Source organism: Setaria italica, chromosome III, assembly GCF_000263155.2.
Source record: "Setaria italica strain Yugu1 chromosome III, Setaria_italica_v2.0, whole genome shotgun sequence".
In the NCBI taxonomy this organism is placed as follows: Eukaryota; Viridiplantae; Streptophyta; class Magnoliopsida; order Poales; family Poaceae; genus Setaria; species Setaria italica.
In genome coordinates this window covers 4,623,209-4,694,105 of record NC_028452.1, presented here as the reverse complement: position 1 = coordinate 4,694,105, position 70,897 = coordinate 4,623,209, and the positions used below count along the sequence as shown (strand labels likewise).

The window sequence follows — 70,897 nt, the reverse complement described above, 5'->3', positions numbered from 1 at the left end:
CCACGGGCGGGGCTCCCACGACCGGCGGCGCTTCTTCGACGAGTTCGCGGAGCTCAAGTCGGCGCCCGCGGCGGAGTTCCTGGGCGAGGGGAACCCGCGGTGGGGCGCGCTCCGCGAGTTCCTGCGGGACCGGTACCTGTCGGTGGTGCACGAGCGCATGGAGGCGGCGTTCTTCGGCGGCCGCGCCGAGCAGCGCGCCGCCGTGCGCAAGGGCGGCGCGTTCCCGCGCACGGCGTGGTTCGCGGAGTTCGCGGAGATGGCGCGGCGCGTGTGGCTGCTGCACTGCCTGTTCTGGTCCTTCGATGGCGCCGCGTCCGTGTTCCAGGCGCGCCCCGGGGAGCGGTTCTCGGAGGTGTTCATGGAGAGCGCCAGCGACGCGGACGGCGGCGGCGGGACGGTGGCGCCGGCTCCGGGCGGGCAGGGGCAGCTCGCCGTCGGGTTCACTGTGGTGCCGGGGTTCAAGGTCGGGCGGACGGTGATCCAGTGCCGAGTGTACCTTTCCCGCTCTGACCCGCGGCCGTGACTACGACGACGACCCGCGGCGGCAGCGCATTGCACCTGGGCGGCGGCCTCGTCGCAGACGGGGGAAACGGCACGCCGACGGCGGCGAGATCCAGCCTCCGGGCGCCGGGCGGAGCGGCCGTGAGGTTTAAGGGTGGCAGGCAGGGCAGCAGCAGCGTCCGGCATGCAGGTGCCCACTGGCCAGTGGCCACCCACCTGGGCATGGCATGTTCCCACTTACTTTCGTATGTACGTATGGATCGAAACCGAAGCATGTATCTACCTACCGCTACTACCAATGTAGTAAGTATAATAAGTATAATACGGGCAGTCCATTCCCATACAGATCTTTGCAGTTTTGGTGGTGACCAAAAGACACAGATGCCTCGGCCACATTGGTCCTAGAACAGGAGCAGGAGCAGCATGTCCGCATGTTGGTTGCAGCCAGGCAGAGCATCTTGCGAGGATCCGATACCTTTCCGTGCCTGCATGAGGCCGGCCGGCGATCCAGATCGGGAATGTGTGTGTGCACCGTGCGCGCACATTCCCCGTCCATCTCCAACTTGGGTTAGGTGATGGTGATTGGCTCAGCTCGGCCAAAAGTCTGAAAAGAGGGCGCGGCACATTAGCTCCATATAGGCAGGCAGAACGGGGGATCTGTGTGGTGTGCAGCAACACGAGCACATGGGCGGAGACGGCGGTCGGGATTGTTGATTTGCGGGGCGCGACTGTAGCTGGGTGCCCCCATTCTGCTATCGAGCGCGGGCGGTGGGCGTCCGTTTCCTCGTCTGCGGCCGGCGACCGCCCGGTTGAGCGGCCCGGCGCCCACATGCGCTACAGTGAGGTGTAGGAGTGGGGCTGGCCGGCTGGAGTGCGATGCGATGCTCGAGTCGAGTGAGATCCATACAGGTACCATGGGATTATGGGACCAAAGGCGGTCATGCACTGCACAGTAACCACGGCGCGTGCGCATGGAGGAAAGGTTTGGCAGCTACTGCCAACGGCGATCCAGAAAGGACGGTCATCCTTTCCTCTCCAGATCTACTCCGCGGCCCACCACCCCACGCTACGGTGTGATTTAGGTTTTGTTTGCCTATCGCTAAATCACCGAAATTTCAAAAGTAACATCTCCCTCGCATTTCCTGAATCCTGATCGCTGCTCGGAGCTGTGGCCGTCAGCAGTCAGCACACGCTGCTGCGGCACCACCTCCTCACAGCTCTGGCCGCACACATAGCCAGCATCCCGGTTCGCACGTCCCTGATGCAGCCAGCTCTACCCCCATATGTTTCGGTAATCTTCGGCTTAGATGCGACGGAGAGGAAGAGTGGGAGCAGCAACGAGAGAACCCCGCGTCGCTCCCGCGTGAGCGACACGGATGGTCGGAGCCTTAGCGACTGCCGCCTCTTCCTCCCTCTCCCTACCGCCGCCCGCCGCTCGAGCCGGCCGTCGGAAGCCCTCGCAGCTTGCAAGGATGGCGGCGGCAGAGCGACCAGCCTCTCCTCCTTCATCTCCTAGCGGGTGCGACCGCCATGGCTGTCGGAGGAAGCCACCGTGGGGCGGCACATGGCGGCGTAGGCGTGGACGGATCCGAGCCCTTCGCGGTCGGATCCGGTGCCCATGGCGCCAGGTCCGGCAGCGGCGGCTTCCACCCACCCGGGTCGGAGCCCCCCGCCCAGCGTGGTGAGGTGGTTCCCCAGCAACTAGCGTTGTGGGCGAGGGCCGTGTGGACTTGGTGTGCGACAGGGCGTGCGTGCAACACGACCAGGGGAGGTGGCTGTGGCTCGTGCGGTGGCGAGCGGGGGATGGCCGGCGGCACCCGACGCGGACCACAGAGACGCGTAGGTGGCGACGGTGCGGGCCGTGGAGGCGCGCCGGTGAGGGCCGATAGAGGGCGGCGCGGGCTGCAGAGGCGCGCGGGTGGCTGTCGGCGATAGCACATACGGGTTGCTGGGCGCGAGGGTGCGCGGCGGAGGTGCGGCTGGGAGGAGGCCGCGCGAAGGAGCGAGATGGCCACGTGATGGCGCGAGGAGGCACAACGGCGGCGCCGCTCCTGGGAGGGCTTCCGTGGCTGCGGTCCTAAGGTCCTGGGAATGCTGGGCCGTGAGCATGCAGCTACGGATGGGATTCTCCGGGCGAAATCCTTGCCGAAGTTCCTGCTGGTGGTGATGTCGATGGCGCCCTAAGGTGTCATTCTTCCCGTTGGGAGCGTCATCTCGGAGCCCCATTCCTGTTGCATGGGGTTCTCTAGGTAAAAACCCTGTCCAGATTCTGGACGAGCGACAGCAGCGCCATTGGCATCGTCACCTCCTTGGAGGCGTCGTCTCTAGAGACCCATCTCGGCCTGTGGCATTGCTAGTGATGCTGTTGGTCATGGGAGGTTGCAGCCGGTGGTGGCGGTCCCGCCGCAATGTGCTAGCGGCATGGCAAGGTGGCTTGGTGCAGGATGGCAAGCTTGATGGGGTTGCTGAACTCACATGCAGGCGATCATAGTTATGGTGGCGGTCAGGGGTTATCGCATGGGTATCGGTTTGCCTGCTTGCAGCGGACCGTGGCGACTGGTGTTGCTTGGCAGCTGTCAGTGCGACGTGGGACTACGTCGGAGGACGACACTTGCAGCAATGACATCGTGGGACGACTAAGCTTTGCAGCGAATTGCGGCGGGTTGCTCAGCCTTACTAGGCGACTCTGATGTGGTACATCGTCGGAAGACGACGCAAGCGACTTCCTTAGCATGCTGGCATAGTGGCGGAGACTATGTGTGTGGGTGGAGCAACGAGGTGATGTCAACCTACGGCAGTGGTTTGGCTGCTTGATGGTGATCTTTGGAAACGGGGCAACATTGCTCATCATCCTAATAGCGGCATAAGAAATGGATTCGTGACACGGAGTACTGTGACGTTTTCTTCGAGGCGACAAGCGAGGTGGAGTCCAACGACGGGTGTGGTGAGGCCCCCACGCGTTTGTGTTATCGTGGTGGCGATTGCAAGGCAGCCTGCGAGAGGTCCGGATCTGGTGGTTTCACTCTGTCGGGTGGAGTGTGGTGTTGCAGTGGCACTACGGTGATGGGTTCCGCATGACGGTGGCCTTCTCAGTGCGGTGCGATCCGTTTCTCTCGATTAATTTCGATGCAGGGCCGCGCCTTTTCAGCGACTACATGAACGGGAGAAGGTGGTAGGTGCTGTGGCAAGGTTTCGGTCCTACCGGCTTTATCGAGTGGAGTGGTTCGATCACGTTGAGGTCCCAATCCAACCGGTCGAGTTTTTTTCGAGTTGTCGAGTTTGAGTGCTTACCAGCGTTGACGTCCCGATACAATCGGGCATGTCGAGTTGAGTGGTTACTCACGTTGACGTTTCAGTCTAACTGGACGAGTCTTATTTATTTTTCATTTCTTTTCCTGGCTATGACCTCTCGTAATTTTGTATTTTCTGCTATATGAACGTAAACTCACACTATCGCGTGCGCGGTTTGGTTTAAATAATATGTTTCGGTAACCGGAACCGCGACTTCGGCGACGCTCGAGATCACGCACGCACACCTGGTCATGTCAGCGAGCCCAGGCGTTGCTTTCGTCCATTGATTCGAGTTCGCATCAACAGCTGGTCTGGTCGTCGCCGGCGGTTGCAGCTTAGCTCTCAGAGTACGTGGATTCGCACGAGTAATTAAAGGCGTCGCCATGTACATGTACCTAGCTTGATGCATACTTTGGGCTGTTTTCTTTCACCTTGCTAAACTTTAGTTACTAAAAGTTGCTAAACTTTAGTTGCTAAATTTTAGCAAAGCTGTTTGGATACTCTTGCTAAAAGGCATTTAATGAGCTGTAAAAGGACCTATCTACCCTCATTAAAGGTGCGCAGGAGGGGGGAGACAAGCAATAAATGAGGGGTATATGTTGTCCAGCCCACCTTTTAGCAAGTTTTAGCAACTAAAAACTTGCTAAAGTGCTAAACTTTAGCAACTCAACTTTAGCAAGTTTTAGCAAGAGTGTTTTGCAGTTTAGGTGGAAGAAAACAGACCCTTGTATTTCTTGCTAAGGGGCTATTTGGATACAAGGTGTTAAACTTTAACAGTGTCACATCGGATGTTCGGATACTAATTAGGAGGACTAAACATGAGCTAATTATAAAACTAACTGCAGAACCCCTATACTAATTCGCGAGACGAATCTATTAAGCCTAATTAATCCATCATTAGCAAATGGTTACTGTAGCACCACATTGTCAAATCATGGACTAATTAGGCTTAATAGATTCGTCTCGCGAATTATACTCCATCTGTACAATTAGTTTTGTAATTAGCTTATATTTAGTACTCCTAATTAGCATCCAAACATCCGATGTGACAGGTGTTAAAGTTTAATAGGGTGTTTCCAAACACCCCCTAAGTATTTCGTGGGGTGGGGTGGGGGGGGGGGGGGGGGCAAGAATATTTGACGTCACTTGTCTGTCTGCTTTTCAGATGAAACTGGCAAAGGGTGGCACTTGCTAGCAGGAACCGAAAGAAAGATGACGTATTTGAAAAAACGCTCCGTTCCATGATTCCAGCTCCAAGACGACTCTTTATCCCATCTTTTTCTTCGCCTTTTCTTCTTCAGTTCATTCATTCCTTTATCTTTTTCATTCAAGAGGGGGAGGAATAATGATGAATCACAGCTGTTCAACTAGTCCTTTTTGTCGCTTGGAGGAGGCCCACATCAAAACAATAGCCGAGGCCCATATAGTCTGATGTGATAGTGATGCGGCATGCAGGGCAACCTGCCACGCCGCACGTTTGGCGCCCCCGCACTTTGTGGCGTCAAAAACTGGCGCCGCAGGTTTGGCGAGCTGTGGCGAGAAATAACGAAAGGAAAATCACCAGCTCCCGTGTGGCGCGCCGTAGCGCTGACCAGATTTTTTGCGGCGGCGCCTCGCATGTGGCGTGGCGATGCATAGCTGGGAACCAAAGCACGCCCGCAATCCTACAGCGAAAGATAGTCCTAAAGAAGTAAAGAGCCCTATCTTCCTGTACAGCTTGTTTCCTTTTCCGTGTCTCTTTAATTCATGGCATGGTATGCTAGTAAAATATTCCCAATGTGTCACTGTCATATGCTAGCATGCCTTTCTCTGAAGCACTTGCTGATTGGGGCATTGGGGTGGATCTGCAAAGGTTGGCTGGACATTTGTTCATTCCTGGGGGAAAGTTTTCCGGAATGAACAGCGAGCATATCAGTCGGACGCTTGCAGAATTCAAATTTGCAGGCACGGAGTGGTTTGCTCCATTTTGAGTAGGTCGCGAGCAACGGTCGGAAGCCGGGGCCCCTGAATAGCAGCAGCAGCAGCTCTGGCAGCGTTGTGACGCAGACAGACCCGAGACCGTGCGCGGTGCGCCCCGAATCCGTGTGTCTCCCGGCACCCAGAAATCCAATACCCACCCACCGACCCAGCTGCGCGTTGTGTGCGTGCGGGTGGCATGGCAAGCAAGGCAGTTGTTGCTCTCTGAGTTCTGCCATATGTTGCGGGTGCCAGGAAGTGGCGTTTCCTTCCGCGTCCACCGTACCGTAGAGTCAAGTTGGTGCCTAGGCGTAGGCACTTTTTTAAGTTGTTGGCTGAGTGACAAAATCAGTTACTTGGTGCCACGATCCATTCTCGTAGCGGCGAAAAATGAATTTCATGCAAATGTTTGGGCACAATGAAATCCTCCAAACATCGCGTTAGATCCAAAGGTAACACAAGATTGCAGGATACGAAATGTAACATCTGCCGATAATAAATAGGCGGGTTTCTTTGGCCTTTTGACTTGTGGGCCTACGCAGACCCAGTTGGCAAGCTTCCCGCAAACCAGACCCAGTTGGCAAGCTTCCCGCAACCAGACCCAGTTGGGCCTCAATGGTCTATGACGGCCCTAACGTGCCCAACACATGTAGTTCGGGAACTTCCAGAAGCCCGTATCTTATTGGACTTCCAATGTTTGAGATGCGTGCAGCTAACTCTCCACCATTGGATGCTGATATCCTTCGTCAACCCTGACCCGTGCCGCCGCTACTCCTCTGCCCGCCGTAACTGCGCCCGAGCCATCCTTCCACGCCGCACGCGCTCTGCTCCGCCCTACGCGGCCGCCTGAGCCTGCGTCGCACCGCCGCCGCTCCTCCTCGTGCACTCGCGCGCGCCACCACCGCTCGTTCCGCTCGCGTGCGCGCTGCTCGTCTCTCACGCCGCCGCTGCTTCCTCCAGGGCGCGCGCGGCTGCTCCTCCCCCGCGCCGCCGCTGCTTCCTCTGGGCGCGCGCGGCTGCTTCCCCCCGCGCCGCCACCGCTTCCTCCCGCACGCCGCCGATGGCGCTGCTGCCGCCGCCGCCGCCGCCGCCGCCGCCCGCGCCACCGCCGGCAATGAAGAAGCTATTAAAAATAGTGATTTCAAACTGTTGAATTTGATTTAGAAAAATGTTGAATTCATTTTTTTGAGACGTTGAAATAGGTAGTAAAATTTTTGAACATGACTTTTCCCTAAAATGTTGATCTATGTTTTAAAAATGTTGAATACACTATTTTTAGATGTTGACTTAATTCTAAAAAATGTTGAATCTAATCTATTAAAATGTTGAATTAAGTTCCTAATTTGGGTCTTAATGGGCTTCGAAGTTACCACTCCTATCTGGCTTCCACAAGCCACATAGGAGGCTTCCACAAACCAGATGTGCTAGCTGAACGAGAGTGACGAAAGATCGGCGGCCTGCTTCTATCTACGTGTGCTGTCGTCTGTCTGCTGGGCCGTACGCTGTCCAGACACCAACCCCAACGTGCCAAGGCCTAGTAAACCTGAGGCACCAGAGTAGATGGATAGATAGAGATGGGTGGTTTTTTCCGGCCTGAACAGGACGCAGTATCCAAAAGCCCGTCTAATTTAATTTCTTCTATGGGCTCGACTTTTTTTGTTCCCTTTTCCAGATAGATCTTTAGTCATTGACAGTGTAATACAAGAAAAACAATTCTAATCAAATTGTTTTATTTAAACACAATAAATGTGTAAACACTTATATACGCTAATGTACACTCACGTTCTATGGGTATCTTCGATAGATTGGACCAACGTATCTGGAGAGTTGAGACTGATTAGGTGGCTCCTACCTATCGAAAGTCACGCCGTCTATCACTGAAATAATAAATAATTAACATATGTAAATACGAGTATTCGTGTCAAGTCGGAGAGTCAAACTCAGGTAGACATATTCCAAATAAGAACCTAACTAATTGAGCTAAGGAGCATTTCTTTTTTTTTCTGAGATTTGGTGTCAAACCAAAAAGATCCTCATCAACTCATGGAGGAAATGTGAAACACAAGTTTTTTTTTCTCAAACACCGCGGGAGAATTGCGTGTCATTTCATTAAGAAAAAAACACACAAACTTGAGGATGGCAACATCAGTGCAGTGATTTCATGCGGCGTTAATGGAACTCATTAAATTACCCATCATATATCTCTTTCATTATTACCCGCAAAAAAATATATCTCTTTCATTAGTGGAAATAATAACCACTCAACTATGCTTTCTTTGGACAGTGGCCAAATTTGATGCGACACGATTTCGGTGTCACGTGCACCTCAGCACGCTTCCAATCACCAAGCTATGGCCGGCTAGCTGATTAGGACAGTTCAGGACTACATGTGCTCAAAGGTCCAACTTAAAGTAGTGGATGCCTTTTGTACACGACAGCACGATATGTAAAACACAGGGTTAACCCATCAATAATTTATTCATTCCCTCCACTATTACTTCTTTATTATAACCACGTGCTACGGTTGAGTTTCAAGTTTTTAAAAATGGATAGTTAAAAATATGTACGTAATAAAATGACTTACACAGTAATATCCGGATATAAAAATCCCAATAATAAAAACCAAGGGATAATTTCCATAAGCACGTAGAGTACTAAAATACAAATGTTTCGAGCTTTGTGGATTTAGTTTTAATTTGGAGGTAATGTAGAAATAAAAAGTAACATATGAAATGATCAAAGCTCAACCCTTGTATATACGTACCTAATGAATATTAGCAGAACAAGTTCCAGTTCAACCATTAGCTCTCTCCCTCCCTCTCGCACTAGCCTTTGCTAACTTCAGTTTGCTCCTGGCTATTTTTGGCAGTCAGCCATGGCGGCTCTATTATTTGGTTTCTTTAAAGGTGCACTGGTTGTGTCATGACCTATAGCTGATTGTCCACTCATAAAGGGTACTCAAGGACGAACTACAAAATTTGATGACCGAATTTCTAGGCCAGCTTTTGTCAGTATGGTCGGTTAGATATAATGACGGCAATTTATTAGTTTAATTTTTATATCATTTCAATTAGGAGAGACTGAAAGACAATGACAGAATGGTACTTTGGGTCTCTCGAAATGTAATTTATGCTATTATAGTTTTAATATAACTTGTTAACGTCCAAAATGACATCTATATATCTAATGACCATGTGAGCATTTATTCAATTCAAAATGTTCAAATTAAAGTACATGAATCGACAATGCTGCATGTAATACAGACACAAATCTTAGATTTTTTTAAAGACAAAGTTCTCATTATTTCTCCTAGGAAAAAAAAAACAGAGAGGAACAAACAGAAAGTTGTAGAATCTCGACCACCAGTTCTACACTTCTACTTACATATACAAGCATACGTATAGGTGATGACTATTGTGCCATCCATGCTCACCAAAACTCCATTTTCAAACTATTAATTGGATCTTTTTTCTGTTGATCCGATTATTACTATTTGGAAGACAACAGAAAGGTCTCTCGTCCTAAGCCATAACCAACCTCGCAACAAAAAGTAATAGAAGGAGGAAAAAAAAGATCAAGTGCACAATTGCACATCAACGTACTGATAAAATAATAGAAATAAATCTCATTACCTTTTGATCTCCAGCGTTTAGTGGAGTTTGATCAGCTGAAAACAAAAAAGATATTAGCGTAGCTAATTTATGTGGTTCCTGGCAAATGTTGCTCAAAAACTGCACCACACGTGTCAGCCAAGTTCTGGTAGATGGACATGAAACCAAGAAACCTTTTGCACGTACAGTACAAGCGTGGTTGCCGTTGCCGAATTATTCTCCGAGATGACGCCTTTCAATCATCGGCTAGAAAGCACGCCGACTAGTTGAGCACAAAAAGGCCCACCTCCGACGGTTAGCAGCATCCCACAAAATCACTGAAAAAATGAAAAGAAAATAAGATTAAGTGACGCATGCATGCTTAATGCTAAAATTAGTTAAAGTGTTGATGATGATCTAATGTGAAATGTGCGATCAGTATGTGATGTCGGCTAAAAGCCTGGATGGAAGGCACTTGAGGGAATAGTGAGGAATGCGTGCGTGCGTAGGAGTTCGAAACCTGGCAATTGGTTGCCAATTTGGACGGCCTGAGTTTGGTTACTATGATTGCCGGACAGCGATCTCTCAGGTGGCCTGGTGCGTTGGCAAGTGCTTGCACCGAATCAGTTAACTCTTGTAGCACCTTGTGGCCCACTTTTGACCATGCGATGCATAATTTGCCACTTATTTCAGAACAAGAACTTGCCACCGTGGCGTACAATTTGTCCTGTCCTTTGATCGTGACCATTTGGCGATAGACAATTAAATTTGGTGAAGCACTGTTAATTGGTAAAATACGTTTCCATCGAATATATGGAAAATGTTTTCACGCAGTAAATGAGACCATGTTTAACTAACAGATTTTCTTGGCTATGTACCTGCATAGTTATGTGCAGGAATGTCATTTTTCATGTTGATAGATAGTCCAGATATAGGACAACGCGTAATTCGCTATGAGTGTTATGACATATCTTCCTTGTATATAAATTTAATTTACAGCACTTGTAAGAAACTGCAAAGAAAGGCAATGTACAGAGGAATACGTTTCCAGACAAGTTCCCTCTTGTTTTACCATGACATAAAACTTTTCAATTAATTATGTCACTTAAATATATGCTGGATGATCCAATGTCCATTTCATCCAAGTTTTTTTATCCTATAAAAATATCTTTGTTATCACTATAAAACCATAAAATTATTGATAAATTCAAGAGCGTGCTATGCACATCTTTCATTAAGAAGAAGATAGTTTTATTACAACAACAACTAAAACCCATACTCAACACCAAACAACATGGAACAACCAATGCACATCTAACAGCAATGAACGAATAACAAACAAAATTACCCACTCAGACATCATGGTATTAATTATTTTTGAATAGAAAACCAAACCAAACAAATGAAGAGACAAAAAAAAGCATTTTGTATCATAGACTTTTTTCATCTCAGGAAAACCCTACAAACGTAGAGACTATATATGGTACGTACAGGTTGCGGATAGCAAGTCTTTCAGGTCACCTTAACCTACAATATGCTTTTGCATGATTGACCGATTTATTATACGATGCTACTGAAGAAAAAAGACAATTAATTTTAGAATAGCACTCTACATGTGAAAATGATAAGATGGGACCGAGCCATATGCAAATGCACAGTAGTTGTGTAGATTTTTCCTTTCCTTTTACAGGCCATATTTTGGAAAATGTGTTATTTACCAGACGATACCAAAGATTCACGCAACGATATTTGTTGCAGATGAACGCCGTCCAGCATAAATAATCGTACACTTTTAATATGTAGCATGCGTGGAGTTGATCATATTTAACAACCAGTAGCTTTTGATTGTTGTTGTGCTTCCCAAAGTAGCCGGTCATACAAGATTGTTATTTGGTACTCCAAGAAAAAAACGAAGAAAGAAAAGATGCGTGTCTCTTAGTCAGGATCGGAACATAGATATCATCACATTTGGTTACTTAGCGCTAGTTCATGAACTTGATAACGACCAAGTAACTAAGGTCCAAGCACGCAACAAAACGTAATTTGAGAAGGCGAGCAAGGGGATGTAGGTTTCAAATAAGAGCCTGTTTGGGAAGGGGGTGTTAAAGTTTAACACCCCTTTTTAACAGATTTTAACACTTTTGGTTGCCAAACACAAGTGTTAAAGATGAAGTGTTAAAATTTAACACCCCTCTTTTCATAAACACATGGAGGGGGTGTTAAAATGTGCTAAAGGTGTTAAAAGTGGTCCCCCTCCCCACTTATTCCCTGGTTGCCCCCCTCTCTCTCCTCTTCTCTCTCCTCCACTGCCCCCATCTTCCTTCCCCGATCCGCACGTCGCGCACCGCCGCCAGTCCGCCCGTCGCGCCGCCGCTGGTCCGCCCATCGCGCGCCACCGCCGGTCCGCGCCGCTCCTGCGTCGGGATGCCACGCTGGGCAGCACGCGGCGGGCTCGCGCGGGCGGCAGGCGGCGGCCAGCGCGGGCGGCCTCGCGTGGGCGGCGGCTGGCGCGGCCGGCGGGTGCGGGCGCGGGCGAGGCCGATCCGGTGGTGTGGGGACCGGCGGGCGGCGCAGGTGGTGGCGGTGGGGGCTCGGGCGGGCGCGGTGGTGGCGTTGGGGGCTCGGGCGGGCGCGGCCGCTAGCGCCGCGGTAGGGGACGCCGGCGGCGGGGCGGGGCCGGAGGCGGCATGCGCAGGGGAGGGGCCGACGGGGCGGCCGGCAGCGCCGACGCCGACGTTGGCGCCGGGCACGGCGTGGACCGAGCAGGGGTGGGGCCGGAGGCGGCAGGCGCAGGAAAGGAGGAAGAAGGAAGGAGGAGGAAGGAGAAGAAGGAAGAAGGGGTATTTGGCTGCCATTGAGAGGAGTAATGAGGGGTAAAGTTGTCAATTACAACCTAAGGTGTTAAATTTTAACAGATCATCCAAACACCTCAAGATACTAAAGTTTAACACCTTTATTTGAGGGTGTTAAAGTTTAACACCATGTTAAATTTTAACACGCCCTTCCCAAACAGGGCCTAAGTAACCTGCTAAAATCTAGATTAGGGAATGTTTCAATGCAGCAATCCTATCACTCAGGTGGTTACTTCACACTCATTCCCGCAGGGAACCCTCGAGGAAAATGAAATGACGAAATATTCCAACCACTTGGAAATCAAACCCATTTGAAGCTTGTTTGTAAAATCGAGACAATTAGGTCAAAATCAAACCAATTTCCCTACAAACTCAAGTGTATATAGTATATACTCATTTTTATTCTTCTCATATAGTAAGGTACAAATCAAGTAAATACAGCATAGGAAATATTTGCATAGTAGTATACATATACAGCATATGTATATGTATACTACATCATATACATGTGTATAGCTAGCTGGCAAGGCTATCTTGCAGCATGTTGTTTAGTTTATAATGTGTGTGGAGTTTATATATCATACTAGACTGTATGTAATAAATCAATCTCTATATATATGTGTTGAAGAAGTCGAGCGCGCTAATGGTGGTGGCCAACGCCAGGGCTCGGCACCGATCCGTCGGCGGCGACCTCGACGATCTGCCTACGCTTGTCGGCGGCGATCTCCGGCTTGTCGTCGGTCAGTACCAGCGCCGGCGGCGCCGTGAACACATGTAGCAAATCTTGAGACACCGCCGACGACGTTGAAGAAGGGCTATGAACGGCATGCACATGTGGCTGATCCCTTGGCGCCATCCTCGCGTGCACGAGAGACTGCGATGATGCCGACAGGAGCAAGGTGACGATCACAATGGCAGTGCGTGAGGCAGCCATGGGCAAGGTTGCAAGCTAAGGTTGATGGCAGAGTCCACAAGAGAGAGTTTTAGCTGCTTGTGAGAGGTGAGCAGCTGGTGAGAAGCTATGAGCTTGATGCGATGAGAAGAATGTGAGCAACCGAGGCATGTATTTATAGGTGAGGAGAGGAGGGGGCCGGTGGCCACTGGCCAGCAAGTGTGTGTGTTGCGTGGCGGTGACAGGGTTTAGTTTTGTGACTTAGTCAAATTTAGTGGAGCACACATCACCGTTACATTTTCCCTATAAAGTTGTCCCAGCAAAGTGTGTACTATTTTGAGCACTAACCCTGCTTACTAAATTCATCGATCATGCCTTTAGTTTTCGGCCAAAGATTTTTGTGTGAGGAGTGTTGCTGCTGGCTCAGGCTACGGCAACGCGCCGCGTGGAAGCTTCGTGCGCCCTTGCAAACCCTGAGCCAATGCCGCGTGCCCGCGTGTGCATATGCAACTCGTGCTGCCTCTGCTTTTTTGGGCTTATTCATATTCTTTTTTGATACAGGGCTTATTCAAATTTAGCGCGCGTGTTGGGAAATAATAACCGAGAGTATTGATAAACAAGAAAAAAAATGAAAAAGATCACTAGTACTCCCTTGTAGTTCATATTTTTTTTCTTAAGCCAAAGTTCTGTAACTTTGACCAGATTTATAGAAAAAGGCAACAAAATTTATGACATCCAATTAGTTTTTCTAAATCCATCATAAAATAGTTTTGGTGCATTTATTTTGAACTACAGATCTTAATATGTTTTATAAAAACTTGATTAAAATTAGAGCAGTTTGACTTAGTACAAAATCAAGTGAACTGTAATTTTTAAGAAATAAAGTGTCAACCTTAAAATTACACCATCATATAGAAGCACGGTTCCCATCAATGTATGGCACGTAAATATTCCAATCCACCCCGTAACCAACACAAGTTACGCGGTTGCTGGCCCAAACCCACAGTGCTGCGGATGTATATTTGGGCAGCTTGCATGCATGTTTTTCGGCAGCTTGTATATTCAGTATTTGTTCTTCAAGATCTGTTTTTCCTGTTCTCAAAACTCGTTTTTTGTTCTCTAAAATAAAATCATCATTACACAACTGCATGCATCATATTGGGATCGTTCTTATCTCTTATGATTACGATAAGGCTCCTGAGACCTGGTTGCTGCACTAGGTGAGCGTGTAGAGCCGGGTGAACAAGCTTGAGATCATGGTTTTATGCCTACCCACGCAGGAGCGTGAAAAAAGGGAAAGAAAAAGACCAAAAAGCTCAAGTGTGCATGCTCTTTAAAGGAAAAGTGCAAAAACAAAGATCTGAAATGTTGACTTGGTATAGGATTAACGTAGTCTTTTTTAACTGAAATACAGAAACACACACAAAAAAAAGACTTACAAAGGAGTATATATATATATATACAATACGTAAATCCAACAATGCAAACATCTATATATAAGTAGGGATGAAAATGGTCAAATACATTATCATAATACAAAAATGAGAACTGTCAGTCTGGATTTTCCCATATTTATGAAATAAATAAATGCAAAACATAAATAAAATCACTTGAATCTGACAACTTTTATATGTTTTGCTAAAATAGGAACAGTAAAAAATGATAGCGATAATAAGGAAGCGATATTAATCCCGACCATTTTCACCCCTATATATAAGCATATATATGGAATTCAACTCCTGCTGTATGTTAAGTGATATTGGAATCTCTAGGCATTCTAATTAACGACACTGACACACACTACACACATTCTAGTCATCTTGTTTGAAGAGCCGGCGTATATCGTGTCACGAAAACACAAAACCTCTGTCAGGACATGTCAACAATCCATTTCAATTTATATAACTCAAAGAGAATTATAACATACGCATGCATGTAATACATATTAATTCTTTTTTTACAACATATAAGTGCATGTACACACTGCCACACGTACATAGCTAGCTATACCTAGCTTTATTTGTATCTCTATACGTAGGGACATTTGCACGCATGCGAAGTAGCATTTGCTAATGGCCTACGCCTGGGCTCGGCACCGACCCGTCGGCGACCTCGATGGTGCCCCAACGCTTGGCGACGGGCATCTCCGGCTTGCCGGACGGCGGCGAGGGTGGCATCATCGGCGGTGCCATGTCTCGAGCCAAATCTTGCGAAGGCGAAGCGGTCGCAATGCTACCGATAGGGCTCGGCACACTCTCCTCGACATGCGCTTGATCTGCTCGTGCATGGTCACTTGGCACCATCCTAGCTGCTTGTAGCATGGACGGCGATGATGATGTCAGCAGGAGGAGCACCAACAAGCCGATCACAATTTTGTGTGAGGAAGCCATGAGAACTCTGAACGAGCAGTCTTGGCAAGTTAGCTACCTATTGACAGACGTACTTGTTACTCCTACTGGCGCTACTTGTGAGAAAACAGAGATCGAAGAAATTGTTTGTGTGTGTTTTTGCTGTGAGAATGAGCAGGGTGGCCATGTATTTATAGGCCAGGTGAAGCAGGGAGGTGGCCAAGCATGCGCGTGCGATCTTTGTGTGAGCCAGCTGCATGGGAGTGAACTTTCGAGACCGGGTCAAATATGTGAGGCACACATCACAATCACATTTTTAATGGGGTTTCAAATCTCATAATTAAAAGTGCTCTCCATGTAATAAGAGTGCTGATGTGGTGCACTGTCGGTTACGTTCCTGTTCCGCACGCCTTATCTTGCGTTCATCTGGTTCCAAGAACTTGCATGCATGATTCGTTGAGCTGGTAGAGGGAGAAGAATGTTGAGTTGGTTTGGGCCTCAAGAAATTGCCACGTGGAGGCATGGCCTATCGTGGCAAGCGTGCGGCTCATGGGAATATGCGCGCTGGCACGCTAGCTACCTTCTACTTTTGGCCTGGGCACACGTAGGACCCTCTCAGCACGGTGCTACGATCCTGGTCGCTCAATCATGCACATTGGTGAACAAGTTGTGCATTTCTTCTTGTGAAGACAGGATGACTGTGGTGACTGGTTGCTAGCTAGTGCCAGGGCAATGAGGATATAGTAAGAAAGTTGCAGACTGTCGTGGAAGTAATAAAACTAGTGACACAATTTTCAGGAGGCAAATCCTTATAAACTTGAAGATTTACTTTTGCTCTGCATCATTCAGAATTGTTTTTAAAAAATGACTCAGTAGTTGATAAATGAAGACGTACAATTGCGCCCTCCAGGTGAAATGGAGTGATTGGATTTTTATTCCATAGCCTCTTCCCCCTAGAATATTCTTTCAACGTAGCATTTCCACCGTACCACCAAAGAATAATTCTTAGACAGGATGATCGTCAGTCATAACCGTCAAAAACATTTGCCACCACATCAACAGGGCATTAGGTGATCCCGTAGAGTTGTATGATCCGCACGAATCAGTAGGGATTATGTTAGTGATGTCGTCATTGGGCACGTCAAAACTCGCAAGTTACTTAAAAGGCAAATTGGCAGCAAGTGCCCTAATTAATTTCCATTAACATTAAGCGTCAATACATATAGTGGCGCCACTGGGACACGCACGACTCCAATTAACACAGAAATAAAATCAAATCCGGCGCAATCTGTCGATGTCGCTGTCGCCTCTCGCAGCATTATTCATATATTGGCACTCATTCGCCACTCAAAACAAAAATGAAGCTGATCCTATCTGCTTAATTTTGTATTCGCTTTGAAACTTTTTTTTATTTAAATTTTTGAACGTATATAGAACAAGAAAGATCGAACATGCAAGCACTGGAGCACCCCTTGATCGATCGCCACATACATACACACACACACAAACACACACTACCTAGCTTTAGTTAGGTATATATATGAATAAGCCAGATTCACAAAGTATGTACGGTACGGTACACAACTACACGCGACGCGCCATCTCTATGGATGGTGGCCGACGCCGGGGCTCGGCACCGATCCGTCCGGCATCCAGCCGCCGTTGCTCTCAGGATGGTCGACGTCGACCTCGCCGGTCGCCGGCGGCGACGGCACTGCGGCCACTACTCCTTGTACCAGCTGCTGAGGTGAGGTGGTCGTAGTAGTTGTAGAGCTGGCCGCAGGGCTAGTATTGCTATCTGGTTGTGCTTGGTGATCACTACTTAAGATCATTAGCCTAGCTCGAGCGAGACAAGGTGAAGATGATGCCAGGAGGACGACGAAGAAGATCGCCATTGTCATTTGTGGAGAAGCCATTGCAGGTTGGTCAGTGGGAGCCAGAGAGATGCAAATGAATGTGGGGGTTTGTATATGTGTGTGTGTGTGTGTGTGCTCTGATGGGAGAATGGATGCGAGCAAACTGGCCATATTTATAGGAGTGAGTGGAGCTCTGCAAGTAGCATACGTGGTCACAAAATAAATGGCAGCGAGCAAGTGGTTTCTTTTTAGGGTTTTCAGACGCTAATGGGTTGACGGGTCAATATACAGGTTCAATGCGTCGAGGAACACTGCTTGAATTATATTCAGTACTGAAGTTGGTTCAGAACGTTAAAAGCATCTGAAAAATTGATAGTAACTAGGTAATAAGGGAAACACTCGAGAGACAAAAAATTTATGAAAGCAAGTAATATGACTGAATTCCAGTTCTGGAAGAAAATGAGGTTCATATGTGGGATTTAGGAGGATACTTCTACAAAGTATAGTTTGGATCAACCTTTTGCAAGAATTGACGGTTACAAATTACAGAAATATAAGCATGCCTTAGTTCCAGAAACTAATTACAGAAATATTTTTTTTACTTTCTGAATGAAGTTCTAGAAACTAATTTTGTTCTCCTCCATTAGGTGCCTTAGTTAAGTCTCCTCATGACCAAAATCTAGCCAACGGTTACTTTCAGATGCTCAGGTCCTCCCTTCCGTCACATCTGCAACTTTTTGATGCTCTATTACTCGTCCCACTGAGCCGAGCCGAAAGCACTAGCTACTTAGACCAGATAGGCGTAGAGAGCGAGCAGTTTGTATTGGTAACTCGTACTTTTGCATTCTTTCTAAAAACAGTTTACTGTAAAATACCCATGGCTTTCGTCCACACAGTTCAGTGCATGATTCAGTGTCTGTCTGTCAGAAAAACTTATCTTGTTTGGTACTGATCTTATGGTACGGTGTCTATTCATCGGAGTGGCACTTGCTTTCAAGGAAGGATTTCATTTCTTCTCAAGAGATACTAAAACAGTGAACATGATATGGAATTATTGCAGACACATAATTCTATCATATGTGCATGACACTTGATGAGATTGCACTGCATTCACCTTTCTGGACACAGTGAAAACTACTAGATTTAACTGGTCCTGGAAAGGAGCTTCGAGCTGATCAAACAACTTTCACATGATGATGCAGTGGATGCACGATCGATGAAGGCAGGAAGAAGGAGAGCTGAAAGCCAGAAAGTTGCGCAATTGTTTGTTGCATGTCTTTCATGAGGGTTTTGATGCTCTCGTGCGCATGGATGCATAAGATTTGATGTCAGCAGCACTCATGAGTTAGGTCTTGCAGATACACACACACACACACATAGTCAAGCAGTTCATTTTACATAAAAAAACCTAATGGACAATCAGAAGAATTGACTCTTGCTGCAACTTGCAATTCTAATTTGAAGTGGGTATTATCATATATCCACACCTAGCCGGGGAGATTGCCTGCAGAACATTCAATTCTATATATGATACTAGCAAGTGGCTTAAATTTCACCAATTGCAGATAAGCAAATGCCATATCCTTTATGAAGTAGTGTATATTAAATAGAACTTTGATCAATACCATAATGTGACAAGATAAGTTCCCAACAAAGAAAAAGAGCCCTGATGCGAATTCATTGGACTGTTTAACAAACGTGCCACTTTCGAAAGTCAAATCTGCAAAAGGGAAACTGTTATATATGTATTGGGGGTTCTAACTTTCTGTGATACAATCATCCAATGTTCTCCTCCTTTTTGACTGGCCTAGTGTACTCTCCACTTGGCACCCCTCTCCAGTCTGACTGACACGCACATTGGTCTCGCATTATGCATGCTTAAATATTTTCTCCCCCTGCTAGTGCAAAAGTGCCAATATTTGTGTCCTTTTTCAAAACATGTACAAATTAAAAAAGCATGAGGAAGCGAAGGCGAGGAAGACAGTAGTGCGGCATGTAACTTGTTATTTGTTGGGCATGAAAAATTAGTAAATAGACAACGCAAAGTTTGAGATTGTCATTCATGTTTTTAGGTTGTCACTTCTTTAGTTTCGATTTGTGACCATAGTTGGAGATTCTGGACGACTGTTAATTACAAAAACCCCGGCTGCGTGTATCGAAATGATGTATATATAGGCAAGAATTGACTTTGTGTTATCTGAAGACCATACGTACGTATTTGCCGTCCATTGCCTAGAAAATGTCATCACATAGTATGGGTCAAATGTGTTTCGAAATGGGGAATGTACGTTGTTGTGCAATGCACGATTGGTTGCTGTTGCACAAGGTGACGGATAACTTTTCGCAAAACGTGGAGACACCATTAGTTTGTTAGAATACGTGCAACTGGATCAGGACTTCTATAAACTAAGATAGCACGATCACGCATGCATGCACTGGTGACAAAGCATAGAAGCATACTTGGAGCTTTTCGAGAAAAAAGGCTTGCTTATGGCAGCAAGATATTACCTGAACTACAGTGTTATCCAAATGAATTGTTAAGTGCATGACCAAAGATGGTCTTCTAGCGCATGGTTTGAGTGTAGTGGTAAACCGGTTACTGATGCAAAAATGGGTTCCCCTGTTTTGGTATCAACATATATGCAAGCGGCCGATGACGTACGTTTCTGCGACATTAGTGTCATTGCCACAGGGTGATAATGTTATTTAACAGAATCAGTTGAATATTGAGTAGCTCAGGTCTTGCTGTCTCTAAAACAGGTGTGATAGTAACAGGCTTTATAGCTGCTAGCTAGGAAAGTTGCCTCTTTATGCTTCCATCACAACTTTGCAATCCTCAAACTACTTATTCGATAGGTCAATAATGTTTTCATGTATACCAATACCATCAACGATTTTAATGGCTTGTGGCATGGAAGGAGAGATAACAGTTAAGAATTTTTTTTTTGAACGGACGGCAAGAGGAACAGTTAAGAATAAGAGCAAGTATTTCATTAAGACAGGTAAACATATACACATAGAAAAACACCATCTAGAGCAAGACAGATAGGAACTATCAAACAACTCAAATTTTGGATACATTGCAAGATCCAACCACTCCATCTAAAGCGTGTCTGACAACTCAATGGACCAAAAGGCAGCTGCCTCGCCCGATGCAACACAGGAATCTCAACTATACGTAGCACCTTCTGTTTTGGAACAACAGATTTAGAAGATCGCGTAACATCATTCATAGCTGCCAGCCATGAGACAGATGACCTAGAAACAAGATACTCTCAAAGAAAAAGGAATTTGTTGGAACCCTCCATGGATTGTCCCCAGAATCTGATAGCGCCATTTTGCACAAAACCATGATGGTAATGGCGATGAGGAAGATTAGGAGGTGGTGATCCAATATATATAGACTGCTTTTGGATCACATTATTATGGATGCCATTATAAGCACATCTAGTCTCAGCCCAACCAGACATCTTCCTTTTTGGGGGGCCTTGAATGCCTTGTAGATGGGCTGCATCCTGCTCTTGCAAATAGGTCAAAGTTGTATTACAGATTGTGTCCAGTAAAATGTAATTTAATAATCATTCATCTAAAACATTCGATATATTTATAAGCTTTCCATCTAAGTAATTTATAGACACAACCTTAATTACCATAACTATAGAGACTTAGACTAGTATATGGTAAATTGCCCTAAAAGAAACAGCCATAATAATGATAGAAACAATAGCGGGTACAACCACCTCCGCAAACCACCCAAATTGTTACTTGGTGCTCTTAATCATTCTATATGAATTGTATTCAAATGGTTGCATAATGCTCATTCTATATCAGCCATGACTCGCAGTGCTACCCATGGACCTAAATATGGTTATTGTTTAAATCCATGTGATCTCATATTTAGAAAATACTATACGTACAACGTTGTTGGATGACCATCTCTCTGTATTAGATTGTGATGTTTTTCTAATTTATTACACTATATGCCCTCACGCTACGAGGCCCTTCCGATGTTGTGAACCCATGACGTAACGCGCACTTCTAGCTTGTTGCATGACGTACATAGCAAAGTGGTTTGAACCTATTCGAGTATTTGTATCGTGTGTAGCGGGAACTCCATGTGATCCAAAATATTATTGGTCAAATTTTTAAAAGTTTTAAAAGTTCGACTAAGATCATATAAGATTCATCATGAAAGGTACTTTCAAAAGTTTTTAACATTTAAAGTGTCATTGATCTCATATGGTCGAGTGGTAGTAGAAATTTCAAACGGACTTGATTCCAGCGTTTCATGTGGGACCAATAGTCCAATGACGAGGACACGTGAATGTCGAGCTGGCGCCACCTGGGTGCAAGGCGACACGTCAGACGTGAGACCGTGCGTCCAAGCCGACCGTTGCCTCCGCCTCGAAATCAAATCAAATCGCCCACGAATTCCATTCCTTCCACTTCCGCTTTCGACCGTTGCAAAATCTCCCTCCACAAAAACCCAAACGCTCCTTCCCCCCACCCCTCACGCCCACGCCGCCGCCGATCTCCTCCTCCGCCCGCAGCTCTCTCTGGAACCGCGCCCCAGCGAGCGACGGGGAGCAGCAGCAGCCACCGCAGCGCCGTGATATGGTTTCGAGGACACCCACGAAGCCGTCGCCGTCGCCCAGGCTCGGCGCCGGCGCCGGCACCGTCACCCCGTCGAAGCCGTCGCCGTCGCCCGTGGCGCGCCGCCGCCCTGCCCTCCGCCGCCGCCTGTCCCCGGCCACCACCAAGCGCCGCGGGAGCCCGCTCAAGTCCCTCGCGTCCGCGCCCGCCGCCGTCGCCGCCACCTTCGACCGCTCCCTCCGCTCCTGCCGCCGCCGCCTCCTCAAGCTCTTCGCCCGCCTCGCCGTCCTCGGCTCCCCGCGCAAGCGCCGCGCCGCCGCCGCGGGGTTCCAGCGCCTCCGCTCCCACTCGCCTCCCGCTACTCCTCCTCATCCGACCTCTCAGAACCCCGCGGTCCGCGCGCAGTCCGCCGCGCTCCCGCCGCCGCCGTCGCCGGGAAGGCGGACGCTGTTCCTCGACCTCGACGAGACGCTCATCCACTCCCAGACCGACCCGCCACCCGCGCGGTTCGACTTCACCGTGCGCCCCGTCATCGGCGGCCAGGCCGTCACCTTCTACGTCGCCAAGCGCCCGGGCGTCGAGGCGTTCCTCCGCGCGGCGGCGGAGAGCTTCGAGGTCGTCGTCTTCACCGCGGGGCTCCAGGAGTACGCCTCCCTCGTGCTTGACCGCCTCGACCCCGACGGCGAGGTGTTCGCGCACCGCCTCTACCGCGGCGCGTGCCGCGACGCCGGGGATGGGAGGCTCGTCAAGGATCTCGCCGCCACGGGACGGGCGCTGGACCGCGCGGTCATCGTCGATGACAACCCCAATGCCTACGCCCTGCAGCCGGAGAACGCCGTCCCGGTGGCGCCGTTCGTGGACGATGATAACGACCAAGAGCTGCAGAGGGTGATGGCGTTCTTGGATGTAGCTGCCGAGTACGAAGACACCAGGGAGGCTATCAGATATTACCAGGATCTCGTCGCGGCAAGCTGAGCCGACGGCCTGCCACCGTGGAGAAGGGTGCCCATTATGCATGCCTATCACTTCTTGAAGCAATCTCAGGTTGAAAGATTGCTCCTTTCTCTCAGATTGGTGTACTGGTTACTGGGGAAGAGAGATTTCAGCAGAACAGGAGATGTGGTAGAGCTTCATTTTTTCAGGATCTTCCTGAATTGGGATGGGAATATATTATGGTGTAGTCGGAACTTGAAACCAAAGTGAAATTGAAATAGCACAATGTTGAGAAACTTCGTAATTTGAAGAGGTACTTTCATTTGGGATACATAAAGGATGCTACTCCACATTGAGGAGCTTCGACTGATGCAAGGATTCCCCAGTTTTTTGTCAGATTTGTGCATTAGTTGGTGTGTAAGTGGAAATACAGGAGAGTAATGACTGATGAGCATTGGTCTTTCAGGATCTTGCTGAATTTCGGATGTGTGTATGTTCCAAAATTATGGCATTACTACAACTGTTTCATTTCTCTGCAGAAACATTTTAGTATATCTGCAAAACAAAAGTTTCTGCAGAAACTGTTAATCTGAGGGAGACTACCCCTGTGGCCTAAATCATAGATTCTGCATTTCTGCCACATTGTGCTGTGCACTCCATGCCCATGTTTCATTTTTGCTAAGATCAAATAGAATCTGGCAATTAATTTTTGTGTCCAACAAATTGAAGAAGAGAACATTGTATTAGACGAAAGAGGAATTGTTTGCACATGGCTGGACCTGTTTTGGAAGTTCTCAATGACTGTATTCTAATCACAAACGAAAACAAATATGAAAGAATCAAAGAAGTGACCTTTTTTTGTCCTCTGTGAAGATAGCAGCCTTGTGTGTGTGAACATCACAAACGAGATCTCACCATTGCAAGTGAACATCATATGGACACACACATGATGGTTTCAGTTGATATAAATAGTGGTTTCAGTTGCTCAAGCTTATTTGTTAAACCGTCAAAGAGCATAACATCCTGAAGAAACCAATTCTTCGAAAAATGTCAGGTTCGGTGGAACTTATTTTGCTGATTCAGCACTACAGATTTATAGCGAAAGCAACGGGCACAAATACGGCTCTACCTCTGATATAGCTGTTGATGGCAATGGGCCGCTTGTGTGTGCTTCAACGGCCCGGTGGATCATGTGGGTGGCCAATGGCCAGCGCCTGGGCCTAGAATCTCTTTCGGTCCACCATCAGTCAGTCCAGGACGTTCTTCAGAAATTCTCGAGCTCATCCTCTACATGATATATTGTGTGAGCTATAGCCTATAGATGATGCAACTGCTATAAATTGATTTTGGTTTCTTGTGCATTGTCAACTTGCGCAGAGCCGCAGACTATGTAGACTAGAATGCCAGGCAATTTATTCGAAAAGAAAAGGTTCCGGTACAATTCTGTGAACCTAAAAATATCTCTGCAAATGGATTAAAAAAGAAGAATCTGAAAGTGACTAACGAGAACATTGTGGCCTAAACTATATTCTAACAATATTCGCCAGCATTCCGTGCACGGTGCACTCCAAGCCCTTCTTCTTTCAGATCCGATTGTCCCTAAAAAAAGATCCGATCATCTAAAAACGATATGAAAAACCTCATGAACAATAGAGATGCAGTTCCGGGGAAGCTGGGGCCTGTCTGAAAGTCGCCAAAGATTTCCATTTGATACTCTCACATCAGCACAAAATCCAAAGGACAAAACGGAGAGCCCTTTTCACTTCCCCGTGAAGCTACGAGCAACCTGAATGCCGTGACCATCCAGGAAAAAGCATACACAGAACGCTCAATTCATCCGAACTACTCTACCTTGAGGTCGATCTGTCGAGTCATTGGCAGAGATGATCTTATCAAAATAGGTCGACATCGAGCATAATTGAGGATTAACGTGATACAAATAGTGATTTTTTTGTTACATATTACTCTAACGAATTTGTTTTCAATCGGCAAAAGAAAAACCTTGCGGTGAAGTTTGTGGTTGAAGGTCGAATATCAACCCGGGAGCTAGTAGAAATTCTGCAGTTTTTCAATTTTCGAAAGTGGTCCGTGAAACCAGTTCGTTGTAGTTGATGTGCATGCTATAATCTATTCACGGATTGACGTAGCATTTCGTCCTACCCATGGCCTGGGGACTCCACGGCGGTGTCAAAATGAAAAATGCCTCCTATTTCTCTTCATAAGGACAAAAAAATCTCAACGATTCAACACAACAAATGACATCAAAAGTCAATGCAAATTCAAAGATTCTAGAGATTACACCACATGGCGAATTCGAGTTCTGGATTAAGTAGCCGCTAAGCTCATACCTCTTGATCACGGGAGAGCAGAGCTACTTGCCAACAACTCCCAAATGACGGAGTTTGGGTTCACATTGCTTTTTCAAGAATAAAATATGGTCGTTTGTATGCACATTTCACAGAATTCCCGGACATGTTCATACAAGTAGACTAGTCTCCAAGGTCAGTCGACGAAGCCAATCAGGATAAAAAATTTTTAGGAGACATGCAAATGGATGCAGCTCGCCATCTAGCTGGAGCCTGGAGCTGGACCCCATAAATAGTGCTTGGACCAAGCTGCTGCTTCTCATCTTCTTCTTCCTTGCAACACGGAGAGGCTAGCCGCTGCTGCTGCTGCTACAGGCACAGATGGCGGGAGCTGAGCTTGCAAACGGCCTGCACGAGAGCACCGTGGCTATGGAGGAAGGCAGAGGAGGAGGGGATGAAGCATGCCGTGAGAGCTCGGAGCAGGATGGAGCCGGCAGCCGCCCCATGTTCTCCGTCCCGTTCGTGCAGAAGGTATGCTTCTTGCTTCCATGATGGTTGCTTTCTCAAAGTTTCTTATTGCAGTTCATCTGGAAGTCTAGCTCATGATATGGCTCGTCTCAGAAATTTGTGGTTCTTACATGCATGTTTAGCAAAGCTCAAGCAGGAGTCTTTTCTTGTTTACTGAGAAAAAAACATCGGCGGGTTCAATAATTCAGTAAGGGAAAGAACGGAACAGAGCAAAAGACAAAGCAAAGAACAAGATGAGAAGTTCTCATGTGGTTGGATCTGCGACGCACGTGAGAAATGGCCAAATTCAGAACAATACTGTAACACACGAGCGGCGGCTAAGGAAAAATCCAAGGAATACATTTCTTGCGCCATCTTGCTAGCTCGCGCCACCTTGTCGTCTTGGTGAAGCATCCAAAAGTTCACATCCTGCAACAGCTGGTCTTCGCATGATTGCAATACAATTGATTGTTTCTTATCCGATCGACGACGTACAGTAGCAAATACAAGAAAAGAATCAGTGGGCAACTAGGGCAAGCAACCAATGTGAATGCGACGTCTGATAGTCTGATAGAGGATTAATCCTGCCCCTGAATTGGCTGCAGATCATCGCCGAGATCTTCGGGACCTACTTCCTGATCTTCGCCGGGTGCGCGGCGGTGGCGGTGAACCTGCGCACGGGCGGCACGGTGACGTTCCCGGGCATCTGCATCGTCTGGGGCCTCGCCGTCATGGTGATGGTCTACTCCGTCGGCCACATCTCCGGCGCGCACCTCAACCCGGCCGTCTCCGTCGCCTTCGCCACCTGCGGCCGCTTCCCGTGGAGGCAGGTGCCGGCGTACGCGGCGGCGCAGGTCATGGGCTCGACGGCGGCCAGCCTGACGCTGCGGCTGCTGTTCGGGAACGCGCGGGAGCACTTCTTCGGGACGGTGCCGGCGGGGTCCGACGTGCAGTCGCTCGTCATCGAGCTCATCATCTCCTTCAACCTCATGTTCGTCGTCTCCGGCGTCGCCACGGACAACAGAGCCGTAAGCACACACCAAACCATCCTTCGTTTCCGCATCAACTTTGACCAACCGTCACTACAGGTCCTACTGAATTAGTGTGTGTGGCCAGACTAATCTGAAGTGAAAATAAATTTCCAATTACGAAAAGAAGAGGTGATCGACATTGTAGAAATCGCCTGATGGCTAAGTTTAATTTAACCATCGCTGTTCTGAGCGTTGATTTATGGTTGGATTATGGTTGCCTGTCACTTTTAACGAAAACACACACAAGGGGAAAGAAAAAGGGGGTTTGTGCTAGGATACATCTTACAGACAACCCTTCTTGCTACCCCAGCCTAAAATGCATGGCATCTTAAACTTGAAGCTGTACTTGACAAGTATATATGTTGTCCTACTCCTACCAGAACTTTGACCGTGATCACAGTCACATCATGTTTCTGTCAATGCTTACAAATAACATTAACAAAACTATTCAGAATTGAAGATTGCTGTTGCCAATTAAAACACAAGGGGGACACGCACACGTGCACATAGACACCAAGAATTATGTGCCTTAGTAGGTTGCTGGGCAAAAAGGAAAAGAAACAGCATAGTGTCCCCAACAAAATTTTGCTGAAACGAACACAAAGTATGCACCTGTCCAACTCGGCAAAGGCCACTGAAGAAGGGGACGGCCTTCGGATAAGCACAATGTGCATGCAAAGGTAGACTTTTAAGCACTAAATGTAGCTTCGATACCAGACATAAGCATTGTGCAATCACATCATAAGAAGAAAGATAAGTCTCACTCCGGCTCCATCACGCACGGTTATTGCTGGGCTTTGAAATTTTACCCTAAAAGTAAAAAGAGAGATTCTCTTACCAGATCCAACAGTGAATCATGTCACATGTGAGGATGTGGCAGTACCTCCTCTTTTTTTATCCTACAAACGTCGTTGTGCATAAATGATAAATCCATCATGCTTCATGCTTTACTGATTATATTGATAAACCAATGTCACAGGAACAATTCACTGTGCTTATGCAGATGAAAAAAATAATGTACAGCATCAATTAACCGGTCATTATCCCTGCTCTTTGCAGATTGGAGAACTCGCTGGCCTTGCTATTGGAGCTACCGTCCTGCTAAACGTCCTCTTTGCAGGGTAAATGCAATGCAAGGAGCATATCCAAAATCAGTAGCACTCTGTACATTTGCAATATGTAGCATCTGCAAGACTATTTAATGGAAACACTCATTATCTTAAAAAAAATTAATGGAAACACACTTGGTCTTTTCCCCAGGCCTATATCAGGAGCGTCCATGAACCCGGCGAGGACCCTGGGCCCGGCGATCGTCGCCGGCCGCTACGCCGGCATCTGGGTGTACTTCGCCGGGCCCATCTTGGGGACGGTGGCCGGCGCGTGGGCCTACAACCTCATCCGCTTCACCGACAAGCCCCTGCGAGAGATCACCCAGACCTCCTCCTTCTTGCGAAGTGCGAGGAGGAACTAGCTTTGCTAGCTAGCAGCCCAAAACTCTGAATGTAGATGCAGTTAACAGTGTGTAATTGTCTTGTAGTGTTTACATACGGTATGTGCTTGTCTTGTTAGTTTAACCTCTGCAAGATTTGGTCACCTAACTGAGGTAAATTTTCAGCAAACTTTCAGACCAAAGGAAAAAAAAATCACCTGCTATGCTCTGGAATCTGTATGTACAGGTTGTACACCACATGCAGACGCGATCGGGTTCACACATCACATCAGGGGATTGTGTTCCCATGTCAGAACGTCACATCCTGATTCTTGGGAGGGCGACTCATATGGACTTGTAAACTCTAGCTGTATGCATCACCACAGGATGATTTGGTCAAACCACAAGATGCGTCATGCATCTTTGTTTAAGTGCATGTTCGTTCCACATGTCTTCTGAATTGTCAAACAATGCGCGTGGATGCGTGATGTGTCCCGGCAAGTTGTTTGACACATAACGCCCTGATATCCTGCACGAAGAAATTGACATGTTATCGGTATTGTTATCTAGGAAAAACACTTCCAGTGTTGTTGGTGTAGAAAGGCTGACCCAAGTGCTATCTTTGAATTGATTTGGTTTATATGCTGGCTATAATCTATATAATATTCCGTGTGAAAAACAAATCCTTCCACGCTATTGCGCATGGTCGAATTGGCTTAGATCCTAATACATCCTATAACAATGTTAACGAACAACCAATGTGCAAACTGGTGGGTGGGAAATTTTGCAATCGACCAAAAGCGACCAGTTTTGTTACCTAGTTGGGTTCGGAGTAGCACATATCAAACATCATAGAGAAAAGCATACACGTTTTCCCCTTGTGCAACTGTCATGTTGGATCAAGAGAGGCTCCTTTTACACTTGTTGACCTTGTGCTTACTAGAACTTGGTGAAAGTTAAAACAACTTACCATCACCACATTATTAATATAACGATGTGAAATGACAAGACTTTGCTCGCCACATGTTTGGATTACCCATTCAATTATAACAAGCCAAAGGAGCGCATACAAATTCGATGCTAGCTATGGTAGCAAGAATTTCGTGCAGGAAAGTATCGAGCATGTTGATGTGGAACTTAACAAACACAAGGGAACGAGAACAAAGCTTTAGCAATTTTAAATACACTAGAATCTAGGGATCAAGAATGTTTCCAGTTCTTACACAAATGAAAATGCAACCAAAAATGGATGTACCATCGCAGCGCATGGATAGTTGCATCCTTTCTTACATCACTTCATCTGTTGTACAAGGCAGCACATGTTCCACAAACCTAGCAATAGACGAACTTTGCGCGACGAACTTGTGACAATAAAAATTGATAACCGTGGTTGCTATCTTCTGTCATTGGAACATCCTGAGGAAGTTATTTGCATATGCCATCGGCTTGACATCAGGGTGTGGCTGAAAGATGCATCATCAGGTGTAAGTGTACAACCAATCAACCAGATATCCAATAAGTGATTAGATCAGTGTTAAAAAACATTAGTTTTACACATTCAAGAAAATAAGTGTTACAGAAGCATGATAAAGGGATATTCAAAATGACAACGAAGGGAAACAGTAAATGCATATTTGTTGACAGTGATATACTACATGAGAAGCAACATGTGCAAGTGTTTGGAAATCTGGTGGTTTGCAGCAGTAGCCACCTATAAACTGGATGCTGGAACCTGACAGTGTAAGTTCTCTTGTTTTTATTTTGGTTGGTTTGGTCCCTAAATCACCTGCTCCTAATTTCTGATTAGATGTGTACTCCATTTTTTAAAATGTAAGGAGTATATTGAAGTTCCAATTTTCAAGGTCATGTAAAAGACAACTGGACAATTTCTGAAAAGTAGACAGTGTCCAGTTTTGTTTTGTTTTTTGCACTGGTTATTGTATGCTTAAACCTTTGGGCTTCAAATGGACTGCCCACACAAATAGCTTGCACTTGTCATCCAAACTTCAGTCCTAGAGAATACATGCAAATACACAAGAAAAGAGTACTACTCACCACAGCTGAGAAAGTAACAATATCAGGTTTCATTTCTGGAGCTGTGAACCGAATAAATGCACCCTTGTTGCCCATCTATATCAAAGATGCAATCACAAGATTAAAACAGCATGCTTAAATAAAGTTAGTCCAAGAAAAATAAACAAAAGGCGTAAAGAAAAGCAAACATTTGATGACATAACAACGCAAATGGAAGTTAGCCCAAGCAAGCCACATTGTAAAAATAAAGTTATACCTGGTCACAATAATTAGGGGCAGAGAAGACTGTTATAAGCTTTCCATCATGTTCAATTTCATGGCCTTCATCCTTCACTTCATGGGATCGGACAATAAGATCTGGTAGGTCATTAAGAAAATGAAACATGAAATATTTCAAATGTGAATTTCCTTCAGTAAATAAGACCCCATAGAAATATTGCCATACCAGTTTATTCAAAGTAAACAATTCGAACCAACAGTAATTTCAAGAAATTAAATTGACAATTAAACCTAACTAGCGTGTTCGAGGAATCTACATACCCAGGTTATTATCCTGTAAAAACTTCTTAGTCACATCTGCGCCAAAGGAAAGAGCAACACCACGTTTGCTTGGACCTCTTCCAAGCTGAGGCTGAGGGTCACTCCATAGTAGTTCACACATTAGACCTGCCATAATAAAAAACAGTAATGGCATTGTGTCACTGCCAAATAGCCAACAGAAAGATGGAAAGGCAGAGTTGACTGGGATCATAGTGCCAACACAGGTTCATTTACTAGACTTTCAAATGGGTGTGTTTACCTTTCCCTCAGAATAAAATTCAGATTAGGAACCGAAATGGTAGATGCATATATGGGTACGTTCAATAAAGCGCCTAGAAAAAATTGGCTTGACTAAATAATAGATAATAATTTTTAACTTTTGGATATAACTCCGTAGTTCAGCCACTCCCTAGGGCAACAGGCATGTCATGTACATTCAGAATCAAGGTTATGTGATACTGCACTATGTTGACCAATCAATAGAAGATCCTAATAGTTTAAGAAGATAGCAAAAGAAAGCTCGAAACCATGAACATGGATAAGACATACACATAATAGCTAAATCAAATGAGGGTCAACTGCCACAGCAGTAAAACATTCGTAATATTAGTCGGAATAAGCGCACTAAGAAAATATAAAAGAAAACTATATTGTACCTTCTTCAGGAGGTTCACAGAAACGATCAATGGATCTAATGTCTGAAAGCTTCACCCCATCAACACTAAAGAGTCCTCCATGGACTACAAAGACCTTCTTGTTGATGACATGAGCAAGAGGTAACCAACAAAAGACTTCAGCAAATAGTTCAACAAATTTTTCACCCAGCTTTGACCTCACTTCACCCTCAAAGCCATATATCTTGTTCATGCTCTTGCTTTCATGATTTCCTCTTGCAAGGTACATAGCTGAAATATTAAAAAGATTCACCCAATGCAAAATTGTTACATCCACAACTTAACGGGCTATGATTTATCAACAGACAACAGTTAACACAGCACCAGAACTACTGAAGTAAAACTTGCACAATGTTGTTCAGTTCATGGAATTAACAAAATGTGTAGCGAATACCTTTTGGATAGAGGCACTTGAAAGCAAAAAGGGTGAGTATGACTTCAACAGAGAAAGAACCTCTGTCCACAAAATCACCATTGAAGAGGTAAGGATTTTCTTCTGAGGGGAGCCCATTGAGTTCAAATATGTTGAGCAGATCAAAGTACTGCACAGAGAAAAAGAAGAAGATTAAATGCACCAATCAGTATAGCTTTAAGGAATCATATGACAACGCAATTTTTAGCCAGGCTAAGTGAAATGTATCACTGTTAGAGTTGTCCGATTCCCCTTGAGTACTGAATAAGTGAATAACTTTATAATTACTGTGCACCAAAAGTAATGTCTCTTTTGTTCTTTCCTAAGTAAGTTTTGGAAAATGACATACTTTTCTATTTTGTGCTATAGGATTTCAAGAAGAGACACAATATGTTTCGAAATTGCCCAGCCTTATTCGGTGCATGGTATATTTTACACGATCAGTCTGTTTTTGTTCATTTGCAGCTGGTAACTAAAACAAAAAAAAAATGGGCGGTTTAAAAGACTAATGAATTAAAGAGGCAGCATGAGATGCAACTTTAATAAGGTGATGTGGTCATCTTGTGTGCAACAATCTAAAACAACAAATAAAAAGAGCATAGCAAATAAAGTCTAAACAATCACTTCAAGTGATGCACCCATTAAGCATAAATACCTGGCCATGCACATCACCACAAACTGTAAAATGCCCACCATTTGGAACATCCACATCAACAAGTGAAGGCATCGCACGCAACAACTCCAAGGTTTTTAACACAATCTGATATGCATATCTACATTGACAAGGTAAAGAAGTAAATGATTTAAGAGAACAGATAAATACAACAGGAAACATGTAAGATATTCCCAATCCCACTATGTGAGTGTACCTTTTATGTATGCATTTCTGCTTCTTAAATTCATTCAACATCGCTTTGACAAAATCTAGTGTTATTTCTTCACCGTCAATTCTCGGTCCCGCATATTGTGGCTCGACTTCTGGCAAATGAAAAGAATTGTGAACCTTAATTAGAAAATGTGAAATATGCAGAGATAAGTTGTCCAAATAAGAGAAACCTCCACCCACTCAGAAAAAAGGAAATCTCAAGGCTTACATGGTATATTAAAATTTCCAATGGAACAATTACACAAGTAAAGCTGGAATTTCACAAAAGTAGAACTAGACAGCCAAGTTGTTGTAGCATCAAAATGCATGGGCCTAAGAAGTAGGGATAATTCTTCAATAAAAGTAGCCAATGATGACTGGGCAGGCCATCTCATTTAATAGAAGGTGCAAGAGAAATTTCTAATGACCCATGATAGCTATAAAGACACCTGAGACAACATGCTTAATTTTTAACCAGTGCAACAAAGAAACCTCACACTTACTTCTAACTAATCATTCAGCACTATCCAATTCTATTGGAGCAACATTATTGGCAAATGCCCTTCTTGGCTTATGCTAATACAAAAATCATATCAAGTGAAAACAGACTCAGCAATGTTATGCTCAAGTCCACCTCAGCACCTTCTTGCATTATTTAGGGTTATAACTAATAATCCTGAAGAAACAATGCACAATATTTTTTTTACAAAAGCCGAGTTCTCATATCTATGATTCAACAAAAGTTAATGCACATATAACACAAATGATATTACTGTATCATGATCATAGTAAATTAGTCGTACCCTAAAATTATCTAATTCGACACTACATTAGAACATGGAGCAACTAGTGCATAGTGCCCTGCAGAATTCAAACCGGATACCTATAATATGGTAGTCGATAGAATCGGCCACAGAGCGCCTCTCTGCTTCTCCAACAGAAATTGCTTCTTCAAAACGGATTTTTTGGACAGCTTTCTCGCACTCTTTCAACTTTCTTGTAGCGTCTGGATCATTCGGGCAGATTTTTTTCACCTAAGAAATATTTTTTATTTATTCAGGTATATAAGGGAAAACCAAAAACAACAGAATTGACCACAGTATTGATTGGCAGTCAAGGAGCGATGGGCACAGTTTGCTAACCTGCTGAAAATCCTTCAGGGCTTCCTTGAACTTTCCCATGGCAAGATATGCTGCACCACGTCTATAATAACCCTACACAGAAGAAAAGTCCATTAAATACAGGAACTAAAAAAAATAAAGACAAGAAGCCCGCAAAAGGTGGCATCTGATTTACTTTTGAATATCTAGGATCAACTTCAATGGCTTTTGTAGCATCCTGAACTGCACTCCCATATTCCTCTAATTTTGTATGTGCAAATGCACGGTTTGCCCAGTAAACTGCATTCGAACTGTTCAGCTCAATGGCTTGACTGTACAGCTCTATAGCCTGCGAGAACTTGTTTGCTGGAGAAAATAGTAGCAAGTAGTAAGTACCACCAGTCACTGGGATAACAGCCAAATATATTTTGAAACTTTACTGTAAAGGAACATCCTCTGCGTATTTAAGTTTAATGGACCAATTATAAGCCACTTTTAGATTTAGTGCAAATTTACCTAGAAATCCTAACATGTCTCTCAACATTTATCCGCGATTCCAATTACATAGAAAATAGGCATTCATCATAGAAGTAAATTTTCCAATACAGTAAGGTGCTCAGAAGTAACTTTTTTGTATAATGAAAACAGACCAATGTCTACATGGAGTGTGAAAGTAAAATGTTAACTCTCAACTACAAAGTTAGGAGAGGCAGATCAAGTTAGTACATACCCTTGAAGGCATCATTTGCCTTAAGTTTCAGTTCCTCGGCCTTTTGCACATCTGAATTTGCATTAGAATCCATGATAGTTATTATCCTTCAGCTGCCTATCAAAAGGATAACTTCATATGACGACTGAAAGACCTCTATCCACAAACTGCATTCGCGAAAGGAAAAGAGTTAGTGAAGAACTAAAGAAATTCAAGAGTATCATACAAGTATAACTCACAGATAAATGTTTTAGTGCATTTTCTAGAAATTTATGATCCATATTTCATGGCAGTAGAACATCTCACAAATCCACCATTCAAAAATATGCACCCTGAATTCTAATGCACTCAGGCCACAGTATGACACATACATACCAAAAAGTGGAATGTAACAACTTCATGAGATCACGATGTTCCTAGAGATAGGAATTTAACTACCACTATCACTGCTACTTACTCAGTTAGATAGCAGAATGCAAGACGGTAGTCGGTAGTTGCATCATGATAATTGATAAACCAGCAGCAAAGAAGCAGAAGAAACTTTAAGTTTCAAAAAAAAAGAAGCAGAAGAAATCGACCTCACAAAATTCTGCAGCATAAAAACCCCTGTGTGACCATAAATGAAACATCTATCTTCTAGACAAACACCATCACATGCTTTACCCAGTCACACCAGGTACTAACATCTGCTTCTGACATCTCACCTGATCTACATCCCAACTGTCTGAACAGACCAAGAGTAAATTAAAGATATCACAGGCCCAACTCTCAGATCTCCTCCCCATTGATCAACTCATTAGAGACCCTAACCATTCATACCTAAGGTCAGGTCAAAGAGCTTCAGATTGAACCAAGTCGCAAAAAATCAAAAGGACAACAGCTCCACCTCCTAACTATTCTTGTATAGTTGCACTCACAACTGGAGTTCCAAACCCAAGCCCAACAGGCACCAGCTATTCTCCAGGCAAAGGCCTCTGTTCTACTTCCCTTTTCTACAACGTATTTTGCTTTATTTCAGTATATGTTAGCTTTACTTGGTATGCACTTCCCTACAAAATTTAATGCACAACAGATTCCCATAAAGTTGCAGTACCTTATCGTGTACTCTCCCTCCATTCCAGATGACTCCAGCAAGGAACTATAATGCAATTTTTAACCATAATTGACAGTCCTAGGGGTGTCATTGTTGAACAGCACATCCACTGCAAGCGCAAATCGCAGGGTTTCAGTATCCAGTCCCCAGCAGCGTGGTTCACTCCGCAGAAAGGGAATATCTTAGCAAGCGAAACCTAGCAACCACTACGCAGAAAGGGGACGTCTTAGCACCAGAACCTAGCAACCACACGTCCGCACACCATCATCAACGCTAATCGCGGTATCCCTCACCATCAATCAGCCCCGTTGGCACCACAAGAGCACCACAGTATAGACGTGAATCGTTGCGGCACCTGAACATGCTCCCGCGAGGCAACAGCGGACCCGGTGTGCACCCGATAATTTTTGCAGAAAGTCGTAGTGCGTAAAATACATTGGTCAGATCCGAATACAAATAGCATACGCTTTTGGGTATTCGATTTCGCACAGCAGCAAGGAAGGGAATGGACGGGCATACCTGTCGGATGCTCGTCGCCGGCAAAGCGCCCGACGAAGAACTGGTCAAGGCGGCGCCGGACGCCTCTGTCGGCGCCGCTAGGAAAGCAAGGCCGAGAGGGGGAGAGAGAGAGAGAGAGAGAGAGAGGAAGGGGGACGGTCCGAGAGGGAGGGGAAGGGTCTGGAAGGCGTGGAGAGGAGAAAGAAAAAGGGGAAGAAGCTCACCGTGCGGCTCCGCTGACCCTGTCTGCTCCTCCGCACGACCACGGTGGTGGTGGGGTAAGCTCGCCGCCGAGGGTTTTGTCAGAGAGGAGAGGGGGGAGATGACTTTGCGGCGCGAGGGGTCTCGCTGGTGGTGTGCTGGCGGGGAGTTTGTAGCTGGGCTGGGCCTGGGCCGTTGCGAATGGCCTAGTTGCGCGTTATATAGAAGAGGAGGCCCGGATAACCCAGTCCGATTATAATGCCAGAATTCCATAAACATCTTTATTCGTTGCACGTTTACCGTGATCTTATTTTTTGCGAATCCCACGGTACAGAAACATATGCTCACATACATGTATTGATATTTTTTTGCCGAAGTCAATAGGGAAAATTCCTACCTATTTTTTTATATTTTTTTTATTTCAGACCCGTTTAATTTACTTCTCGAATCCGGACCTGCTGGATGCTATTCAAGTGCTCTGACCATTAGGCTAGATGCCCTTTTGCCATGCATTGATATATTATTTGCAATAACATGTGGATTTTTCTTTTTTGCTTCTTTCCACTTTGAATGTAACATTGTAACTCATCTCACATTGTTCATTTAACTTCTTTCTATATGCTAATTTAGATATTATTTTTGTGTCGGTGTTTGCTCCGTCCAAAGTGATGCAGCTAACACGGCTAGGGGATGCATTGATATTATTTTTCGTCCAAAGCCATGCATTGATATTATTTTTCGTGAATACGTAGGAGAGTTGCGCATCTTTCGATTAAGAAGAAGGTAAAAGTTTCGTACAACGCGGACCTTCTGGGCGCACGCACACTGCTAGGGGATGTTAGGTGATTACATGTTGGAATTTACAACCGAAAGGCGCGTAAACCTAGGTACTAATACACTAGGTCGTGCACTGCATTGCCGCTTGTAGCGGCCAACCTACAAAACAAAGGTGTTTTGCCCCTGTAGAGCACCAGTAGGCTGCCTGCTCCTGGACGTCTGTCATGAGCTGTGCTGGTTGCTTGGGGCTGCTTCTTGTGAATGCTTCCAAACCAGCCATGAAACCAGGCATGTATGTAGAGTTCATCCCTTTCTTCTTTGGCTTGGCGAGCCCCCTGCGCTTCTGAATCCAATCATGCACCATGCTTGTCCCCTGAACTGGCGCCTGATGAGGAATGCGCAGTAGGGAGCAGACAGCATGCCAAATTTGTTGCTTGTATGAGCAGTATGAGAACATGTGATCTGCTGTTTTTGCTTCCTGATCGCAAAGAGCGCACGTGGTACTATCTTGGACGCCGCGGCGATGACGCCTAACTGTCCAGAGTCTGTCCTTGGTGGCAAGGCACATGAAGAAGCGAACCTTCAATGGCGCCCAGCTTTTCCAGATGAGCTTTCCGGCAGCGGAGGTGGCAGCGCCGATGAAGAACATCCTGTAGGCGGATTTAGATGAGAAGAGGCCGGATTCCCATCTCCAGCTGACCACATCCTCCGTTCCAGGCGCCAACTGAACTTGCTGCAGTTCATGCCACATCTGGACGTATTGGTGAATTGCTTTCACTGTTAGCGGTCCAACAATAGAGCATATCCACTGTTTGTTCTGCAACGCTGCCGCTACTGTCATTTTGTTCCTCGTCCTTACTCTGATCAGACTACAAAGATCTAGCGCAATTCTGCAAGGTGATGAACCGGCGTTCCACCTGTCGATCCAGAATAGTGCAAGGTTGCCGTCGCCTAGCTGCACTTGTATAGATGTCTGAAATGCTTGCTGGAGCATTTTGTCATCGCCAAACTGAATTCGTAGCTGCTCTCATGGTCTGTTGTTGTCAGTTTTGCGAGCCATAGCTATCTCAGTCGTAAGGCATATGAGGTAATTCTGAGGTCCCGTATGCCAAGCCCGCCCAGCTCAGTTGGTCTGCAGGATGCTATCCACGCCACTGAACATTGGCCTCCATGTGCAGAACGATTCCTAGCCCAAAGGAACCCTCTTCGACGTTTATCGATTTCCTGAGAAACGCACCTTGAGGGAGATCAGTGTGTATGTGGAAATGGAGCTTATAACCACTTTAACCATTGTCAATCTTCCTGCTTTGTTTATGAGGGAGGCTTTCCATGTTGGGATCGAGCTTGCCACACGATCAATCAAAGGCTGGAGATGGGATTTTCTTAATCGTCCTACTGTCAGGGGAGCCCCAAGTACTGAATGGGGAATTCAGCTACTTTGGCCGACAGCATGTTGGCGATTCCTTGCAGGAGTTCATCTGTGCAAGCTATTGGAGCAATAAGACTTCTTACTGTTACTGATTGGAGGCTCTTTTGAAGTCTTCAGAGGAAGCCACCTATGATTTCTAGGTGGACTCTCTAGAAAAAGAGAGAAATCCTAGAAATTCTCACAAAAAAGATAAACATCCGACCATCAATCGATAGATTCAAATCATCATAGCCATTGGATCTATTATATTTTCTAAAAAATTACCCACCTATGCCATTATAAAAATAGCCTAAGTAACCCCTAAATTTATATATAAATTACCCACTTCTAAATTTATATAAAATAAACTAAAGTAACCCCTAATCTTTGTTAAAATTACCCACTTATACCATTATAAACAATATTTAAAATAACCCCCTAATTTGCAACCGAATTGCCGACCACTATTACTTAAAAACTTAAAGTATCCCGTTAAATTTGCATCTATATTACCCGTGCATGCCATTATTAAAAATAACATGATAACCCTACGTTTGAATCAAATAACCTTAATTAAAAATATACAGCAATATATGATTCTAAATCGTCTATATCTTGCACTATTGGTATATGATATAATAATTAAGGTCTATACGTATGATGTGTGTCACCATTTATAAAGATATAGAGGAAGTGATGAGAATATAGATTTTTATGTTAAAATTGTATCACAAACTTAGGGTTCATTAAGCAAATTCAAGCGCATACCTGCGATGCAAAGTGAAAAGTTAAAGATTATAAATGTGGATGAAAATATTATAGAGTAATTACTAACTAAAATTTGTTACAATTGGATGAAGATAATAAGTATATATCTATGTAAGTATTATGTTCAAATATTTAACAAACGAAAGGTAACTTAAGATAATATTTTTTAGCAATATAATCCCATTTTTTCCATTGTAGATTTTGTATTAGTTCCCACGAGACAAGCTAGAAAAAAGAGACAAATTCTCATAAAAATTAAAAATATCAAACATCAATCCTATAAACTCTAATAATCATAGCCATTGATCTATTATATTTTCTAAAAGTTACCCACCACTATCATTGTGAAAATATTCAAAAATGAGCTCTAAACCTATATCTAAATTATCAAGTTCAGCTATTATAAAAATAATCTAAAGTAACCTCATAATCTTCATCCAATTTACTAATACATATCATTATAAAGCATAACTTAAAATGTCAATCTAAAATTTTATCTATATTACCCACGTATGTTGTGATAGAGGCGGAGTGCCCGATCTTTCGGTGAGTGGAGATAATTTCGATTTGGTGGAAGTAGACCCTCACGATCCGACTACGACGAGCGAACCCGAAGCGCGAATGCAATCGATGAACCAACTCCCGATGGTTACCAACCTCGCCGGTGCAAGATCAACTTGATCACGAAGATCGTTTCCTGCACGCAATCGAAAAACGAACAAGAAAAAGACGCGAGCAATCTCAATATCACTCGAAGGTGGAGTTCTGAATCACACGAGGACAGCGCGTATTTGCGCGTGTTCGAGAGTAGCTAAAGCTAGATGTAAAACAAAACTCAAGTTGTAAGCAAAAGGGACTCTAACTAAATAAAGGGGGCGCAGCCCCTGGAGTCCGGAGGAGGCGCCACGGCAGGAGGGGGCACGCGTGACCAGGGAGAGGGCCGCGGCTCCCAACCCTAGGCGTCCCACCTGGGCTGCCCTGTTGGGCCATCTTCTTATTCCGCTGGGCCTTCGTTTCTTAAAAACATGATGAAGTTTAATTCTCTCGCACGGGCCCGAGTGATTGGCCCAACTGGATGATCAACTGTAGGCGCCTGAGGTGGAGGAGCAATTGGAGGCGCCGAAGGTGCTGCTAGTGTAGATGTACTCGTGGTGTCCTCATCATCCTCCCCTTCTTGAACTGAAGTCGTCCTCGACGGCAACTCCTCATCTTCGTCCGCATACGATTTCAAATCTGCAACATTAAAACTCGTGGAAACACCAAACTCCACAGGCAGGTCAAGGATATAAGCATTATCATTAATCTTAGTTAGCACTTTAAAAGGACCAGCAGCATGTGGCATCAATTTAGAACGACGTAAAGTAGGAAACCGATCCTTTCTCAAATGCAACCAAACCAGATCACCCGGTTCAAAAGTAACATGTTTTCTCCCTTTACTACCCGCAACCTGATATTTGGCATTAGCAGTAGCAATGTTTTGTTGAGTTTGCTCATGCAAGCTAATCATTTGATCAACATGGGCAGCGGCATCTATGTGTGGGGCATCCTCAGCATCAAGCGCAAACAAATCAATAGGTGCCCGAGGAATATAACCATAAACAACCTGAAAGGGACACATCTTTGTAGAAGAATACGTTGCATGATTATAAGCAAACTCAACATGAGGCAAGCAATCTTCCCAACGTTTCAAGTGTTTATCTAAAACAGCCCTAAGCATGGTTGACAAAGTTCGATTAACCACCTTAGTTTGTCCATCAGTCTGAGGGTGACAAGTGGTGCTAAACAGCAATTTAGTTCCCATTTTATTCCACAATGATCTCCAAAAATGACTGAGAAACTTAGCATCATGATCAGAGACTATTGTATTTGGAATACCATGCAAACGAATAATCTCGCGAAAGAACAATTCAGCAACATTGCTACCATCATCAGTCTTATGACAAGGTAGAAAATGAGCCATTTTGGAGAAACGATCAACAACCACAAAAATATTGTCCCTCCCCTTCTTAGTTCTAGGCAATCCCAAAACAAAGTCCATAGAAATATCAAGCCAAGGGGAAGTAGGAACAGGCAAAGGCATGTACAAAACATGGTTGTTCAACCATGACTTAGCTTTCTAGCAAGTAGTGCAGCGTGCAATAAGGCGCTCAACATCAACGCGCATCCGGGGCCAAAAGAAGTGGGCAGCCAGCACTTCATGCGTCTTGTAGATGCCAAAGTGCCCCATGAGACCGCCTCCATGCGCTTCCTATAACAACAAACGACGAACCGAGCTAGCTGGAACACACAGCTTGTTAGCGTGAAATAGGAACCCGTCCTGTATGTGAAATTTGCCCTATGGTTTGTCATGAATACAATGGGCGAAAGCATCTTTAAAATCAGCATTGTCCACATATTGATCCTTCACAGTTTGCAAGCCAAAGATTTTAAAATCTAACTGTGACAGCATGGTATAATGACAAGACAAAGCATCAACAATGACATTTTCCTTCCCGCTCTTGTGTTTAATAATGTAAGGGAAAGACTCAATGAATTCTACCCATTTTGCATGACGACGGTTCAGGTTTGTTGGGGTACGAATATGTTTTAAAGCCTCATGATCAGAATGAATTATAAGCTCGAGATGCCAAAGGTAGTGCTGCCAAGTATGCAAAGTGCGCACTAAAGCATAAAGCTCCTTATCATAATATGGTGCGTGGTTCGGAAGCTGTGCGCCGGGAATGAGGTCGATCTGGTGCTCAATGCCACGAAGTGGTGGGAGTCCCGGTGGCAAATCTTTTAGAAAGACATCAGCGTACTCCTGCAAAATGTTAGCAACCGCAGGGGGAATATCCAAAGATGGTGCATCATCAAGTGAAATGAGCACACTAGAGCATAAAAGGGCATAGCATGGCAAAGGAGCATCATGTAACTCATCAAAATCAGCACGTGTAGCAAGCAAAACAGGAGCATTCAACTTGATTTCAGAATTAACAGAGGTCGATGGTTCAAGTTGTTTAGCAGTTTTAGCAGCTCTAGCAAGATCATCTTTAAGAATTTGTTCAGGTGTCATTGGATGTATAATTATTTTCTGACCCTTAAACATGAAAGAATAGTGATTTGAACGACCATGATGCAAGCTATCAGTATCATATTGCCAAGGTCGCCCAAGTAACAGAGAGCATGCTTCCATGGGAATAACATCACAATCGACAAAATCAGAATAAGCACCCATGGAGAAAGGAACACAGACCGATCGAGTAATTCTAATTTTCCCACCATCATTAAGCTATTGAATGTGATATGGATTTGGATGCTTACGAGTGGGTAAAGATAACTTTTCAACCAGCGCGGTACTCGCCAAATTGTTGCAGCTGCCGCTGTCGATGATGATGCGAATCGACCGCTCCTGCACAACGCCCTTGGTATGGAAAAGAGTGTGGCGCTGATTCTTCTCGGGCGGAGCGACCTGTGTACTAAGAACATGCTGCACAACAAGACTTTCATATCTATCGGCGTCGCCCGGGTTGACATGTACTTCCGCTTTTGCTGCATGGTCAGTGGCAAGCATAGCATGTTGAATATCTTCAGAATCACTAGCGGAAGAATACTCACCATCGTCACGAATGAGCAAGGTACGCTTGTTCGGACAGTCCCGAAACACATGGTCAAATCCTCTGCAATGATGGCACTGAATATCCCGTGTGCGGCCTGTGGAAGGCGCTGCGCCTGTGGACGGGGGAGCACCTGCAGAAGTGGCTGCCCGCTCACACAGTGTAGTGGCGGGCGTGGACGGTGCAGGGGGCGCGAGTGCTGAACAGGATGTTGAGCTTCGTCCTGCAAAAGAGTTAGAATATGGCTTCGAGCGGCGTTCCTGCATTTCACGTTTAGCTTTGCAAGCAAATTCAAATAATGTGGTCATATCATAATACTCCTTATAATCAAGTATATCCTGAATTTCACGGTTAAACCACCACGAAAATGTGGCCATGGTCAGCGTCGTTTTACTCACTAACCCACAATGAATCATGCCTGTTGGAATTCCTGGTATTGGTCCTTCATCAATTTGTGAACCTTGCTGAAAAACGTTGCATTTTATTAAGCAAATCGCGGGCATAATAAGAAAGGTACAAATCTGTGTCGCATAGCAGCTTTTAATTGATCCCATGTGGTGGAGCTGTAGTGGGATGTTTTTGTTTATATTCACGCCACCAAATTAAAGCAAAATCAGTAAATTCACTAATAGCAGCTTTAACTTGAGAACTAGTAGGAATATCATGGCATGTAAATTTCTGTTCGACTTCTAATTCCCAATCAAGATATGCAGCAGGATCATATTTACCATTAGAATATGGAATTTTAAATTTTATCTTAGCAAAAGAATCATTACCGGGATGGCGTGGCACACGGTGAGCACGGCCTCGACGGTCTCCACCGTCCTGCTCCGTGTCACCACCGTAATCCTTCTGGAAATCTGTGACCATCGTGTTCAATGCATCGAGGCATGACACGATGGTGTCGAGCATGGTCTTGGTGGCTGTCTGTGCGAGGTCGAGCTGATCGAACCGCTCGTTCGCCGTAGTGACCGTGGAATCCATCCATTCATGCATCGTCTTGATGTCTGCGGCAAGTCCATCAATCTGTGTCCGCATGTCCTGCAGCTGTTCATCCTGCTTGTCGTCCTCACCTGCCATGGTTAGCGCAGACACAAAACCGACGCCAAAATAGGGGTGTAACGGCTCACAAGGCGCTCACACTAGTGCTGTTATCAATGTCTTATCCGTTCTTACCTAGCACACAGGGGCGACCCGCAGCCGACCGGAGGAACTCTCGAAAGATTGGAGCAGCGATTGCCTGGAAACAAAGTCAGCTCGTCGTAGAACTATGTGGTGTTCTAGGTAGGCTGCACTCAAGTCAAGGATTAGCATAATCAAACAATAATGCAAAGTTGAATTATAGTGCTAAACACGAAACAAACGCTGTTGGAAACAAGTGCGAAAGTGGAACAAGGAAGGTGGCAAAGGTGGAGAGGGCGCAACAAAAAGTTTTTTTTCGGATGTTTTTTTTCTTCAGGAGTCCTCAAAACCGATAATATGAACACAGAGGATCTCAAACAGCAAATTGCGGCACACACTTTTTTCGAAACACTCTCTCTCTCTCTAGAATAAGGCGAACCTCAGAAAAATGTACCAAGAAAGAGAGATACGGATATGAAAAGCTAGCACGGGGTGCGTGGGGAAGGGCGCGGTATGCGTGGGGAGGGGGGGTGCGGAGTTGCCCCGGAGGGTCGCTACCCAGGGGGGTTCACGGCGCGCGCAAGGGGAGTTTCCACCGAACCAAACCGGATCACCTTCCTTCTCCCTGTTGGTTTTTTTTTTGCTTCTTTCCTTTTTTTTTTGCACTTTCCTTTTTTTTAATGCTTTCTATCTTCTTTTTTTTTGACAGGGGAGGGGGCGATCGGAGGGGTGGGATGGCGCGGCGCGGTTGTCTGGTCACGACCAGGGGGTGCGGCACGAGGGGTGGGGGGTGTTCGCGCGAGGGGACAGCGCGAGGGGGGGCGGTGGGCGCGGCGTGGTAGGATTGGCGAGCAGCGGAACGGCGGCGACGAAAACTAGGGTTAGAAGAAAAACGAGAAACAAGAGATTAAAACACAAGTAACCAACAACAATTGAACGAGTAAGCACACAAATTAAACAAAGACACTTATTGAAAGAATATGCGAGGCTAAACGGTTGCTGGGACAAGGATCTAACCTGAAAAAAAATTGTTTTGGTTTTTGTGGACTGTAGGAAGGGAAAAGCACTCGTTAAAACTCACCAATCAACCTGGAAAGCTGATACCACTTGATAGAGGCGGATTGCCCGATCTTTCGGTGAGTGGAGATAATTTCGATTTGGTGGAAGTAGACCCTCACGATCCGACTACGACGAGCGAACCTGAAGCGCCAATGCAATCGCTGAACCAACTCCCGATGGTTACCAACCTCGCCGGTGCGAGCTCAGCCAGATCACGAAGATCGTTTCCTGCACGCAATCGAAAAACGAACAAGAAAAAGACGCGAGCAATCTCAATATCACTCGAAGGTGGAGTTCTGAATCACACGAGGACAGCGCGTATTTGCCGTGTTCGAGAGTAGCTAAAGGTAGATGTAAAACAAAACTCAAGTTGTAAACAAAAGGGACTCCGACTAAATAAAGGGGACGCAGCCCCTGGAGTCCGGAGAAGGCGCCACGGCAGGAGGGGGCGCGCGACCAGCGAGAGGGCCGCGGCTCCCAACCCTAGGCGTCCCACCTGGGCTGCCCTGTTGGGCCATCTTCTTATTCCGCTGGGCCTTCATTCCTTAACAGCATGATGAAGTTTAATTCTCTCGCATGGGCCCGAGTGATTGGCCCAACTGGATGATCAACTGTAGGCGCCTGAGGTGGAGGAGCAACTGGAGACACCGGAGGTGCTGCTGGTGCAGATGTACTCGTGGTGTCCTCATCATGTTGTTATTAAAAATAACCTAAATTAAATACCTAAATCTTAATCTAATTATCTTTATGTGCATCATACAGAAATATTAAAAAGTAAGCTAATATATGATTCTAAGTTACCTATTTATGTCATTATTAATATAAAAATACTAAGTTAACGCATATACAGTGTCACCATTTAGACCATTTATACATGTATGTGAGGAATCGATGAAAAATATTGATTTGTATGCTAAACATAATGTATGGAGGATTGGAGGTGCGATACAAAATAGAAAAAGTATGAACATGGATGAAAAAGTGCATAGAGTAATTATTAATTAAAAATCAATTACATCTGGACAAAGATAGGTACATAGCTATATAAATATTATGTTGACGTATTGAAAAAAATAAGAGAGTAGTAGGTAATCAATTTTGATTATTAGCTAGGAGTTTAATTTTTAAATAATTTTCAAATACAATAGCTTCTAAAAATATTAGCACATGCAGGAGTACGGGTTGATGGACTAGTTTTTGCAATTTGGTATGCAAGCTTGAAGCGTTGCCAAAGAAATTCAGCAATTTGGTATGCAAGCTTGAAGCGTTGCCAAAGAAATTCAGTATATCCCTTATTGTTACCAAGTCTTGAACATTGGGTGCGACAAAAAGCATGACGTCGTCAGCATATAGAGAGCACTGATGCTTGATTGCTGCATCTACCAGCGTCTGGAGAACTCCGACCTAGGTGGCTTTGTTGATGAGACGTTGGAGGACCTCCATGACAGTGATGAATGGCATGGGAGACAGGGGGTCACCCTGCCGTAGTCCCCTCGCGTTCTGAATCAACTTTCCAGGGTCACCGTTGAGAAGTACTCTGGTTGTGGCTGTATAGAGGAGAGATGATATCCAGTCCTGCCATTTGGTGCCAAACCTGAAAGCTTGCAAGACTTGAAGCAAGAAAGGCCAATTGACTGTATCGAATGCTTTGGAGATGTCCAATTTAATCTGTAAAGTTGCCTTCTTCCTGCGGTGCAGCGTTTTTGCGGCCATCTCAACAAACTTAAAGTTGTCGTGTATTGACCGTGCTTGATGAACGCACTCTGATTGATATCAATCAGGCGCTGAAGTTCTGGTGCGAGCCGGTTAGCGAGCAGCTTGGCAACAAGTTTGGCAAAACTATGGATCAAGCTAATGGGCCGGTAATCCCCTGGTTGGCTGGGCTCTGGAACCTTTGGCAGGAGGGTTATCAAGGCACCATTCAGGCGGCGCAGCTGTATGCAATTGTTCCTGAAGAAGGCATTAAACGCCGCCATCACGTCATGTTTGATGACAGGCCACGCTGCTTGATAGAATTCGGCCGTGTAACCGTCTGGGCCGGGTGCTTTGTCCTTTGTCAAGGAGTTAACAGTGTTCCACACCTCTTCTTCAGAGAAAGGCAGATCAAGGTGCTGCAGCTGCAACGGTTGCAAGCCAAGAGCTTCCAAGTCAATGAATTCAGTCCTGTCAGCAGCTGTGCCTAGGATACTATGGAAGTGAGAGAACAGCATTGCCTCCTTTTCCTCATGACTGAATGCCGTGTGTTGTCCCTGCTGTAGCTTGGCGATATATTTCTTCTTGGCACGGTGACCTGCATGGATATGGAACAATTTCGTGTTGGCGTCCCCGTCGCGCAGGAAGGCTATTTTTTGCTCTCAAACGTGCCATTGTTCTCTCCAGGGAAGAGAGGCCAAGAGTTTTGAGCTTGAGTTCTTTTCTGAATTGGGATTCTTGCTCGGTGAGAACTCTTTCCTCCTGTGCTTTCTCAAGCCATTGGACAAAGCGTCTGAAGCGGCCCATGTTCCTCCGGTTCAGGTTAGCATTGTTCTTATCGGTGGCGTTTAAGATGAGGTTGAAGTCTCCAGCTAGCACCCATGGACAGGTTAGCCTGCTGTGCACCGAACGTAGTTCATCGAGGAACGCCAGCTTATCTTCGTCGGGCTGCGGACCGTACACCGAGGTGAGGCACCAAGGTTCGCCGTGCGTGCCCATGACGATGGAAACTGTGACCGAGAACTGTCCCTGTGAGCAAGTGACATCCGGACTTCGGCACGCGATGAGTATCCCCCCACTAGCACCAGAGGAAGGCAGGTACGAGTAACTCGAGAAGCTGGATCCTAGCATTTCAGACAGCATGAAGGGGGATATTACAGGTAGCTTTGTCTCTTGACAGCATACAACCGAAGCGTTGGCGTCCTGAACCACTGATCGTAGTGAATCTCGCCTGCTTCGCGCGTTCAAACCACGGGTGTTCCAAACTAGGAGGTTGTAGTTGCACAGATCCATGTTTAAGATCAACCGTGAAGCGTGCATCGCATCAGTGTGCGGTAACCGCTGCTCCGGCTTGAGACGCGATGCGCAGGAGCTCGTCGTCGGAGAGGGCATTTGCAGCCGGAAAGATGTCCCGGAGCGCGGCAAAGTGCTGCGGTTGCATGGTTGTGGCGAGGAAGCGGTCGAACTCGCTGTCCAGCACACGTTGCGCGTCCTCATCACGCGAGATGATTCCAAGCTACATAGTAAACAGTGATAGGTAAAATACTGAAGCTAGAGTTCAGCCCACCAAATCTGATTTTTTTGGAGACTTCAAACATTTGATCACTCGAAATTGAAGTAAATACTTTTAGGAAAAACATGGCCACTCAATTGAGTCTGCATATATTGGCAACACGATAAGGGCCCTAATGTAATGTACAAGCATCGCCAGCATCTGTAATTTTGTTACACTGATGGAACCTATCCACTGAGACACCAATCCTTGAACGGACAAGAAAACGAAGCATCGTCATCAGCATCAAATCTTCTGTGCTGGTATAGTACTGTCCAATGTCTAAGCTATCGGTTAGCGCATCAGTTTCAGACCTCCGCCAGGAAGTCAAAATGCTAGCAGTTTCGAGCTCGTTCGATCGTCCAGTGTTTAGGTAGATGCACCAGCCAACACACGCACACAAACACAAATATCAAATCCCCATTACTCTCACTGTCGCCATGGATTGACGATAGATGCTCGATGCAACGTCAACCTCAAACACCACCCTCCTCACTATTACTCACTGTCTTCTCTGTTGCTATCTTGATTGGTTGAAGCACCACCATGGCAAAATGAAGCTACACACATCAGGACATCAGGTCAGTGTTCTGCTGTCCTGGACGCAGCAGCTGCATTCTGTTGGCTCAGCAGCTAGCTAGATAGCTGCAGCCTGCAGGATGCAGGCAGGAACAATCATGGGCTGATGGGCGTGGTGACCCCGTGCTACCGATTCCTCTGGCGCTTTGCTGCTGCTGCGGCGGCGGCGGTCGGGAAGCAGCGGACGGCGCTGTCCGGGGAGCAGATGTCCGGCACGAAGGCGGTGCTGTCGGGGCCGCCGCCGTGCTGCCAGTGGAGCCCGGAGGCCGTCAGCGGGGAGGGGAGCTCCGGCACCGACCACTGGATCTCCGGCACCTGGCCGAACAGCTCGTTGGCGTCCCGGTCCTCCGACGACGAGCGGTAGTACGGCGAGCCCCCCGCGCTGCCGCCGAGCTTCCCGCTGTCGGCCTGCCGATCACAGGAAACACGACGTCAGAATGCCAGACTAATTACAACACCACTGACTAATCTTAATCAAACAATAAAAACCGCATCTTTATTGAAACAACAGAGGTTGGCGCTGACCTTGGAGGTGCCGCTCTCGCCGAAGCTGAAGCCGCCGTTGAAGTCGCTGACGCCGCGGAAGAACTCGCCCAGGGGCCAGTCCATGACCCCGCCGGCGATGCGGGCCTGACCGGCACCGAACGCCGGCGCCCGCGGGCTCCGCTTCGGCGTGGCCCGGCTCGCCGCCTCGGCGTGGCGCGGAGCAGGGGAGCCGCCGAACTGTTCGTTCACGACCGACCAGTCCGCGAGGGTCCCGGTGACGCCGGCCGCCCAGCTGAAGTCGCTCTCGCCGAAGAGCGGCGGGGCCGGGTCGCTCTTCGTCGGCGGGGGAGGCGACGTCTCCGGCGGCTCCGGGGCGGGGTCGTCCAGCTCCTGGCCGACCTGGACGCCGGTGAGGAGGAAGCGGCGGTGCGCCGAGACAAAGGTGTTTGCGGTGTGCACGGCGACGTCGCAGCTTCGGCAGAGCAGCGCGCGGTCCTCGAGGCAGAAGAAGTAGGCGTCGCTTTCCTGAACCCGCCGCGCAGGCGAATCAGGCCCAGTCCAAGAAACTATAACATCTTCTTGAAGACAATCCAAGATCAAGAACGCACCTGGCATATGTCGCACTTGGGCGGCGACACGGCCGCGGCGGCGGCGGCGGCGTTTTGGCCGCCGGGGGCGAGGAGGGGCAAGCGCTGGTGCTTGCCGGCCAACCGGTTGGCGGCGTGGACCTCGCGGTCGCAGCGCGCGCAGAGGGCGGCGTCGTCGGCGCAGCAGAGGACGCTCGCCTCCGCCGCCTCGCAGGCGCTGCACAGCACCTTCATGAACAACGCCGCCGCCGCCGCCGGCACCGCGGGCGCAGAGGCAGAGCTAGCCGCTCCTCTCGGGGCGAGAAGCGCGTGGGCCGGGCTGGGAATCGAATGCCAAGTCCCGATGGCCTTTGCGGGGGTTGTGGTGGTGGTGGGCGAGCGGCATGGGGGGGTGGCGGTGCGGTATTATGGAGGCGCGCGGCGTGGGGAGGAATGGGAATGGAATGGATTCGTGGCGTGGGCGCGGTGGAGGGGACGAAGGGGGCGACGTCGCCGGCTCCTGTTCGACGAGGCGTCGAGCCCTGATGGCCGCACAAATACAACCGCCATCAAAGTCGTCACTTTTATTCGATCATGCTTACTGACGAGTGACCAGTACCGAGCGAGGAGATAGAGTGAGACCACTACTATGGCACAAGTAGTGATCGATTTCCATGGGAGAATAACATTTTTCTTTGTTCATTTGACCCCTCTACTTATCCGCTCATACTATTAATTTGGTCCAATTTCTCTTATGGAAATTTTCTTTTCTTTTTTGTTTCTCTTGGAATGAGTTTTGTTTCACTTTCAAATGATTTGGTCCATTTCGGATAATTCAGGGGTGTAAATTTAGCTTGCACGATCACGGTGGTACTGAACTTTTGTATTGTCGTGAAGTTCGTTGACAGCAAAATTTCAGGGATCCCTTCTTACGCTGTGTTGGCACTCGGCAGCAGTTGGTTTTCACAGAACACTATCACATACAACTATGACCCAGTTGCAGGAGAGGATCCTGGAGGAGATAGGATTAGGATGGGGTGGGTCGAGTCTATCAACATGTTGATCCATTGTAGTTTCAAAAAAAACATGTTGATCCATTGTCGCGGCTCATTTGGTTTACAAATTGCATTCACATAACATAAAAACCACCTACTTAATTACCTTAAATTTTTAATGGAGTACAAAAGAATATACTTATATACATGTAGGCATACTCATTGTTATGAAAGTATGCATTGCACTACAGGTACCTCACTGTTGATGGTCATGTCGCATAAGGACAATAGGGGGACAAAACTTCAGTAAACAATTAGCCAATAATACAAACACCTAAGTTAAGTCGACGAATTCAACCACAGAGAACCTAACGAATTGAGCTTGATCACTAAACTTCTGAGTAGAATAATGCATGCATTCTAAGGTTGATCCACTTTTTATCTTCATAGAAGATACATATAGCTCAATAAAGTCAATAAAGTAGGCACATATATGAGATATCATATTTATTTAATTTAAAGAAAAATACTTTGTTTTTAATTGAAATGAAATATGTTATTGGAAAATCAAAACGTGTACCTATCATCCATAAATAGCACTACTTATTTTCTTCTTGGATATATAGCACTATTCATTTTCAAGTTGAATTGTGACAAGAGGTAATTGACAAATCCGATCCATTTGCTTTTTTGTATGTTTCTACATTGGCCTGTTCGCTTCAGCTTATAAGCCGGCTAAAAAGATGAAACGGCTGATTTGTTGTGAGAGGAAAATACTGTTTGGTGGCTGATAAGCCGTCTGAATAAGCTGAAGCGAACATGTCCATAGCATCCTGCATATCTTTATTTTTTTTCCAAGCTGGATTATGGCAGCCAAGTGATGCAGGGCTACTTGCATCCTATATTCCTAGTTGGTGCAATCATTGCAACAGAGTGGACCTGATTCAGTGTATCCAGTTTTCCAAGCTAAGGGGATGAAAACGACTCCATCGATGCTGGGCAGCAGGTGGGGTGGTGAGTAGGGCCTTTTCCACCCCTTCGGTAATCCCATACATATGCAGATGCAGAGCATGTAATGTGATCTAGTTAGTGCCACACCGACAAAGTTAACTATCCTCAACAATGCTTCATCCTATGCACTTGTTCATTCTAGGAGAAAAAAAACTCAGTGATGTAGTCACGTGAATTTCCACATTGTTGTATTTACAAGAATAGTCGGCAACTTGAACATAGGGCCTGTTTGGCTTTCGGTGCTAAAGTTTAGCACCCATCACATCAGATGTTTGATACTAATTAAGAGTATTAAATATAGACTAATTATAAAATTAATTGTACAGATGGAGTCTAATTCGCGAGACGAATCTATTAAACCTAATTAGTCCATGATTTGACAATATGGTGCTACAGTAACTATTTGCTAATGATGAATTAATTAGGCTTAATAGATTCGTCTCGCGAATTAGGCTCCATCTGTGCAATTAGTCTTGTAATTAGCTCATGTTTAGTCCTCCTAATTAGCATCCGAACATCCGATATAACACCGCTAAAGTTTAGCACATGTTATCCAAACACCCCCATAGTCTTAATGAGGTGAAAATGGTAGCAACAAAGAGATGGGTTGAACTTCTCCGACCATGCAACAATATACACCATGCAAAAAGGTACAGTGAACCTGACAAGACGATCCGATCAACCAATCGATCGAATTTAAATATGCCTCGTAATGGCCGGTGGAGTCACTACATCATAAAAACACATAGCTTCATTCACTCTAAGGGTGTGTGTGTGTGTGTTTGCATGCTCAACCTTTGCAATCTCTACTATCCATCATGCTTAGTTATACATGATGTAATAATAATGGTTGCTGCAAAATTAAGAACCAATTTAAACGGAGTGGCCAGTGAAGGATCACAAATAAAGCAGCTGCAGCCGTCGGGAGCACGAGAGGGCAGGGCAGCGCGAGCGTGGCCGTCTTAGCGATTAAACACGCGCCAGATCGTTAGTGGGCAGGTGTCCTGTGTAGGCAGTTAACGCACTGCTGCTTAACAGCTAACAACTCTCCGTGTCCCCATTTACTTGGACAGAAACAACGTAACTACGGCATCAATATTGGATCCAGCTCTTATATTCAAACTGGAAAGGTGTCCGTGAAAATCGATAATTGTCGAGCGAGACAGGGTCATCAATGTCTATCAACTCTAGCTACAATGTTCAGTTTCTGTTGAACTCTCTCCGTCAATCAACAGTATATTTTTTAAACAAAGAATTTAATGTTGTAAGCTTTGATTGGTATTAGTAAAATTATATGCAATTTAGTATTTAAAAGTCGCATCAAAAATTTCAATTCAAAATATATACACCCTGCAATAACGGACAGTAGGAGTACTGAGCTATCAAGACGGTATAAAATTGACTTGTGGTATTATATTTTCCGTGACCAATCTTCATAGTTTTGTATATATAAGATATTGAAGCTACAGGAGTTCGGCGTCTTAATTCTGGATTGTCATTTACTACTTCTGGACGGAGGGAGTGATTGAGGGTTGAGTCTTTGTCATAAACAGTGACGAAATCTTTCATATATGCCTCCGGCCTCCCGCTCACGTACACGTGTAAGTCTTGCGTCGAAGGTTTTCAACACACATGGAGGAGACAACAAAAGCGTATCAACCTCCTTAAGCTCAAGAGTTTAGTTGCTTGAGCTTGACTCGTTTACCACTAGAGCCAAGATTATTGTACTTCAATCATTTGCTTAAGCTAACGAGCGTCAAACAGTAGAATTTGACATGATCCCTCTATTTTCAAATATACAACACGTTAAACATCATATATTTAAAAAACTGAGGCAGTAGGTAGTATATATCGAAGCGATGACTTCAAGCCCTTGAAACAATTTTCAGCAGAGGCACGGTGAGCCTTCATGTGCACATATAGAGAGGCACACACACATATATGCATTGCATATACCCATGGCAAACTTTTTCCGGTCACAAGTGGTGCGGAAAGGGAACGTAGAAAAACGGTGGATGGATTGGAAGCCGATCGAGGGCGATCGAAGGGAACTGTGGCGCCATCCTATCCCGTCTTAAATTCGATCTGGTAGGCATGGTGCTAAGAGCGCGTTTGGCAGTGCTCTACACCAGCTCCGCTTCCTGCTCCTTGCTGCTCTTGCTCCCGCCGCTCCTGCTCCCCCAGAAAACCCATTTGGTACTGATTCTCCATTGGCTCTAGCTCAATCTCGATGGAATCCAATCACTCGCCGGTCGCTACCGCAGACCCCCATCCCTCGCGAGCTGCTGCTACTCTGAAGCGACACGGTGTGGCCGCCGGAGTGGGCCGACGACGCCTACTTTGCAAGGAGGCTGCTCGGACGTTGGAGAAGGCTGGCAACGCCTACTGCTCGAGTGCGAGGAAGGCACAAGCGTTGGAGAGGTGTGCCGCGGCCTATCACGCGAGTCCGAGGAGGAGGTCAGGGCGTTGGAGAGGAGCCTCGTCACGCAAAATCCATCGCCCATGGTAGCCTCGTCGATTCCTCCCGATGGAGATGCATGGCCTGGATCTCAGTTGGGAGTGTTGCACCGGCAGGGACCTCGACGGGGAGCGCTGCGCCAGCGATTGGGGAGTGCGGGGCCGCTGGCGAATCGAATCCTCACCAAGCTCCAGTGGACGGTCGGGGAAGAGAGGCGGGCGGGGACGAGCGAGACAGGCGAAGTGGAAGGGAATCGGGGGGAGGGGGAGCAGGTTTTTTTCCGCTCCTCCCTCGCTGTGGAATCGAGCGGATCGCTCCGATTCGATTTGGGGGCAAATCGGGCAAGCAGCGATGCCGTTTGGTAGCGCTCCGCCAATTCTCACGCGGAGCGGAGCAGCGGGAGCGCTACCAGACGCGCCCTAAATTTGATTTCTTAAATTTTGAATTGTCATGTACTACTTCTGGATGGAGGGAGGGAGTGATTGAGGGTTAAGTCTTTGTCATACAGTGCCGAAATCTTTCATATATGATATGCCTCTGCCCTCCCGCTCACACGTGTACTATGTCTTGTGGTCGAAGGTTTTAAATAGACATGGATGAGACGATAAAAGCGTACTTGTTTGTTATGTTCAAGCTCATCAACTCCTTATAAGCCCAAAAGTTTAGTTGCATGCTTGAGCTTGACTCGTTTGCCACTAGAGCCAAGATTGCACTTCGATCATTTGCTTAGGCTAACGAGCGTCAAACAGTAGAATTTGACACGACCCCTCTGTTTTCAAATAAATATACAACACGTTAAACATCTAAAAACTAAGGGAGAGTAGTTAGTATTGAACTGACGACGACATTAAGCACTTGAAATAATTTTCAGCTAAGAGGCACACATATATACCATGTGCATATACCCATGGCGAATTTTTCCCGGTAACAAGTGGTGCAGCATGGAAACGCAGAAACGGTGGATGGATGGAAGACGACCGAGGGCGATCGAAAGGGAACTGTGGCACCATCCATCCTATCCCGCCTTAAATTCGATCCGGCCGGCATGGTGCTAAATTTGATCGTATCAACTGGAGCGTATCCAAACCATATCCACACCACACCCATATGGGCGCCGAAAACGACGCACGTGTAGGCCTAGTGGTACTAGGTCAGAAACTAGACGCAGGGGACCATGGGATGCAATGCACACCGCCAACGCAAATTCAGAATGCTACGCACACCACAGAGCCTTCATATTCCAGGCTCTGTGGGACCCACAGGGCTTGCTTAGATGGCACGAGATAATGTCCGGCACAATGAAGGTTGAGAGCTACGTCGTCGTCCTCGTATAATTGCAAATGAGCTTTTGACCATGGTCCTTTGGAGAGATATTTTGAGATAGTATACAATAACTAGTTAGCGGCGGACCTAGAATTTTACCATAGGGTATGCCAAAAAAAATCTTATGCAATTCAATAAAACCATTTACAATTTGGTAAACCACATGCACTAAATAACATGATAAGTCTTAAATTCAAATATTAAGATAGAAACAATAACAAATCACAATATAAATAGTTCAAATGAAATACAAATAGTTCGAAATATAAGTATAACCGAAACTTACAATATTACTTGTCTGCTTTATTTACCCACCGCTTTTTGAATGATATGAATGTCTTGATTATATCTTCTTCATTCACTTGGAAGAAAATATTCCGCTCAATGAATGTGAGCGGACAATCGTCCAAAATACTATCACCTAGCTTATTCCTTGACTTTTTTTTCACTTTAACTCTTGCAGAAAATACCCTTTCAACACTCATTGTTGACACTATTAAAAGCAATATCAATTTGAGAAACAAGTAAACCATATCATACACTTTGTGCCTCCATGTTTGAACAAGCTTAAATGAGAGATCAACGATGTTGTCTAGACCCTTGAGGCTATCATCTCGTCTTATGTCATCAATATAATTATCAAGTTGCATTCAAGTTTTAGCAAATCATTGTTGGAGAAGTTCTTGGGATAAAATTCAGCCAATCTACGTACCTTCTGTGCATCAAACAAAGCAAATGAATTGGAAGGACTGAAGGCTGACATACAAGAAAGTAGCTCCATATTGATCTCATCAAACCGATTATCAAGTTCTTGACTAATTTGATCAATGATACTAATATATACTTCTCTTCTAAAATGGTCATCATTTGTTTGGTTTTGGGCACGGGCATACCTTGCTGATTTTCCATATGGTACATAATCACGATCCATAGCAGGAACTTCAACATCATATTTAATGCAAAAAGAAGTGACCCTCTCAAGGAAGTGTTCCCAACCATCAGACCTCAACTGTTGCATTTTGTTCTTTGCCACATTAACAAGGGAGATTGCATTAAGAATATCTTAATCCCTTCTCTGCAAACACTCGAATAACTCATTTGTGTATCTAAGAATAACATACATTAAGTGCACAAAGAAAACGAACTCAAAGATTTCAAATGCTCCAAGTGCAAAATGTATCTTTGTCCAATCATCCTTATGTGAAATATCATCACCAAGATCAATAAGCACATCATGAATTGAGGAATACATAGTAATGATGGTGCATATAGTTTTATAATGAGAGCCCTATCGAGTTTCACCAGGTCTAGGCAAACTCATCTCTTGATTTAGTCCACTCCCTGATTCAAGCTCACCACACTCAAGTGCTTTCTTAATATTCTCAAGCCTAGCATTTCGAAGCATACCATGACGCTTGCAAGAAACTTCAATAATATTCAATAAGATAGATACTTGTCAAAAAAGCTCTTACAATCAGTATTTCTCTTGGCAACAGCAACAAGAGCTAGTTGGAGTTGATGTGTAAAGCAATGAATATAATAGGCAGAAGGTGACTCTTGCATGATCAATGTTTTTAGCTCTTTAATACCTCCTTTCATATTGCTGGTTCCATCATAACCTTGACCTCTAATTTGAGTCATAGTCAATCCATGACTAACAAGTAAACCCTCAATAGCTTCCTTAAGTGACAAAGAGGTAGTATCATCTACATGAACAACTCCAATAAAGTGTTCACAAGGTCTTCCAAGTTTATCAACATAATGCAAGCAAAGAGCTAGTTGTTCTTTATGTGATATGTCACTGGACTCAACATCTAAAATTGCATAGGGCTCATCACCAAGTTCTTCAATTATTTTCTTTCTAGTTTCTATGGCACAACAATGAATAATTTGCTTTTGTATCTTTGGGCTAGTTAAGGTGCAATTACCTAGAGCATTATTCAAGACATACTTGTTCACTTCATCACTATTTCCTGCAAGAAACTTCAAAAGTTCAATAAAATTTCCTCTGTTGCTAGACTCTTCATTTTCATGATGTCCATGAAATGCCAATTCTTGATGCAAAAGAAACTTGATACATCTAAGTGAATATGTCAACCTTTTCTTATAAAGATGAAGATCCTCATCAGTCCACTTCTCAATGTGATAATCAATTGCTACCTTGGGATTTAAACCAATGTATCTCTCCTGAGATGCATTATGTGCCATAGAACCACTATGTTTGAGAAGTGTTTTGTTCCATCAACAATAAATGTATTTGACGCAGTACCCTTCTTGAACAAGTAGCATATAAAGCAAAACGCAGAATCCTTCTTGATACTATATTCAAGCCACTCATGATTATACATCCATACAAAATTGAATTGGCGATCCCTTGCTCTTCGAATTGCATCTTGATCATTAACATGATAACTTTCAATAAGCTGCCTTTCACCTAGATCATGTAGAAGGCGATTGATGTCATAAACCGGCGGCTGTGATGCGGGTGGTTGCAGTGGCGGAGATGAGGGCACATGATCCATGATTTCTGCAACTATCACTCCATCCTACTCTTGGTTCTGTTCTTCCACAAAAGTTTTAACCGGAGATGGGACAACATTTGAAGCAGCAGCTGCTGCTGCCTTCTTTGCTGCATGTTTCTGAAAAAGAAGTGCAATATCTCTGCCTCTCTTCATAATCCAACCGTTCTGAAAAAAACAATGTCTATGTAATGTAAGTACGACAACTAACTAGATACTATAGCAAAATAAACATGTAATGATAGAATCATGTTTTAAACTTTCGGGTAGAAAACTTACAAATCATAGCCTCACATGATATGAATTTAAGAATGTTGATGGATTGATGGTCGGTTCAATAAACTCACGAGCTGAAATAAAAAAAGGACTCATACATAAATAAATAAAAATATCCAAAGTCCGCCGTTGTTTAAGAACATAAGTTTTTTTCAAATAAGAAAAAAAATAGAAGATAGATTAATCTTAAACCTCCATCGTCCGTCGAAACTCTCGGACCAATAAACAAAGTGACGGAGATCATCTTGATTGACTCGCCGGCACCGATGGAGACGCAGTCATCACCTGCGGCGTCAGATAATCGAACTCAAGTCAGAGGGCGTCGCCACCAATTTGGCACTACAAATAGGATCCTACTTCATCGTATATACCATTGTAGATCTTGGAGTTGATGATCTGGACGGCCGTGGTGTTCTCGACGTGGACGTCGTGTCGCCGTTGGTGTTGGGGCTGAACGCCGGTGGGCTGACGGAGAGGCTCCGCGCAGTCGTCGAACTTGAGGTGGAATTACGGGCTGTTCTCGATTCGCAAGCCCCACACTATCACGCCATCAGGCCCCGCAATGTGGGTGTCAGGTTAGCGTAAACTAGGTAAACTGGGCGAAGGCAAATCGTCAGGTATACCAGGTAGCTGGGATCTAGGGTATGCCGTGGCCCACCCGGCGTACCGTGCGTGTTTCCTGTGCCTGCTCGTAAGATATTTTTGGTACCTCCACCTCCCATGGACCTAAAGGGAGCTCTTCATGTGCTGCGGCTGGAAACACTGGATTATTTTCTCTCTATAGTTTTGGATTAGAAAAGAGTGGTAACAGAAGAAAATAGCTTCATCTCTCTCTCTTTTCTGATGAGTGGGATGAGCATGCATGATTTTTTTTTATACCAGATGAGCATGCATGATTGAAAGCCATGACGGACGCGCAAAGACTGGTGAAACTTTGTGGGCTGTCGTACGGACTTTGGAATGATTGGCCCGATAGTGGAGCATACTTGTGAGAAGAGAGAAAGAAAGAGGAGACGAGAAAGAAAGAAAACCCTAACCCTGCGCAGCACCCAACGGAGCCGCATCGCCGCGTGAGGAAACATGCGCAACCGAGTACAATTAGGACAGTTCTAACATATGTAATGATGATAGTATATACTCCTATAGTACTACATTAATAATAACCGGACACTTGCTATTTGTAAATGAAATGAAATGAACTCAAGCGGGAAAACAAATCGTCATCGACTCTTTTATTATGCATCTCTTTGCATCGGTACATGCATACCCTTCACGGTTGTCTGGTAAGGTTGGCGGCACTCCGGGTCACACTTGAGGCAATTTGCCTTGCATTCCTCCTAGGTTAAGAAACATCTCTCAGGTTGCACGCAGCAGTAGCAGGGCTGGTCGTCGTGTTCCTCCTCCGACACCCCGCGGCTGAGGACGACCTGCACATGTGAATTGCAGTAGTTTAATTTAGGAGTATTACTTTGAGTACGTGTCCATCAGTAGTGTAAGAAATAAACAAATAAAAATCATCACAAGGTGACGTATTAATTCTTACACCGTGCTGTCAAAGCGAGGCATCCAGAAAAGAGAAGGACGATCAAGATAGTCCTCGTAAACACCATCTTGGATGATCTTCGAGGATTTTTATCACCTGCTGCTCGATCGATGCCTGAAATGTGACCACCATTAGACGACGTACACTCATAGAAACAGGATCTTAGGAAAATGAGAATAAACAACAACAACGACGACGACGTCAAGACTCACGATCGCAAAGCCCGGCGCTACACGATGAAATTTGCAGGTCCATTACTTTACTTATAGGCTGTGTGGAGGTGGAGCGGAGCGCTACGAAATTTGAATTGTTGCCGGATCAATTGTTACTTTACTTATAGGCAAGGGTGCTCAAATTGCCGCTGCCCTGTTGCTGCCAGTCTAAATTAAATTATGCTAAACAAATAGGGTGTAATTAGTTCAGCAATGAAGGTTGATGGCAACTACGTCGTCGCCGTCTTGGCTGCGAGAGCTCCTTATGATTGCAAATGAGCTTTTGACCATGGTCCTTTTGGGAGATATTTTAGATAGTATACTAGGAGTATACATGTTTCCTGTGCCTGCTCGCAAGATATTTTTGGCACCTCTACCTCCCGTGGACCTAAAGGGAGCTCTTCCTGTGCTGCTGCTGGAAAGAAACACTTGATTGTTTTCTCTCTGTATATAGTTTTCGATCTGAAAAGAGGGCTAACAAAAGAAAAAAAAATAGCTTCACCTTTCTCTCTTTCCGCCGAGTGAGTGAGATGAGCATGATTGAAAGCCATGACGGCGAGACTGGTGAAACTTTTGCGTGGGCCGTAGTATGGGCTTTTGAAGAAATGGCCCAATGGTGGAGGATACTTGTGAGCCCAAATGCAAGTATTACACACGGGTGAACATTTTGGGCCCAAGGTTTCCTTTTTTCTGCTTTCTTCTTCACGTGCCACACTTATTGGATTCTCTTGTCCTAAAAAAACTTATTGGATTCCTGTACTGAGCAGGCCGCGGGCCTACAACAAGGTAAGAGCAACTCCAAGAGTACGTCAAAAAATTCTTTTCCAAAATTATGTATTGGAAGTTCTTCTAAAAAAATTTCCTCCAAAAATATATCAATCCACAACAGATCGCTAATAAATTGCTCCCAATATTTCAAAACAGGCCATGTCATCGTATTGGGCCCATCAGAAGGGACGCGCGGGCGTGCGGGAATCAGGATTGGGGGAGGAACGCCAACGCTAAAATATACACGGTGGCAGACTGTTTTTTAGCGTTGCTAAAAAATTGGGGAAGGTTTGGGTGGATTGTTGGAGTTTGTTTTTTCTCTTTTCTCCCTAAAAAAGATATTGAGGGTAAGATTAGCAGCCTTTTGGAGTTGCTCTAAGAGCAACTCTAAGAGTATCCTAAAAAAATTCTTCCCCAAAACTATGTATTCGGGTTCTCCCAAAAAGAATTTCCCCAAAAAACATATCAGTCCATAGCAGATCGCTAATAAATAGCCCCCAATATTTCAAACACAGGCCACGTCATTGTATTGGGCCCATCGGAAGGGACGCGCGGGTGTACGGGAATCAGGATTGGGGGAGGAACGCTAACGCTAAAATATACGCGGTGGCAGGCTGTTTTTTAGCGTCGCTACAAAATTGAGGAAGGTTTAGGTGGATTGTTGGAGTTTATTTTTTTTCTCTTATTTTCTAAAAAAGGTATTGGAGGTAAAATTAGCATCCTCTTGGAGTTACTCTAAGACCGTATCAAGAAGCCCAATGCGTAAGGCTCTAAGCCAATGATGCGTCTACAGTTTTGCACAATTCACTTCCACTCATTTTTAAAAAAAAAATACTAAAGGAATGTTTTGTGGCAAGCAACCAGCTAGTCAAGTACACGTAATATGGCGTTGGTTATTTATACTATAAAAAGTGAGAGAATTGAGGTTAATTCCCATCCAAAGTTATACCCACGTATCTCTCACATAAGACCCACTTGCCAGGGCCAACTGCACTACGATGGACGATGAAACGAAGGGGTTGAGAGTCATTTTGTCGTACTCCGACGTTGAAAATCGGCCTCCCGCCCATCTTTTTTCACCGCGCCTATTTTTAGCTCAATTCTACCCGCTGGTCCCACTAATCCATGCTCCGTCCGTCAATCAGGGATTTGTGAATCAATCAATCACATATTAGTCAATCAATCCTGCCTCCTATTCCCTGGCACCTCACGTTTCCTTTTGCGTTACATCCATGTTGTATATAAACCGGAGTCCATTACTCTCGCTGCATACGCTCCCGCGGTCGTCCATTGGTTTCGCTGCCCCCGTCCATTGCCGGCATCCATGCTCAAGGCACGTCTGTGGTGAAGGCCTGCAATCAGGTCGCTGGTGCATCCAGAGGTATGTGGTGTGTCATTCAAATTCGTTGTTTTATGTTTGGTGTCAGGTGCAGTCATTAGATGTGAATTTTGTTGAAACGCGTATCGATGCAGGAAGAAGTTGATGCGTGATGCACATATGATCAGAAGAAACTGAGTCCATTGTAGATAGATTTTCTGCCGTCTCCCTTCCTGTTAGTTGACTGTTGAGGTATATTCTCTCTATTTGTGCTGATACTAGCTACCATTGCCTATTGAAATTTTATCTATTGGTTCCCCTCTATTATGGCGCATCAGAGAGACAGAGATGAGTCCTAGCCTCTGTTTGTGCTGATTTTTCAAGGATTCGAGGACCTGTAGATGCAAAAATTACTGCAGGGGGCTCTACGAGAAGGACATTTATATTTTCATTTTCTTTGTGCTGATTTCTTCAAAATAATGTACTGAGATTTAGAGGAATATTTTTTGTTTGGGACCTAGAGGTGTTTCTATTGAGTTCATGACATGATTTGCAGGTTTCAGAAGATATTACATCAGAACTAAACGCAGATGATACAGACGTAGCTGCAGATGGTGCAGAGGCAGGTGCTCGTCAAGACGAAGGATGAAAGGGAGGCGGACATAAAATGTTGTTCAACTGGTTACAAATCGATTGTCAAACCGAGTTAGTATAAGCTTCTTTTAATTGTTAACAGAGACTAAGATGTGCGGAGCTCTTGTGGAATTTCCGATTTATAACACCTTTAATGTTGTAGGAATGTCATCTGATTCCTGTCCTTTCTTTTGGTTCACTGTCAATTTTTGTATAAAAAATCAACATATCATATATTTCTTATTTCCTGATTCTCCTTCTCAACACTGTATAAGAGCATGCCTGCGTAATTTATACGATGATGGTGTATGTTTTCTAGGTAGATTAATCTTTGCTTCATTGTTTCAGGATCATATCATTCATAATTTTGTAAAACTGCATGCCAGATGATGCGCCCGCACGAATGTGTATGCCGCCATCCTCACAGGACATCTACCTCAACGCCAAGGCCATCATGGAAGCCGCTCTCTGCACTGGCAACCAGGTCTGCCCACCGTCCAGGTGCCTGCTGCTCGAGCTAGCAATCTTATGCAGACCACCTATTTGTTGAAATGCACTAATCCTTGTCATTTGAGTTCTTCATCTGGTGTTACTTGCTGCATCTTCTCATTTGATGCTCAGATAACGCTGCTGATGCAGGATGCACACGAGTTCTATAGGTCACTGTTGCTGTTGCTGCTGCTGATGTGGGGTTCAGGTTCTTGTCTTTAGTGCTTCACTGGTTTTTCTGCTATCTTCGGTGGTAGGTGATCTCTTTACTAGCCTTGCAAAATGGCAATGCTGCTTCGTGTGCCCAAGAGCGCCTGAAGATAAAATTAACAGAGATCATGGATAACGTGGTGTTAGCTTATCCACTTCAATGGTGTATTTTCAGGTAATCTGCTCAATTCTTATTAGTTTATCAGTTTGATCTTATTCAGATTAATGGTTTGTTTTAAGGTGATATGCTCAATATTTTCTTATTAGTTTACATGGAGTGTTATGATGGTTGGTCCAATCAACTGCATGCTATGTTGCTATTTGCTGCAGGTTTACTTAGATATTTCTGGACACTGATTTTGCTCATGGTCATTGAGATGTCTATATGGGATCTCAGATCTGGGCAGGCATGCTATGTGAGACTGCTCTATACGCTGATTTTACTCATGGTCATTTGGAAGGCTGGTTGGGAGGCTAAAATAAGTGGATTCATGTCTGAAACTTAATAGAAAAATATTTGGTTTGAAAAGCTTTCTGACAGTAACTTCCTTTTTTCGCTTCTGAAATTTAGTGGCTGTACTTTATTTTTGTTGCCGTCCATGTGTATTCATTCCAATAACAAGCATTGGTTTCCAGATGTCTCACTTTGGAAAATCTTTTGTTTTCTATGTTGCTATTTTCTGCATAGCTTAGGATAATACAATCTCATTTTTGAGTTTTAAAATTGGTAATTTATTTTGAGTTTTAAAAGGATCGGTAAATGGTTGGTTCTATGATTGGGAGTTACCATATGAAGCATGATCGGCGGAGTTAAATTTTCCATATAATTTAATTAATTAACTATACTATAAAGAGAGTAAATTGAGGTCAATTCTCACTCAGGGTTATACCCATGTATCCCTCACAGAGAGCCCACTTGTCAGGCCAAATGATATCAAAATCGTTGACCAAGGGAGGAGGAGATAGAATATTCTCAGCATCCATTGCATATTGCCACCGTGCGTTTTTTACCCGTTCATCCCACCAACTGCATGAGCATAGTAAATTACGATCAATCTATTCGGGTTTGGACCTTCCAATTCAAACCAAACGATCAATCATAGTCAATTCAGAATAATCCAATCACCAATCACGCTAAGTCCCATCCAATTATGTCAAAACCCTTCCAATATATTATGAGCCTGCGGTCCTGCCAATCAAATTGATTGATTAATTGCTTGACAATCAATCATAGTTAGCTCGGAACAATCAGATCATCAATCACATTGAGTCCCTTCCTATTACATAGAAACCTTTCTAATTACGAGCCAATTGTCCCACTAATCAAATTGATTGATGATCAATTATGGTCTATCCGGAATAATCTGATCACCAATCATGTCGAGTCTCTTCCAATTTCATTGAAGCCCTTCTAATTATGAGCCCAATTTCATTAAAGCCCTTCTAATTATGAGCCCAATAAACCTGTAAACAAATTAATTGATTGCTTGGATCTTTTAATCGATTGATTGAATCTTTTGTTTGTTTGATTGATTGAAGCATGTATTATTTCCTTTCCGGTCTCTATCTCATAGACACAATGTGCTTTTCAACCCCCACCCCCAGCCAAATTCCTCCCATATCCCACTACTTGAAAGAGTACAAATGATTGCATTAATTTGGTGCCCATGTTGCTTTCGTTTCTTTTAAGGTTGCTATGGCACAACCTCATGTATCTAAAGTTGAGTAGTAGCAGAGTTAGGTTTTATTGGTCCGACTGCAGTTTACATCATCCATATGGAACAATGAAATTATATTTATGTGATGCCAGGTTAGTTATTTTCAATTCACTAATAATAAAATCAGATTTTTTATTCTAGTGTTCCTCCGTCTATCATAATAACCTAACATTCTCGGTGATTGAAAATCTAAATGTTAGTTTGATTTAGACATCGTTGATATAAATGATAATGGATTTATTTGTTTATCTATCATAAATAATAATAGTTACCGATAAGTTTATATTTATTATATTTTTTTAAACCCATGCCTGTGGTACGGGTACTTCCACTAGTTTGTAATAATTTTCACCTTCGACCATAAGCAACAGTGGAGCTATATGTAAGCCAAAGGGATGGCCCCCTTACTAATTAAAAAATCCATTAACAAGCTACTAAATTTTTATTAGAAATAAAAAACCTATTGTCAATAAATGATCTAAGCTGAATAAGCTCGTGGCGAGAGCCACGATGGCGTGGCGACTTGTAGGCTGTGTGCGGGGGTGTGGCGACCATGATGGCCACCGGTTTTCCACGGTCGTGGCCATGCCCTGCAAGGGAGAGCCGATAGCGAAGGCCGGGGCAAGGCGCAGTGCGGTGCGTGAAAAATATGGCTGCAGTGCGAATGCGTCTCTCGGCATGCAAGGGGACAAGTCCGTGGGCGTGAAGGTGCTCACCTCGGGGCAGAGATGTAGCACGTTGCTGGCTCGGTGAAGAGGCGGTCGGTGCTCCTCAACTTCATGCGGGCAGCCTTGGCTCGACAGTAACCTTGGGCCAGATGGAGGCTAGCAGCTGTAGTACAAGAACGAACCAAGTTTAGACCAGCGACAGTGGCCCCTTTTGCAGCGAGAATCGCAGGCAAGGAGCACGGTTTTGGTTCCTGGTGCAGGTCGGAGAAGAGGTGGGAATGAGACCCGGCACGCGTGACGGCAATCTGTGCAACTAGTCGGAGCACATTGGCTGAGAAGATTGTCGTAGGCGGCTAGATGAAGGTGAGTTGGGGTTTTATGCAAAGTAAAGATGGGCTTTACGTTTTCCTTTCTTTGCACAAAATGGAGGGAGCTAAGAGGTATCCATTGTTTATTTCTGGGGAGGTAGGGGGGCTTGAGCCCCCTGCACCCTACTAGATCCGCCCGTGGTCCTGCTATATTTGTGAGCGGAGTTCGAACTTGTGATCCCCGCTGCTGAAACAAAACGAACGATTAGGCGAGCGGGGAACCTACGAGAGGGTGTATGGGTGATCATGGGCGAATGTGGTAGTATCTTACGTACCTTGCCACGCAGCTGATGAAGTGAGCAGCCCGCATGACGGCGATTTGGGAGATGAGCAAGAGACGGTCGCAGGCGTCCGGAGGAAGGCAAAGGCGACGCAATTGGGTTTTTCGTGGAGCTACCTTGGGCTTGGTTTTTGTAGTAGTGGTCGGTGCTGTGGAGGGCAGCTAGGGTAGTGCACTAGCTAGTAGACATGATGCATTGCTGATTTTTCTAGCAGGCCAACGGTCCTCGATACCCTGGGGTCTTCGCGCTGTCCTACCTGATGCAGGGGGCTCATGTGCAAAAGCAAAGCGAAGCAGATAGGTCGATGAAAAGCACTGTATCGTCAAATTCGCATTTGATAGAATTAGTTCAATTGTTAATAAACTATACTCTCTAGCTAGGGGCGGATCTGATGTGGGGATGGGGGTTGGAGACCCCTACCCTCATGGACCCTATGGAGCCCCCTACAAATTTTAGCCATAGGTGAAGAAAAGGAAGAAGAAAAAGAGGGCCCGTCTCCAGCCTATACAGACGGATCAGCTTGTTTTTCGAAATTTTTTATTTTTTTCCTTTGATTTTGGTCAATATGTAGGGCACCACGTATGAAATGGGCGTTGAATTGAATGAGTGTGATGCCAGAAGTCACGTCGTATCTGACCCGTATACATTCGCAGACGGGCCGCCCTGGGTCGTCATGGGCCTTGCCCAAAGTGACGCAATTAACTGCAGGCCCAGAGAGAAACTCCTTCGTTAGCTACTGCTTTCACTGCTTTTTGTTGGGCCCAGGGGTCTTTTGCTGCTTTCACGTGCCGCTTATTGGATTCTACTGGGCAGGCCGCGGGCCAATTGCTACTACAACAAACAATGCAGCGGGCAAGATCAAATCAAGAGGCCCACTTAATAATGATGTTGCTTCTCCAGTTTTGCGTAGTTTTTAAAAAATAGTAAAGGAACGCTTTTCTAACGGTTTCGTGAATTTGTAAGGGTTTCTGGAGTAGCAGAGAATCTGTTTGTGCAGAGAAAACCCGTTGCCGTTCCGTTCTCAAAAGGTCCAAGAACCCAGGCGCTGTAGAGTTTGTGCAAGAGATTACAGATATCTGAAAATACATTCATGGCCTGATTAATTTACGTACTGAGATCATTCTTTTACATGGTATGGCTCGATTTTGTTGATCTGCTAAAAAACTTTCCTCCTTTCGTCTTACCTACCAACGCCATCTTCAGTTTGCCCGGCCCTTTTCTGTTCTCCACATGCAGTTTCAGATGATGGAATGGCTCCTGCACGCCATTTCCTTTCTAGTCTTTCACGTATGCGCGTCAGTACTGCAGCCCTGTTGGGCTATATTTCTCTCACTCACCAGTCATGATTGCAAGCAACAAGTGACCCGATCCCATCGCAATCGCATGAACAATACTGCCCATCTACACTTTGAATACTCGGTTTGAAAATCATTCATCTTTCTAAATTTTCCCTTGTCAGACTTCAAGTGTTTATAACTGAAACAGTGCACACACAATTTTCCCCCAACTCAGAAATATATCTTGCTTGATGTGTTGTTTGATCAGAGAGGTCCAGAAACTGCCTCATCTCTTGATTAGCTCGCAGGTTTTCTTGTCACCACGGGGAACAATCGATGAGCTCATACATATATAGTCGTCGAATCTCTAGCTACTACTCCATCTTTAAATAAAAGTGAGTGAGTGAGAGAGAGAGAGAGGTGTTCATGCACCGATGGGCAGCTCGGTTCTTTTGGATGCTGGATCCGATGCGGGTGCGTAGCTAGTGTGATGTACTGCTGCTGCTCACAAAGGCTAGCAGCATGCACTTCATGGCATGCACATCAACCAAATCTCAGTTGGTGCTCTCATTTATCGTCAGAGATACGAGTGTTGCTCTTCATGCCTACATGTGCAGAATGAAATCTGCCCCTGGCTCGATCTGCAAGCAGTTCAAGTGACCATGTATACTTTGAGGAACATCAAGCGATGTATATATATATATACATAAAGCTAAGATACATCTGTATACATGAACACCCTCTTTCATTGTTCCTGCCCCTTCTGAAAGGAGAAATATTTTCCCCTCTGAACCTTGCCCAACCGCCATTCTCATCAGATCACCAGGTAAAATTTGCACCGAACCATGCACCATCCTAGAGCTCTCTCTCACACACACCATGATTCCCCATGTCAAAACTTGCGAGCTGGTATGGTATGCTAGTTGCAGTTGCAGCTAGCCTCGCAGGAGCGAGGTAGCTTACCTCACTCCTTCAATTCCTTCCTAGCTGCTAGAGATCTCATCGTCTATGTGAGTGGCATCTGACACCACCACGCCCATGACCATCCCAAAGCCCAGCAGCTCTCTGAATCCCTGATGGCTCCGTCTCACCCACCGGTCCTCACATGGCACCATCACCGGCCGGACGTACGCCCGGAACAGCCTCCGTGGCGTCGTCCACAGACCACAGCTCAGCCGCATCGAGAAGCTGCCGTGCCGGCCTCGCAAGCCACACCCTGACGGCGATGGCTCGATTCGCCGGTAGCTTACCACGCCGGCCACGGCAATGCGCGCACAGATGCGGTGGCCGGCCGGCCGGGAGTTTTCTTCTTCGACGGCGACGGAGCAGTAGTGATCGATGGGCGGTGTACGTACGTATGCGAGCTTGGCGTGCGTACGCGCGCGTCGATCGTCACCGGTCGTCGTCCTTGCCGGCGGTGGGATCATCGGAGGGCGCCCCACGGCGGTACGTGAGGGCGACGGAGCGCGAAGACGGCGAGACCGGACGGGCCCAGCGGCGGCAGCCGGGAAGGAGAAACGGGTAAAGAGCTGGTACGCGTGCTTGCGTTGGCATCGATCGATGGATCGATCTGGTCTGTGTTGACATCTACGCGCGTACGGGTGGTTGTGTGTGTCCAGACTCCAGAGAGCCAAAGACGAGACAGGGCTTGCGCAGGGCTCACATGGGAAGGCCCATACGTGAATGTGGGTTCATTTCATGAACGTCGTCATCACCAATACTTTTTTTTAGACGAGAACAGGTGGCAGGAGGTCTGCCGTTCTACAATGATACGGCAGGAGAGCAATAAGGTCGTGATCGCCAGTAAACCACATGAGCAATGTAAAAAATCATTAAACAGTGCACAATTCTTAATATCATGACCCCTACAGTACTGTTAGCTCCATAGAAAAATATGATGAACAATTTTCTAAGAAAACACGCAAGAAGCCTAGATAAACACAAAAAGGATGGCATAAAAAAATCCTAGAATCTCTCCACTAGTCTCTCAGACGCGCACCTCTCTTGCTTACATATATCAGAAAAAGAAAAATCTCCCCACTTATAAACATTGCATATTCCTCGCAAAAAAAACATTGCATATTCCTCGCAAAAAAAAACATTGCATATTTGACCATGGAAAATACGGTGAATTTTAGTTGAAAATTGCTAAAATATGCTGTGGAAGTAATGTGTCAAAGTTTGCTAAAAAGCCTTCTACACTACTAGTGTTATTTGCAAACCTTTTCTTGCAGATTTAATGGTGGAAGTTGTTGCATCTTGCTGAATTTATTCTCTTTTACTAGAGGTAGTAATGAACCATATATGCTAACAAAAGTAAATATATTAGTCAGATTATATATAATTGAATGGCAAAGTTAGAGATCTATTTATTCGCTGCCTCAAGTTTTGTTAAAATAGGAACGATACAGCTTGGTCCTACAAAGTTAAAGCCAGTTACTGAAGTAACCCAAGTTCCCCTTTCTAGTATCTACTTTCCAAAAGCTTAGGCAAGCTGCAAGAGGAAACTAAGAAACCACTCCGAAATTTCCCCATTGGTTTGCAGCTCCCAATCAAGTAGGAGTACAATTTGTAAGCTCAAGTTTGGTACGTGCGAGGAATTTAACAGCAAATAAATGATACGGTTATTCCCTCTGGAACCCTGTAAAATTCCACAGCGTTCCAAACGGACCTAATCGATTACCTAAAAATGTGCAAGTCATGAAATTAAAAATATGAAAGGATAAGCATGGAAATGCCGGTACAGAGATATAAAGGAGGTAGAGAGGGGAATGGAACAAAGCGAGTCCAGGAGCAAGAAACACCAAGGGCCATAGAGCGAGCCTGCCCAGAGCTACCACCACACTGACCACTCCATCTCCTTCTCCCACTTCACCTTTATCCTTCAGCACAAATCCTCTTCCTCCTCTCTCCTGCTAGCTAAAGGGTGAGGGAGAACATGCATATCCAAGAAGAGCAGGCCACGCCATCCACGGACATCATGGTAACTGCTCTTGCCTGCTTGAAGCTTGCTCTTC

The 70,897-nt window shown here is 45.4% G+C and overlaps 6 protein-coding genes across 7 annotated transcripts in view; 4 read left to right on the top strand and 2 right to left on the bottom strand.

Annotated features, from left to right (window-relative positions):
- The window catches only part of LOC101770646 (protein GRAVITROPIC IN THE LIGHT 1), a 2,147-nt gene extending 1,301 nt beyond the window's left edge, over positions 1–846 (top strand). The window contains exon 1 of the mRNA XM_004960550.4: positions 1–846. This exon is cut by the window's left edge and continues 1,301 nt beyond it. Within this exon, the coding sequence (XP_004960607.1) occupies positions 1–523 (523 nt within the window). The 3' untranslated portion in view covers positions 524–846.
- A 20,925-nt stretch (positions 847–21,771) lies between these two features.
- On the top strand, positions 21,772–23,400 carry LOC101769442 (probable C-terminal domain small phosphatase). Its single transcript, XM_022824992.1, has one exon. It carries the CDS (start codon positions 21,901–21,903, stop codon positions 22,852–22,854), a length of 954 nt encoding a protein of 317 aa, XP_022680727.1. The 5' UTR covers positions 21,772–21,900; the 3' UTR covers positions 22,855–23,400.
- A 1,861-nt stretch (positions 23,401–25,261) lies between these two features.
- Positions 25,262–28,486, top strand: LOC101768354 (aquaporin NIP1-3). The gene is made up of 4 exons (XM_004960544.2): positions 25,262–25,649; positions 26,231–26,653; positions 27,716–27,777; positions 27,917–28,486. Exons 1-4 carry the CDS (start codon positions 25,500–25,502, stop codon positions 28,125–28,127), a joined length of 846 nt encoding a protein of 281 aa, XP_004960601.1. The 5' UTR covers positions 25,262–25,499; the 3' UTR covers positions 28,128–28,486.
- Positions 28,487–29,163: 677 nt separating this feature from the next.
- LOC101768754 (serine/threonine-protein phosphatase 5) lies at positions 29,164–36,386 on the bottom strand. Of its 2 annotated transcripts, none has more exons than XM_004960545.3 (13): positions 36,235–36,386; positions 34,441–34,586; positions 33,907–34,076; positions 33,753–33,824; positions 33,494–33,644; positions 32,615–32,723; positions 32,401–32,518; positions 31,728–31,875; positions 31,316–31,564; positions 30,660–30,785; positions 30,376–30,476; positions 30,141–30,215; positions 29,164–29,548 (listed from the first exon to the last, which is right to left on the bottom strand). In XM_004960545.3, exons 2-13 carry the CDS (start codon positions 34,511–34,513, stop codon positions 29,489–29,491), a joined length of 1,452 nt encoding a protein of 483 aa, XP_004960602.1. In that variant the 5' UTR covers positions 34,514–34,586; positions 36,235–36,386; the 3' UTR covers positions 29,164–29,488. The 2 variants fall into 2 exon arrangements, with proteins under 2 accessions (XP_004960602.1, XP_004960603.1); XM_004960546.4 differs by lacking the exon at positions 36,235–36,386 and adding an exon at positions 36,032–36,189.
- An 11,866-nt stretch (positions 36,387–48,252) lies between these two features.
- On the bottom strand, positions 48,253–50,375 carry LOC101767951 (B-box zinc finger protein 22). Its single transcript, XM_004960543.2, has 3 exons — positions 49,856–50,375; positions 49,287–49,772; positions 48,253–49,169 (listed from the first exon to the last, which is right to left on the bottom strand). Exons 1-3 carry the CDS (start codon positions 50,066–50,068, stop codon positions 48,888–48,890), a joined length of 981 nt encoding a protein of 326 aa, XP_004960600.1. The 5' UTR covers positions 50,069–50,375; the 3' UTR covers positions 48,253–48,887.
- Positions 50,376–70,677: 20,302 nt separating this feature from the next.
- LOC101767547 (MADS-box transcription factor 58) overlaps positions 70,678–70,897 on the top strand; it is an 8,467-nt gene continuing 8,247 nt past the window's right edge. Inside the window, exon 1 of the mRNA XM_004960542.2 lies at positions 70,678–70,863. Within this exon, the coding sequence (XP_004960599.1) occupies positions 70,819–70,863 (45 nt within the window). The 5' untranslated portion in view covers positions 70,678–70,818. The remainder of the gene's footprint in view (positions 70,864–70,897) is intronic.

Bases quoted from the DNA above. Each gene is read 5' to 3' on its own strand.
- LOC101769442 (XM_022824992.1), top strand. From the start codon at position 21,901: ATGGTTTCGAGGACACCCACGAAGCCGTCGCCGTCGCCCAGGCTCGGC.
- LOC101768354 (XM_004960544.2), top strand. From the start codon at position 25,500: ATGGCGGGAGCTGAGCTTGCAAACGGCCTGCACGAGAGCACCGTGGCT. The intron at 26,654-27,715 runs GTAAGCACACAC...TGCTCTTTGCAG, and splicing joins TCGCCACGGACAACAGAGCC to ATTGGAGAACTCGCTGGCCT. The intron at 27,778-27,916 runs GTAAATGCAATG...TCTTTTCCCCAG, and splicing joins CTAAACGTCCTCTTTGCAGG to GCCTATATCAGGAGCGTCCA.
- LOC101768754 (XM_004960545.3), bottom strand. From the start codon at position 34,513: ATGGATTCTAATGCAAATTCAGATGTGCAAAAGGCCGAGGAACTGAAA. The intron at 33,825-33,906 runs GTAAATCAGATG...TCTTCTGTGTAG, and splicing joins TTGATCCTAGATATTCAAAA to GGTTATTATAGACGTGGTGC. The intron at 29,549-30,140 runs GTGAGTAGTACT...TGCATCTTTCAG, and splicing joins TTGTTACTTTCTCAGCTGTG to CCACACCCTGATGTCAAGCC.
- LOC101767951 (XM_004960543.2), bottom strand. From the start codon at position 50,068: ATGAAGGTGCTGTGCAGCGCCTGCGAGGCGGCGGAGGCGAGCGTCCTC. The intron at 49,773-49,855 runs GTGCGTTCTTGA...CGGCGGGTTCAG, and splicing joins CCAAGTGCGACATATGCCAG to GAAAGCGACGCCTACTTCTT. The intron at 49,170-49,286 runs GTCAGCGCCAAC...TGTGATCGGCAG, and splicing joins GCGAGAGCGGCACCTCCAAG to GCCGACAGCGGGAAGCTCGG.